The 72089-nt window shown below is 36.9% G+C and overlaps 1 pseudogene; it reads right to left on the reverse strand.

Annotated features, from left to right (window-relative positions):
- Positions 1-18312: 18312 nt before the first annotated feature.
- Positions 18313-19729, reverse strand: LOC133750770 (small ribosomal subunit protein eS1-like; annotated as a pseudogene).
- Between the last annotated feature and the right edge of the window lie 52360 nt (positions 19730-72089).

Here is a 72089-nt window from a genome sequence, read left to right on the forward strand (position 1 = left end):
CTTTTAAAGATATTATGAGAAGGGTATAATTTCCTTTTGTCTAATAGTAGAATTGCCAGGCAGAATTAAGTCATTTTAGATAGTAAGAGAATTCTGAATTCTCTAAAAGTAACACAAATCACTGTATCAGACAGAGCTTATGGAGTGACCTTTTGTACTGAGCACCTAAATATAGTATTCATGTTAAAATGCATTCATCCAAAACTAATCTAAAAATCCATTTGATGGCACACAAAACGTCTGTGCTCATTCTTCATGTTTTACTTTGAAATTCACTTTGGGGAAACTTATTTAAACAACCAAGTCAAGAAACACAGAGACGGAAGCTGGATGAACATAAAAGGAATCTCTCTGCTTTAAGTCTGACTTCATTCTCTCCTGTATATTAGTGTTTTGACAAACTTCCCTGGATAACAATTATGCAATGTTTTTATTTTATTTTGTGTCTCTATCATATATATATATATATAATATATAATATATATATAATGTATTTTAACTGGAGTGTTAAAAATCTATTATTTTCATATAATTTTGGCCTGAACCATCTGATCTCAGGGAGGTCACTTCAGAATTTGCTCTATTTCAACTTGAGTAAATCCTACTAGATCAGATATTGACAGCTGACACATCTGGAAACATGGGAATAGAAGGGGCAGACAAGTAGATATTCTTCAGAGAACAGGTGGAAACTTGAAATATGTTGGAAGATCAGGGGATGAGTAAAGAGCTTTGAAAAAAATCCATTAATTATTCAACTTTGATAATCCATGCAGTAAATAGAGCAAAAAGTGTAGAGATAAATAGAGCATTTGGTGTGTTTACAGAAGTACTCGTAGAGTTTGTTGTTAATAATTCTCTCTTTGTCACAAGGGTCTATGAAAGCCTCTACAATGTAGTTTGAAAAGATATATTTCACCAGTGAAAACAATTGAAAAACAAGGGATGCCTCTGGGAGTTCTATATACCTTTTAAAAACTCACAGTGCCTTAGCATCTAGACATGTCAAACATAATGATTCAAAAGACCACATCTCTGGGATCTGTCTCCCCAAATTCTAGATCTCCAATTATGTTTTCTCTATTGAGTAATTTGGATTTTTTTTCCTCAGAAAATAAATCACTTTTTATAAGTGACTCAAATCTTGTCCAAGAATGATGATAAAGCTCTTATTCTTCTATGAAGGAAGCTTTGTTTCATTTCTCTTTTCACCTGGGTCACTGGCCTGAGGTCTGTAAAAATGACTTTTTGTTCTTTTGTATTTGATGTGCTTGAGAAAAAGGAATCTGACAGAAATCTTTGAGGTTGAGGAAACAGAGTGTATATCTGTATGTGCATTTATAGATGCATCTAAAATTATATGAATGTACGTATACACAGATGGTTTTATTCATACATTACAGGGAGGTTAGAATTTTGTTTGTGTGGTTTTGATGTGATATCTCTGAATCAGAATATTTATAGTGCAGCCAGTACATTCAAGTTGTTCACTATCTAGGCAATTTTTGACCTGGAGTATGAAAAAAACAAGCTAGTACAATTTCCATTGCAATTGTCTTCTCTTAACAATTCATTTTCAAGAATCATACTGAGTTGTAAAATACTATAGCATTACTACTTTTGTTTTTTATTTTTGTTTAGCTTCTCAGAGTTTCCTTTTGTGGGTCTTCTCTGTGAAATAATAAATTTGGAGATAATTTTTGCTTATAAGTACCAAGAAATAATTACCTTTTTAGGAAAATGTCCTGTAGAAGTAGGTCCTATTTGTTATTACAGAACAAAGTTTTCTAAATTAAATTTTCTCCTCTGATTTATCTGTTAAGCTTAGCGTAAAGCAATGTCGAAACTACCCTGAGAGGATGCAAATTCCATCTGGTAAGGAGATCTCTTTCTAAATATTTGCTCTTTACACTAGACATTTGCAAATAGATAACTTACAGTAAATATTTGTTGCATTCAAATCAACATTTAAAACAAAAAGCCTTCGGCCGGCTCAATAGGATAATCCTCTGCCTGTGGCGCCAGCACACCGGGTTCTAGTCCCGGTCTGGGCGCCGGATTCTGTCCCGGTTGCCCCTCTTCCAGGCCAGCTCTCTGCTGTGGCCCGGGAGTGCAGTGGAGGATGGCCCAAGTGCTTGGGCCCTGCACCCGCATGGGAGAGCAGGAGAAGCACCTAGCTCCTGGCTTCGGATCAGCGCGGTGCACTGGCACAGTGCGCTGGCCGCGGCGGCCATTGGGGGGTGAACCAATGGAAAAGGAAGACCTTTCTCTCTGCCTCTCTCTCTCACTGTCCACTCTGCCTGTCAAAAAAAAAAAAAAAAAAAAAGCCTTGATATATATATATATATATATATATATATATATATATATGAGACAAAAACCAATTTGTTGTTAAATTTTCTAATTTCTTTATTCTCTCTTGGGAACATTGATTGTGTGTGTGTGTGTGTGTGTATGTACCCATGTTTGTGTTCAGACTGTTTTCCTACTGCTACTTGCCAGGGAAAGCAAGCTGATGTTTTCACCACATATCTTCTTTAATAGTCATCAATATTTTCAACTCTGGCACTAATTCCATCATCAACTCCATGGGCTTCCTCAATATCTGAATTGTTCTCAGGATCTTCCATTCAGGGCTATCAAATTGGTTTCCAAATGCTTTCTGTCATGAGACCCTTATTCATCCTTTGTGTCAAGATAACATTTTTTTTAAAAAAGATTTATTTATTTATTTATTTATTTGAAAGACGGGGTTACATAGAGAGGACAATACAGAGATAGAGAGATCTTCCATTGAGAGTTCAGTCCCCAAATGGCCACCATGGCTGGGATGAGCCAGGCCGAAGCCAGGAGCTTGGAACACTGATCAGATCTCTCACATGGATTCACTGGCCGGAGCACTTGGGCCATCTTGCTCTGCTTTCACTGAAGATAAGCAGGGAGCTAGATCAGAAGTGGAATAGCTGGGACTTCAACCAGGGCCCATATGGGACACCTGCATCATAGGTGGGGCTTAATCCACTGTGCCACAACACCAACCTCCTCATAGTAACTTTCCAGACTTATGAAACTAATTATATAAATTTCCCCATTAAAATATGTGGAGAGTTTGGAGGCAGGAATTTGACACAGCAGTTAGGTCACCATATTTCTATCAGACTGCCCGTTGAGTCCCAATTCCACCTCCAATCCTAGATGTCAGCTTCCCACTAATGTGTACACTGTCAGGCAGCATTTGATGTCTCAAGTATTGGGTTCCTGCTACCCATGTGGAAATCCAGATTGATTCCCAGCCTTCTGGCTTCAGCCTGGCCCAGCCCTGCCTGTTGTGGGCATTTGAAGCAAACAGATCTCTGTCTTTCTGCCTTTCCAATTAATTTAAATTTAAAAAAAATACATATATATCGTTTCAGTTGTTCAGGGACCCACAGTATCATATCCAGTATGCAAATCATAGTGAGATATCTTTTTCTAGATGGTCCTCTTTTTTTTTTTTCTTTTGACCCAGATCCAATGTCAGCTAACTACAGCTTCTGACTGTGTCACTCCTACTCCAAGTTATCTTTACTTGACTATCAAGAATTCTTCTTTATGTGACTACCTACTACTAGAATCCCTTTCATACTTCAGCTCTAACATCACCTCCTATGTAAGGTCTTCTCTGACCATCACTTCTTCCAACCCTCTCAGATATTTTTGAAACTCTGCCAGCACACTCACATGCCCTATGTATCTCCCATGCCCACATGTATCCCTGTGCTCCTAACTCTGTGGTGAATCTTCTTAGAAAGCTTAGTGTCTATGACCCAGCTACATAACTAACATATTGAAATATTTGGGAGAAGAGTTTAAAATACGTTGTGGCTTAACTGGTAAAGTTGCCACCAGTGATATCAGCATGCAATGTGGACGCTGGTTCAAGTACTGGCTGCTCCACTTCCAATCAAGCTCCCTCCTAATGCACCTGGGAAAGCAATAGAAGATGGCTCAAGTACTTGGGACCCTCCACCCACCTGGGAGACCCAGAAGAAGCTCCTGGCTATTGTCTTTGACCTGACGCCATACTAGCCATTTTGCCATTTGGAGTTTAAACCAACAGATGGAAGACTCTCTCTCTCTCTCTGTAACTCTGCTTTTCAAATAATTAAAATAAAGCTTATAAAATAAATAAATAAAAATAAGGAAAAATTAAAACATATATTAATAAATATAAAATGTACATGAGTGGATTATGTGTTTGCATATTATACTTAATATATCATCAATTTTATAAAATACAAATATATTCTGCAAAGCTATGATTTACAGTGCTAAGAGCTGGTTAGTTTGTTTAAATTCAGGCACAAAGAGAAGACTTAAATGTCACCTGCTTCCTGGCTGATGATACAAATTGCATTGTTTCAGATTTTTGCCTTCAAAAATTTACATGTGGAAGACTGTGTGAACTTACCAATTTAATAGTTCTAGCATTTCCTCTGAGACAGTTTTTAAGACCCGAGTTATTATTGCCTTGGTAACAATATGGTGGAAAATCTATGATTTTAATTTTCCACTTCAAGTAATAGTCGGAGAAAATGTTCACAGGTCTGTTGTGTATAAGGTGGAGAAACAAGGTAAACAGCAAGGAAAGCAGAAATGTTTGTTCTGAGAATTTCATAGTTTGTTAAAATGCTTGCACACACAGATGTACACACGGACAAGGATCACATAATTTATTGGAATGAAGCTTTCAGTCAAATGCATTTAGACATGTATTAAATATTCAGTTCTATCTTCATTTCGTTTAAAGACTGTATATAAAGAGAATTGAAAATGAATCTTGATGTGAATGGAAGGGGAGAGGGAGTGGAAAAGGGGAGGGTTACGAGTGGGAGGGAAGTTATGGGGGGGGGAACCATTGTAATCCATAAGCTGTACTTTGGAAACTTGTATTCATTAAGTAAAAGTTTTAAAAAAAACACTGTAAGTGCAGCATTAATTATTATTTCCATCTGCCCTTCCTCAACACAGACTAGGCAAAATTATCTGATGACACTGTGGTCCGTGGGTTGCTAGCCTCCATGAAGCAAAAGGGAGTCTATGCAGGGCATGACCTGAAGCAATGTGAGCAAAATCATTACCTTATCACAACCACAATTCAGTCTTCCTGCACGCACACTGTGAGTGGGGTTACCACAGGCATTCACTTATTAATAGTAGCCATTCCTTGCAGGTGCAGGATGCTGTGGGTGTCCTAATGTTCCTACAGGCAAAAGCAGTCTTTGTGGCTGAGAAAACACAAAAGTTTTAGAAGATCAAAACCAAATAAATTTTTATTTGAAGACATTGATACCATGTTCCCTAAAATTACAAGCTTATAATTATGTTTGCTTTGAATACAATCCATTACATTTTACCACATACTAGTTTTCCTAAAGGTCATTATTGAGTATGGATAGAAGTTTACTTCTCTGTTGGTCACCATAGTGATATTTATTTATGGAAAGTGGATGAAGTTTCTCAATTTCAATGAGCAAATTCTCAGTAGTAAGCCTGTCCTGTATCTTTACTGTCCTTGAAATTTTTCTTCAGAGCTAGTTGTTAACACATTTGGTACATTATATTGGTTTCATATGATTATCATATGAAAAGACAATTAAGAGAGCTTGGGTAACACATAATCATATATAGATGCCATGTTTAATATGAACTGATGTTGAAATATAATACAAAATTATGCTTCTAAATCAATTGAGGAGTGGTCAGCAGGTTGTTATCTTTCATGGATTAAAATAGTCTCTGCAGGGCATGTCTTGAAACATATGAGGCACAATCATTACCTCAATTGGGAAGCATAACGTCAGATTTAATTTCAACATAAGTTGAAATTTTTATAAACAGTATTGTATAAATAATGAGTGGATCTGGATCACGAACTGGAAAGCAAACAATCCGAGGTAAGCAGGGGACTCAGTTAGAACTTGCTAGCAGAAGGGTGGGCACTTGCTATAGTAGTTAGGATGCTACCACCCTGTATTGGAGTGCCTGGGTTCAATACCCACATCCAACTCCTGATTCCAGCTTCCTGCTGTACACACACTGAAAGGCATCAGTGATGACTCAAGTGGTTGATTCTTGCCACCCGCAAGGGGATCCTAGATTGAACTCCTGGTGTTGGCTTTGACCTTGGCCAAGATGCATCTGTCGTCATTTGGATAGCAAACCAGGGAGCCAGTGTATGGGAGTACACACACACACACACACATACACTTTCTCTCTCTCTCCCTCTCTGTCTCTCTCTCTCTCTTTCTCAAAAAAAAAAAAAAAAGACTATCACACTTTTAAATGTCTCACATTGATTTCACCAGTTGAAAATCACTCTATATTATGATTTATTATTCTACTTTTCACAATTTGTCTCATTTTTTCAGTACATCATTTTGAACCACACACTCCCACAAAATTCTAAAATTATTTTGCTAATCACTGATTTAATGTTTCCAAACCAACAGTAACTAACAGTAATTCACTATGCTCCAGATATTCTAGAACCCAGGAATACAAAATTTTATACTCACTTGCAAGGATTTGACATCTTAGTAAGCACCTCCAAGTGACTTCAATATTTCAATAAATTCTGGGTGCAGTTCTGTGGAAGGGTAAAATCTCTACACTCAGTTCTGAATGAGAGTCAATCCACCCAAATCGTGAAAATGTTGTGTAAATCTGATGTCTACCATCATAAAACATCCTGGGTTAGCCGGCGCCGTGGTTCAACAGGCTAATCCTTCACCTAGCGGTGCCGGCACACCGGGTTCTAGTCCCAGTTGGGGCGCCGGATTCTTTCCCACTGCCCCTCTTCCAGGCCAGCTCTCTGCTGTGGCCAGGGAGTGCAGTGGAGGATGGCCTAAGTGCTTGGGCCCTGCACCCCATGGGAGACCAGGATAAGCACCTGCTCCTGCCTTGGGATCAGTGCGGTGCGCTGGCCGCAGGGCGCCAGCCGCGGCGGCCATTGGAGGGTGAACCAACGGCAAAGGAAGACCTTTCTCTCTGTCTCTCTCTCACTATCCACTCTGCCTGTCAAAAAAAAATAATAATTTAAAAAAAAAAACATCCTGGGTTGGCAGCTGAGATTTGACTGGAACTTTGACAGCTTTTAGTCGCTATTTCCTATTTTGAAATTATTAATAAATTGTTTTATAATTATTCATACAATGTATAAATAATGTGTTAGTATTGTGTTTTATAGAAAAACTTTCAGATTTGGAAAACCTCCATCTCGAATTCTGTAAGAAGCTGTCACTTGAACTGCGGCAGAAAATAACTGAATTTATATCATCAGCTACATTCATCCAGCAATTAAATCATTTAAGACAAAATTTTAAAACACTCAACCAAATATGGTAATATGTGGTTTGATCAGTTTGTGCTATACACATATGTTGAAATAATATTTTACTCATAAAAATGTGCTAGTTCCATGTCAATCAAAATTATTAAAAATTTTAATGTTCAATTAATTCTGTTCTAAGCCCCCTCATTATTTTATAAAGTAAGTTTTAAGCACTTTGTTTACTATTTAATTTTTATATTGTTTTTATAGAACAAATTTGAGTTGAAAATCAAACATGTGAACAATAATAATCTAGTAACGCTCAGCCACTCTTTTATTCCAAAAACACTTTAATTTTATCATTTTACTGATTTTGCTTATATACTTAATTTAGTTGAAAGGCAGAGAGACTGCAAGTGAGAGATGACAGAGAGAGATCTTCCATCAGCTGTGATTCACTCCCCAAATACCTGCAACAACTGTGACTGGACCAGGCCAAGGCCAAGATCCAGAAACACAATGCAGGTCACTTGTGTGGGTGGCAGGGACTTAGCCACTTGCACCATCGTCTACTGTTTCCTAGGTGGATTAGCATGATGTTGCAATCAGTAATGGATCAAGGGTTTGAGTTGAGGCACTTTGATAAGGAGTGAGGAAATCCCAAGTGGTGTCAATTACTGTGACAAACACCTATTCCTAATTTTACCTAAATATGGAGACAACAGAAACTCTTTGATATAGTGACAGAATACTTTAAGACAAATGATTGAAGAATTAAGATAACTTTAGAACAATATTGCTCTGTAATTATCAGATACCTGAGAGTAGTGATCTTGGGCAGAAAAGCCATTTTTCTATCTCTATCTATTTATTTATTTTCCATCTCTATCTATTTATTTATTTTCCTAACTCTACAGACTTGTACCTCAATAAAACTGAGAGAAATGGAATATGTTGATGGAAGCATGCATTCATTTAATAGTCTCATCCTGCTGTTACTTTAAACATGAAACAAAGGGAGGCATAGTCTTAACAGGTATGTGATGATCTAAAGTATGGGAATAAAGTGCCTATATTTCCATCACTACAGAATATATTCACATGTTCTTCTTTCCTTGTTTTCATTTTTAGTCAGAGACTTATACAAATCAATGTTCAAGATATTCTTTTTAGTTATGTATCTGGAATAGAATGCTGGGGGAGAGCATTTAATTCATTCAAGCTACCCTTGTGAGATTAAAAAGAAAATTGACTGTGGTTTATTAGTTCTTTCCAATAAACACTCAAGATTTCAACTAAGTGAAAGCAATTGATACTAGGGGAATCAATGGTGCAGTAGAATACCCTAATGGGTATTGTTGGAACTTTTAATTCTCATTATGCAGTTTATTCCTTCAAGGGTTATTTGATGGAATTCTTTTTGAGCACTTTAAAATTTTTGGTATTTAAGTAATTGGCTTCTTGGGTGACTTTTCTTTGCTTTAAATCAATTTATAGATATCTCCATTGTGATTCATGCAAAGATATAAGCAAAGGGAAAAATCGAAGAATTACATAGCCTACATAGTGTTTATATTCCTTCCATTCCTTTCTAACTGATGGAATGCATGCAAGCTCCAATGACCGCATGTCATGAAAAATAATTTTAATTAAGAACTTCAATAGGCTAACTTGTGATTGAATCACTCTGTGAGTTGTTTATGCGTCACATAGGATTCAATCAGAACTGTGTTTAGTTGTGCTTTCCCTATTTGTATTTTCAATGTCAGGATTTTTAAAAATAAACTAAGAAACATATTATCTTGCATAATTCACCTACTTACACCAAGCCTTAGTATTTCAGTTTTGAATCAACTGTAATTTTAGCAAGCATATCTGTAAAGGAAAGGAGGATTACCTTCTGCATCAGAGCAGACCACGAGCACAGTCAACTGCTTGTAATAATTATAGTGCGGAAGGGGAAAGCCAGTTAGAATTCACTGTTTTAAACTAAACCCTCTTCTGCTTCTCTTTTCTGCTTTTTAAATTTGTTTGTTTCATTGTTTTTCTTTCCCTTTAAGATTCATTTATTTATTTATTTGAAAGGCAAAGTTACAGGGAGGCAGAGGCAGAGAGAGAGAGAAAAGTCTTCCATCCATTGGCCACAATGGCCGGAGCTGGGCCAATCCAAAGCCAGGAGCCAGGAGCTTCTTACGGGTCTCCCATGCAGGTGCAGGGGCCCAAGGACTTGGGCCATCTTCTACTGCTTTCCCAGCCATAGCAGAGAGCTGAATAGGAAGTGAACCAGCCGGGACTCAAACTGGCTCCCACATGGGATGCCCAAACTGCAAACTGGGGTTTCAACCTACTGTGCCACAGTGCCAGCCCCTGTTTTTATTTTTTGCATCTCCTAATCAAGCAAAAGAATTTCATTCATGTTTTCACTTACTTACAAAAATTCTCATGTCCTAGACTGCTAAGAAATTACTCTTCCTTCTCTCATAGGACTTATACTTAATTTTTTAAACATAATTTTGCCATTGTATTAAGTAAGTACTTTTTCTCCATCATTCTGACAAACCTAGAAATGTACAAACTTTCACACACTTACATACTCAGGCCCACATATGAAGAAATTGTCTCATCTGACACTCCTTTACCATAAGTAAACATACCTGAACATATCTATGTAAAGAAAATATGTAATAAAAGTTCCAAGTTTCAAATTACTCCGAATATAACTTTAACAAAATTAATGAAAAAATTAATGAAAAAATCCGTTATGAGGGTACAGATATGCATAATTTTTCATCTTTATGTTTTTACATGAAAGTAAATATATGCTCATATATATGTATGTATTTTCAATAAACATTATAATTATCATTTTCATAAATATTTTAAAGATTTGGATGACTCTAGTAGTTTAACACAGTGTATTCTTATCCTTCCATTACTAGAAAAATAATCTAAGAAAATCAGTACATACAGGTATGTATTAAAGAAGACTTATATAGTTCATATTGTTTAAAAATCTACCCTATACATATTTGGTATCCACACAGTAAAGTCTACTGTGGTTGTTATTTTTAAGGTTTAATGGCACATTAAGTTGTGCATATTTATGGGATACCATGTGATGTTTTGAAATGTGTATACATTGTATAATATGTCATCGGGGTGAATATATCTATCTACCAAACATTTAGAATTTGTAGAAAATCCACCCAAAATCCTTTCTTCTATCTCTGTTAGAAAAATATACAATGTATTATCATTATCTATTGTGACTCTGTGCAATAGAATGCCAGAATTCTTTATTCCTATGTAACTATAACTCCTATCTAACTTAGTACCCATTAAACAGCTTTTCTCCATTTTGCCCAACCCCCTTCAAAGTCCCCTGTCCCATCCATCAGTAACCACCAATTGACTCTCAATTTCAATGGGACCAACTTTTTTAGATTCCACATATGACTGAGCTTGTATGGTGACTGCCTTTCTGTGCATGGCTTATTTCACTTAATATAATAATCACCGTATCCACCCATATTATTGCAAATGACACTTTGACCCTTTTTATGACTGAGTGGCAATTACATCCGGTATATGTGCCACATTTTCTTCATTTGTTCATCAGTTTACGGACACTTAGGTTGATTCTAATTCTTGGCCATTGTGAACAGGTTTACAATAAACAAGGGAAGACAGATAGCCAGTAGTGGGATAGCTGGATTATATGGTAGCTCTACTTTTGATTTTCAGAAGAATCTCCATATTATCTTCCACATTGACTTTATTAATTTAAATTACTACCAACAGTGTGTAAGAGTTCCCTTTTTCTCTTCCACATTGAGAACATTTATTTTTATTAATCATCAATCTAATTTGGATGAGATATCTTCTTATGCTTTTGATTTGCATTTCCCTGATGATTAATGATACTGAGCAATTTTGTGTGCCATTTGTCTGTCTTCCTTTGAGAAAAACCTGATGAGCTCCTTGCCCAATGTATAGTTTGCAAATATTTTATCCCATTCTGTAGAATGTTATCTTCATTCCTCTGATGGTTTCATTTACTGTGAAGGAAGTCTATCATTCAGTAAAACCCAATGGGCTATTTTTACTTACCCCGACCCTGTGCTTTGGAGTCTTCTGCAAAAGCTCCTTGTCCATTCGACTGTCTTCAAGTATTTCCTCTGTTTTCCAGTTGCGGGTATTAAATTTAGGCATTTAATTCATTTGGAGTTGATGGTTACACTTGTGAGAGATAAGGGTCTGGTTTCATTCTTAGGCACATAGACATACAATTTTCCAACATCCTTTATTGAAGACTGTCCTTTCTTCAATGTATGTTCTTTTTTTAACTTTTATTTAATAAATATAAATTTCCAAAGTACAGCTTTTAGATTACAGTGAATTCCCCCCCATAACTTCCCTCCCACCCGCACCCCTCCCATCTCCTGCTCCTTCTCCCATTCTATTCGCATCAAGATTCATTTTCAATTCTCTTTATTTACAGAAGATCAATTTAGTATATATTAAGTAAAGATTCTATGAGTCTGCACCCACACAGAAACACAAAGTTTAAAGTACTGTTTGAGTACTAGTTATAGCATTAATTCATATTGTACCACACATTAAGGACAGAGATCCTACATGAGGAGTAAGTGCACAGAGACTCCTGTAGTTGACTTAACAATTGACACTCTTATTTATGGCATCAGTAATCGCCCTTGGCTCTAGTCATGGGTTGCCAAGGCTATGGAAGCATTTTGAGTTTGCCAACTCTGATCTTATTGAGACAAGGTCATAGTCAAAGTGGAAGTTCTCTCCTCCCTTCAGAGAAAGGTATCTCCTTCTTTGATAGCCCATTCTTTCCACTGGAATCTCACTCACAGAGATCTTTCATTTAGGTCATTTTTTTTTTTTGCCAGAGTGTCTTGGCTTTCCATACCTCAAATACTCTCATGGTTCTTCAACCAGATCTGAATGCCTTAAGGGCTGATTCTGAGGCCAGAGTGCTGTTTAGGACATCTGCCATTCTATGAGTCTGCTGTGTATCCCACTTCCCATGTTGGATTGTTCTCTCATTCTTAATTCTATCAGTTAGTATTAACAGATACTAGTCTTGTTTATGTGATCCCTTTGACACTTAATCCTATCATTATGACAAATTATTAACTGAAACTGATCGCTTTGACTAGTGAGATGACCTTGGTACATTCCACCTTGATGGGATTGAATTGGAATCCCCTTGCCTGCAGTGCTGGCATCCTATATGGGTTCATTTTTGAGTCCCAGCTGCTCCACTTCAGATCCAGCTCTCTGCTTGGCCTGGGAAAGCAGTAGAAGATGGCCCAAGTCCTTGGGCCCCTGAACCCTCATGGGAGAGCTGGAAGTTCCTGGCTCCTGGCTTTGGATCAGCTCAACTCTAGCCATTGATGCCATTTGAGGAGTGAACCAGTGGATGGAAAACCTCTCTCTCTGTCTACCTTTCTCTGTTAACTCTCTGTCAAATAAATAAAATAAATCTTTAAAAAAGAATGAATCACTGGATGGAACATTCCCCTTCTATCTCACTCTGTCTCTGCTCTGTTTCTCTGCCTTTCAAATTAAATGAAAATAAATAACAATATAAAATAAATCGTGCAACCCACATCTAAAGGCCTTATAATTTAAAAATAATAAAGTATATCAATTAAAACAATTAAATGGCAAATATAATAGAGAAACAAGATCAAAATTTGGCTGATCCACTCTTTCTCAAGATATTTTCATACTAACTGATTATATTATACTCAGCCCTCACCAGAAGTTATATTTATGCAAGAAAATACTTGAAGTAATATGAAAATAAAGTTCCAATATTTTCACTGCATCTCAAATGCTATTCCAATTCTCTTCATTCACCCAATTTTGAATTCTCTGGGGCTTCATTTCAGATGCACATATGGTATTTGCTACCATGCTTCCTTTCTAAAAATCTAATCAACAACCAGCTTATCATGGAGGCTACGTAGATTTAATCCACTTTCTTTATCTTAGGTTTTTGTTTTTGTCTTAAATCCATGGAATTCTAAAGCTTGTCCAGAGATTCCACCCTGAAGAAAATTAGGTAGGAGTAAAATGATATGATCTAAATAGCAAATAAGCCTAGAAACTCTTTTAGATAAACTCTGAAAGTCTGGAGAACATGGAAAATTTGTTGAATCTATGCCCACTCCTATTGCTTCCATGCCTATCCTGTCTAATTTCCATGCCAGTGGGCCTCTCTTGGTGTAATGGTTTTATGCAACAAATACCATAAGGTAAAAGTTTGAATGAGAAGTATGAGAGACAGTACTAGATCAAATCCTTGCTGATCTCATTTTCCACTCTCCTTCTGAGCTCTCTTCTCTAGCCATACAAATTTCCTCTTTACCCATCCTGGACATCAGGCCTCTACCTAAGGGCTTTTGAATTTGATTTTCTTTTAAAGATACATTTATCCCAGAGGTACCTATGACTTGATTTCATACCTCTTTTAGGTGCTTTCCAAGTATCTTCCTGGTATGTCTCACCTTACTCCATAGTTCCCATTGTTTTTGTTCTGCCTTAATTTCTCCAGCTATCATCATGTAATACACTATTACATTGTATTTGTCCATTATCTGACTTGTCCATTATCTAACTTCCTCCATTAGAATGCAAGCTCCATTAAGGCAGGAATTTTTTATCTTGATTGACATGAGCAATACCCGGACTTCTTGGGATTATTACATATTCATATTGAATGCATAATATTTCCCCTCTGAGCACAAATAAGAACTTTATTAAAGAACTATTTTCTCAAAATTTGGTGCCATATTTAATAAACTTCTTTTCTTAACTATTTACAGAGGTGACATGATATTCTGAACTACACAGTTTCTTCCATCTTAAACTCCTTAACTTGTACATCAAATATCTATGTAAAAAAATATAGAATGGTCAATACAATTAAAATCCTAGCAATTGTTTATAACAATTATTAAAACACTCAATATTTTAAAAATGCTGTCTCAAATTTCTTCTATTACCTTATCTACAGTATTAGAAATGCTAACAAAATACACACACACAATCACACACATACACACACATTCAAGTTAATTCAAGTTCAATAAACTTAGAGTCAGTACAATTGTTATTTTTTTACCTAAGACTCTGCCACAAGTTAAGTATTCTCAGATGAGTCACTTAATCTCTCAGGGCTCTGCCTTTTACTGAAAATATAAGGAAACAGAAGATAACTTTGTTTCTTACAATTTATATATTCCAATTTAAGATATTTTGAATCTATCTAGATGATGTGTGAATTATTGAACTAGTATTTTATAATTTGGTATTCTCAAAATAAATAAATAAATAAAATAGTTAAAGGATCATAGTTCAGTATATTTGAAAGAATTATTGTTAATACACAGAATAAAGAATCTATGCTGCTTCTATTGTTAGCTTTGGTTTCATTTTGACTCACGAATGTTGACAGAAGCTTTAGGTACTTCACTGATTATTTTTAAAAGACTTTCCAGTATAGAAATTACTTAAATGCAAAGATCATTGTGGAGTAGGAATTTGGTCAACAGGATGTTGACCATCACACCAGTATGATAGTGCTCTTTCAATTTATTCCAATGTATTTATCTTTCTAAACAAGGTTCGTAAAGCACAACATGCTTATGAATGAAAAGGGGCCAACAACTGAAACTAAAGAATATCACTCAGTAGTTACAGAAAAAATAAAATCATTATTGTAGTTTTATGCTTTATCTAACTCACTGATCCATATGTCAAAAGAATGCCTCAGTCAGTAATTCAAATTGTGATTTTTATTCCACTTTCTGGGCCCTAAATTGTCATTTATAGTTCTTTATCTGAATTTTGTTGTTAATTAATAGCTATGAAACTGTTCTTTAACAAATTCCTCCATTCATTTGCCCAGATTAGTTGATAAACACTGAATTACAGATGGCAGATTCTTAATCTTTAGCAGTTGTTGAACTCAGCTTGAAGTTTTATTAATAATGGAAGAGAGCAAATAAATTAACTCTAGCTGCAAATTCTAAATATATAAAAAGACTTTTTTACTGAACCTACAGAATACTTCCCAATTAGCACCAGTAGAACCATCATATGCTAAACCTTGAAGAAGCATGAAAAACAAATTAATGTCATATCAATAATGCACAACAGTTTTATAACTGCTCCCCTATTTGTATCATCAAACAAGTCCACCCCTGCAGAGACATCAGTGGTACAGAGAGTGGTCTGGTACCCCAGTGGGCCTCAGAATCACCTTGGAGGGGTTAATTAACACACAGATCACTGGAAGCTCCCCCAGGGTTTCTGATTCAGTATGTTTGGCATTAGGCTTAAGTATTTGCTCTTCTAGAAAGTTCCCTGGAAATGCCAATGCTGCTAACTCAGGGATCACACTTTGGTTATAAACCATTTTAATTGTGTAATTGTGGCTTAAAAAAGACCGTAACAGTATTAAATGCATTTCTCAGATTCAAATTTCAATCATCCTTGAGAGCTAGATTCATTAGTAGATTTGAGAAACTGCTATATGTCAAACATTGAGCTGCATATTCATGATACACTGGTTAGATCAAGCCCTGCGAGGGTTCTACACCTTGTGTAGGAAACTAATTTGACAAGGGAATTACGATGTGATGGTCTCCTAGGGAAGTACACAGAGGCTCTAGTCCCTGATGAGCTCCTGGGGACTCTAAAAGAGCAGAGTAACATGAAGGCTTGGATTTTTGTTTCTCTTCTTATATTTTGAGTTTATATATTTATTTTATGTATTAAAGGCACACAGAGAGAAAGATAATGAGTACATGATCTCGCAATCCACTGGTTTACTCCATAAACGTCCACAACAGCCATGACTGGGAAACACCAAAGACAGATACCTGACACCCCAACCAGGTCTTCCACATAGGCTGCCTGGATTCTTAACTACTGTGCAAAAAACTTGCCCCCAAGTTCAGATTTTTTAAATTTATCACTCTGGTCTAACAGGAAGTAAGGAAGTGAGTTGATATCTGATGGTGGTAAATCAAGTCAAAGGCGGTGATGGTTCTCAAAACCTCTCCAATTTTCTGTATTATCATGAATTCAAAATCTAAATGTCTTAAAATTATGAAATAAAATTCTGAAAGATGTGGCACCTATATCCTATCCTTCATCTTTGCCAGCTACATCTTCATTTTATTTTAACAAATCTATTTGAAAGACATAGTTACAGAAAGAGGGAGAGGGAGAGCGAGAGAGAGAGATCTTCTAGCTGCTGCTTCACTCCCCAAACGGCCACAATGGCTGTGGCTGGGCCAGACTGAAGCCAGGTGCCTGGAACTGCATCCTGTCTCCCAAGTGGATGACAGGGGCCCAAATACTTGGACCATACTCTGCTTTCCCAGACAGATTAGCAGGGAGCTGGATAGAAAGTGGAGTAGCTGGGACTCGAACTGGCACTTAGACAGGATGCCAGCATTGTAGGCAGCAGCTTAACCTGCTGTGCCACAATTCTATCTTCTGCATCCTCTTTTAATTATCAATATAATATTTAGAATTTTAACTCTGATGGATATTCAAGTCCTTTTTTTTAAAATTCACAATATTTACTCTTTCCTCTAGGCTGTGCATATTCTTCTTATTCCAAGAAAACTCTTTGCCACCCTACTCACCCTAGTCAATCACTAATATTTTCATCTCAGCTCATATATCTCTATTTCAAGAATCCATTCCCTTCTCTATCCTTTATGTCTCCTCACCCAGCCCCTTGCATCCTCAACTCTGCTTATTTTCCCAAATATGGCCCTGGAGAAGCAGCCTCTTGAGAACAGAGACTAGGTTCACAGAGACCAAGTTCTGTACCAGTGGATTCCTCAGAAAGTTCAGCTCACAATGAATACCCAACTAATAATTACGGTTTTAATTAAGAGAGGCTGAGGGGAGAAAGAAAAAAAAGGAATACACAGAGGTGCAAGCAAGAAAAGATTACAATGATTGTTGCATGAAATAATCAGCAGGCCTAGAAAACTGTGAACTGAAAGAACATCCATTGGCTTTATTATGGAATGTTGTTGGTGACTATGGAGACAGTGATATCAATAGAGTAATAACAGCAAAGCAAAATTCTAGGAATTAGAGATTCCAGCATGTCTTTCATGCAAAATTTAATTTAATTTTTATAATAATGGCATGAGATAATGCCAATCATTAATACCATTTTTCAAATGAAGCAAATGAAGCAGAAAAATATAGGCTAACTAAAAAAGGTTGGAAAACTAGACAATGACAATGCTAAATCTGAACACTTGTCTCTAAGGATCAAGATCCACCCAAATTGTGTGAGCTTTTCTCCCTTTATGTACATTGAAAACTTAGTAGATGAAAGGAAAAGCAAGTTAGCCTGTTATATAGCAGGACTTATAAGGTTTTTTTGGCCTCATTATTGGTTTCTTTCTGCTTTTTATGAGCATTGATATGAATTTACTGTCATTTCACTTTTAAAACTGTTTCCAGCCAGCGTTGTGGTATAGTAGGTTAAGCCTCTGCCTACATTGCCAGCATCCCATATGGGCACTGGTTCAAGTCTCAGCTACTCCATTTCCAATCCAAATCCCTGCTAATGGCCTGGGAAAGCAGTGCAAGATGGCCCAAGTGCTTGGGCCGCTGTACCCATGTGGGACATCTGGAAGAAACTTCTGGCTCCTGGTTTAGGATTGGCCCTGCTAGCTGTTGCGGCCATTTAGGGAGTGAACCAGCAGATGTAAGTTATCTTTCTCTTTCTTTCTCTCCATCTTTTTCTCTATTCCTCTCTGCCTTTCAAATAAATAAATATTTTTTTCAAAAATAATATCTGCATTCATGTCTTTGCTTATTTGTGGAAAAGCAGGCTATTTCAATCTGGATCAGTTCGACATGCTTATGAAGAGGTTTACAGTTTAAACTATTAAATTTGTTTTCTTTTTCACAAATAAGACTTTTTATTTGTTACTACTAAAGTCTAAACTTCCAATGGATTATTGGACTGGTGGTCCATATCCATCAGCTCCTTCAACTTTAGCACCTGTCTCAGCTCCAGTGGCTTTTCCAGAACCATTACCTTCTCCATGAAGCTCCATGAGTTTTCCCAATTCAAACCTGGGCTTCTTCAGCATCTTTACTTTTCTAACAAAGACATAGGGGAAGGATAGATTGGCAAGCCTTCTCTATATCTTTTCCAATGCTATCTGGGATCAATTTATTGACTACTTCTTGCAAGTCATTTGTTTGCATCTCCCTGGTCATGATTTCCATCATCTTCTTCCCAATTTGGTGGACCTGTTGGTGCTAAGCATGGGATGTCTTCTCTATCTGATTGTTGTATTTTTGGGGAAAACAAACGCAGAACAGATGAAGCAAATAGCCTTCGGTAATCTTCATATCAACATGAGCCTCAATCATGGTCTGCCAAATTTTTCACATGGAACACATTTTGTCACAGGTAAGATCCGTGCCGTGGAAGTTAGACAGTTTTTGCCCTGAACATCCTCAGTAATCTGTTTGAATATTCTAAATGCAACTTCATTGTTCTGCAGGTCAGCAAAAGTCATTTTAAAAACATGACTCTTACGACCATCAGATGCCATTGTGGTTCCTTTTGTCCTTGTGACTAGTGTTTTCCCAATATTTCTTATGTTGAACTCAGCAGGTGCTTTCACATCATGGAAATCTTTCTTAGGAACTGGGTCCACCACTTTCTTTTGGCTCCCTTTTTGTTGCCTTTTGTAAGGCACTTGCTCTTGCCTGCCCCTGTGATGGTGCTTAATTTCAGAATTAGAACTGAGAGAAGCGTGCTAGAACGTCAGACAAGATTTACAGTGGTAGCAAACAGAATGCTTCTAGAGTCATTCTATCGAGCAGCTATTATTAAATAGACCCCTGCTTTTCGGAAATAAAATGTCAATTGTGGATCTTAGCAAAAAGAGTGTGTTTCCATTTTCCCTCTCTTTCAACATAACAAATAGAATACACAAACAAAGCATGTAAACTTAGGCAGCTTTCTAGGATCCATCTGTTGCACTGAGTTTAGACAAGTCTCAATCTTATTCATGCAAGGGGAGGGGACAGTGCTTAGGGATAAGAAGTTGAGAGGGGATGTGAAGACAAACATGAAGGCCTTTTCATATTGTGATCATTCAGCTGGAGGTCCAGGGATAATAGGAAAAGGAGACTGAGTTTAAAAATAATCTTGATAAATGCTTTTTTTTTAAATTATAGGTGGGGATAGTTGAGAATAAAATGAAAAGTCACTTGAAAAAACTACCAAGTCTTGGTGGAGATTTCGACAAATATAGTCAGTGACCAAACACAACTGGTGTCAATAACATTAAGACTCTGAAGGCAGAGGATGGAGGCCATGGAGCCCAGAAGATGAAAGGTTTGCTATAATTCACCTCATGAAAGCAGACTTTCTACAGAAAGGAGATTTTAGTCTTGGAAGCATGAAACATATACAGAAAGGTTATTTTCTCTTATTTTCTCCCAACTATTTTCCCCTACTGTACCTGAAGATAGATAAGATCTTTGAGAATCTAGTGAGAAAAGGTATAATATCTGGCTTCATAGAGGAAAGAAAGGTGATAACATGAATTAATATTTCTATTTTCTATTAAAAAATGATATCTTCTGCAAAGATAGTTCCATTATGCCACTTAATAAGTGACACTTTGCCTAAAGCTATAAATAACACCAGCAAAACAGAGAACTGTTAAAAATAGTATACTCCAGCATATCTTTTCTACAATCCTTTGCAAATTTAATTTTCCACTACTCTCAATGGGCACTATGTTCACACCAGTACAATTGTAACATTTACGGTCCTTCAAATACAATTTGACACAATATCATCATATACAATGTTCTACTTCTTTTCATATATTCAATAGTACTCCTCTCAAATCTTGCCTCTGTCTCCTAAGAAGTTTTCTAGAATCACAAAACTGTGTATTTACTTGCTCTGTAATACAGGTTCTAAATGCCAGACCAGTCTCTGGGCAAGTATAGGTAAATCTTGTGTATTTAGTTATCCTTCATTTGTATATATCCCATATTCCACTGAGAAACCCTTAATTCCAGGTGCATTAGTAAGTTAACAACCTAGAATAAAAAGAGTAATAAAATATGATGCTATGATTTTTATTTTACTTTAAATAACTACTTTCTTTGCTGATTTTCTTTGTCTTCTTTTCTTAAAGAAAAGATTTTTAAGGATAATTTCTTAACTTTAATTTTTTTTCACATTGCGTTATGTAGAAACAGGCTTTCTAATTTTAGTGCTAGTGTTCCACAAGGAATATGTCTTTGAGGATACTAGAGTAACATATAAAGCTCACTTTGTCGGATTTCAGCTCTTAATTCTATGGTCAAACTCACTTTTTCCTCCAAAAGAAGTTGTAGAGTATAATTCCCTCTATAGCAAAATCATATGATCCTTGAGTCATATTTTTACTTGCTACTTGAAGTAAGCACTTGCCAACTTTTCTGGATGCCTGGTGCTTCTATTTCTTTAATTTTAAAAGACTTAAACTGAAGTATAATTTAGCATAGCATTATTCATGTTCACATGAAAGTGTCTTGGTTAATAATTCAGATTTACCATATTTATAGAAACCCCTTTATGGTTCTTGCCAAAGATTCTCCTCTGTTTCTTCAGAGACGATCACAATTCTAACATTAAAAAATCAAAGGTTGACTTTTCCTGTATGTAGTTCCTTTCCCATTTTATGTAATTGGAATCATATAGTAGGCATTGTTCCATTTCTCTGGCTTCTATTTCTTAATGATACATCTGTAAGATTAATCCACATATTAGTGTAAAGCAACAGAAACTAAAATTCCATTTTAATATAAATGTCTTTTTTTATATTTATAAATTTAGTTGCTAGTATGGCTAAAGCTGGAATCATGCCCTGAGAGATGGGCTTCTAATATTAATTCTTTTTTTAAAAAATTTTTTTCTTTTCTTTTCTTTTCTTTTTTTTTACAGGCAGAGTGGACAGTGAGAGAGAGAGAGAGAGAGAGAGAGAGAGAGAGAGAAAGGTCTTCCTTTTCCATTGGTTCACCCCCCAAGTGGCCGCTGCGGCCGGCTCGCTGTGGCCGGTGCACCACGCTGTTCAGAAGCCAGGAGCCAGGTGCTTCTCCTGGTCTCCCATGCAGGTGCAGGGCCCAAGCACTTGGGCCATCTTCCACTGCATCCCTGGGCCACAGCAGAGAGCTGGACTGGAAGATAAGCAACCGGGACAGAATCCAGCACCCTGACAAGGACTAGAACCCAGGGTGCTGGCGCTGCAGGCGGAGGATTAGCCTATTGAGCCGCAGCACCGGCTATTTTTATTTATTTATTTTTTTTACAAATTTTTTAAAATTTATTTTACAGATAGAGTTAGATTGTGAGAGAGAGAGAGACAGAGAGAAAGGTCTTCCTTCCTTTGGTTCACCCCCCAAATGGCTGCTATGGCTGGAGCTATGCCGATTCGAAGCCAGGAGCCAGGTGCTTCTTCCTGTTCTCCCATGCAGGTGCAGGCGCCCAAGCACTTGGGCCATCCTCCACTGCCTTCCCGGGCCACAGCAGAGAACTGGACTGGAAGAGGAGCAGCCGGGACTAGAACTGGCGCCCATATGGGATGCCGGCGCCGCAGGTGGAGGATTAACCAAGTGAGCCACAGCGCCGGCCCCCTCTAATATTAATTCTTATAATGCGCTTTGCTGTTAGCTATTCTGGCCTCATAAAATAAGTTGAAAAATATGTCAAGAGTTATTTATGCAAGAGTTATTTTATTCTTCATTAGGTGATCAAATTTATCAATGAAGCCAATTGAACAGGAAGTTTATTGATGAAAGGATTGTTAATTAGCAATTCAATTATGTCATGGATTTAAGATTATTCAGATTTTTTTTTTAAAATAGCTTACTGAAACATTTTGGTCAAACTGAGTTTCTCTAAGTACTTATTTCCACTGATTTGTAGCATCAAACTGCTTATTGTGTTTCCTTACAGTATTTTTAACATCTATGGTATATACAGCGATATTTCCACTATTCCTCACAATGATATGCTCTTTATTCCTGATTAGTCTTGACACAGTTTTACAATGTATTTAGCTTTTCAAAGATTGAACTCCTTGTTTGCTTTGTTATACTTTGTTGTTGTGGTTTTATTTCTCTGTGATTTTGTCAGTTCATGAGTGTTATCTAAATGGGATCACACTGTAGGTAACCTTTTAAGGTTGACTCTTTCACTGAACATAATGCCTATTATTATTACCTGATTCATCAGGACATTGCATGTGTTGCTAACCTGCTCCTTCCTATTGCCCTGCTGCACTGTAGTGTTCCTAGATATGGATAAACTAGTTACTTAACCATTTATCCATTGAAGGCTATTTGCTTGGCTTTCAGTTTGGAGATATTTAAATAAAACTATGATACACATTTGTGTAATTTTTAAGCAAACATGCTTTCCTATTCTGGGATAATCTATGTTATGGACTGTGCTCTCTCATAATTCATATATAGAGACTTTAGCCCCATGTGATTGTGTGAGGATGCAGGACATTTTGGAGTTAATTAGGTTTAGATGATGTCATGAAGGTGGAACCCTCATGCTGAGATCAATGGCCTTACAAAATGAGTCATCTGACTGCTTTCTCCCCACCCCCTTCTCTCTGCATACAGAGAGAAGGTAGCTATCTGCAAATCAGAAACTTTAGAGACTAGTTCCTTATGCTTATACCAGTCATTCTATAATATTTTGTTATAGCACCCAGAACTAAGACTTTACCCAGGCTTCCAGGTCCTGTGGAAGCACATACATGAACCTCAACATTTACCTTACTCCATCTACAAAAATTAACTTGAAATTTATCATAGCATTCAATGAAAACATTAAAATATATAATTTGGGGATGGGCATTATGACTCAGCAGGTTAAATTGCCACTTGTTATGTCCTCATCCTCTATTGGAGTGTCAGTACTAATCTTGGTTGCTCCATTTCTAATCCAGCTCCCTGTTAATGCACTCAAGAAAAAGCAGATGGTGACTTAAGTACTAGAATCTGTGCAACATATGTTGTTCTTAGTTCCTGGCTTCCACCTGTCCCAGTCCCAGCTGTTGTGGCTGTTTAGCAAGTAAACCCATGGATGAAATACCCCTCTCCCTCTCTGTCACTCTATCTTTCAAATAAATAAATAAATAAATAAATAAATCCATTTAAAAATAAATATAAAATATATATTTTTAGCAAGAAAATGCATGGAGAAATCATTTGAGAATTGAGGCTCAATGAAGAGATTTTTGGACTTGCCACAAAATATTATTCATAAAAAGAGAAAAAAGATAAATTGATTCTCTCAAAATTAAAAACATTTGTACAAGATTTTATTACAAGGTTGAAGAATAAGAAACTGTAGAAAAGGAGAAGACATTTACAAATCACATTTGATAAAGGACTTATGTTTAAAATTGATAAATAACTATTAAATTGACCGCTAAAGAAAGAGATCAAATAAAAATATCAAATTAACTGAACAGAAATTTTAATGAAAATGATATAAAATGTATTACAAGATGTTAAAAAGCATGAACCATTAGAGAAATAAAAATTAAACCATAATGAGATACATAAACCTATCAGAATGACAGCAATAAAAATAGTCATAATAGTATTTGTTGATAAGTAACTACCAATTTAGCATTCTACATTTTTCACAAATATCTTTCAAAAATTAAAACATAATGAAAAATGTAAAGAGTCTCTCTATATTTGATCAATATTGTGCCTCCCCAGTCCTCAGTAGCTAACATAATAGCATATAGCAGAAGGGTCAGCAACCAGACTTGCTTACTTGAAGCTATAATTTGAAAATCAACCTCATGGGATAAAACACCTCATGAAAGTATTTTGTTGGAGACTGACTATGAAGGAAGCTATTTCTTCTAAGATTCACGGAGTAACATCAATAACATAGCTATACAATAGAGTGCTTTTAAATTTATTTATTTTAGTCTATTATTTGAAAAGAGTAAAGACAAACAGCCATTTTCATTTGCCTCGTTCACCCCAAATTCCCACAACTGAAACAAGACTGAGCCATGCCAAAACTGAAACTTAAGGAAGGCCTCCCACAGGAGGAGTTGGAACCCAACTACTTGAGTCATCACAACTGCCTCTCAGGGTATGCGTTATCAGGAAGCTAGGATCAGCCCATCTCTGTCCTGGCTTGAGGAATGGCAACCAGCTCACAGAGGGGACAGGGCAGTTCGAAGGGCAGAGAGCAGCTCCCCTCACCCTGTGACTGTGAGAGTTCTCAGCACAGGTCACAGAGTTTGTTAGGCTCATGAGCACCCAAGTGGTCAGAGTGCAGAAACTTAGAGCTCCCTGTGTGTTGTAATACCATTCCCACTCAAAATAGCTACAAGAAAAAATTAAATACTTTGAGGCAAATTTAATCAATGAGGTAAAAAAAAAACCCTGAAATGAAAACTATAAAACAATGAGGAAAGAAAAAAAAGAAGAAACAAAAAAGTAAAAATCTTCCATGTCCATAGATTGGAAGATATAGTATCATTAAAATGTCCATACTTTCTAAAGCTATTTACAGATCCAATGCAGTCTCAAACAAAGTATCAAAAACACTTTTCTCAGACCTACAAAAAGCAATTCTAAAAAAAAAAAAGACCCCAAATAGCCAATGCAATCCTGAACAAAAATAAAATAAAATAAAATAAAATAAAAAAATAAACAAAGCCAGACATAACAAAATACCATATCTCAAAACATGCTACAGGGCTTTATAACCAAAAGAGTCTGGTGCTGGCACAAAGATAGACATGTGAATCAATGAAACAAAATTAAAATCCCACAAATTAATTCACAAATCTACAACCCATGAACTGACAAACAAGCCAATGATCACTACGTGAATAAAGGATAGTGTCTTCAACAAATCATGTTGGGACAATTGGATTGCCACATGCAGAAGTTTGAAACAAGACCCCTATTTTACACACTACATAAACATCAGCTCACAATGGGTCAAAGATCTAAACCTGAGACTTGAAACCATCAATTACTAGTGGAAAGCACAGGGGAAACAACACAAGTAATTGGCCTAGGCAAAAAACTTCTTAAATAAAACCCCAGACGCACAGGTAATAAAAGCAAAAATAGACAAATGAGGTTACATCAAACGATAAGCTTCTGCATAACAAAGGAAGCAAAAACAATTTTTTTGTTCTACTTAATACCATTGGTTGAACTCTGTAATTAACACACAATTATTCTTAGGTGTTTAAATTTAACTGAAAAGTGATCTCTATTAAACATAAGAGTGGGAATAAGAGAGGGAGGAGATGTACAATTTGGGACATGCTCAAGCTGACTTGCCCCATATGGTAGAGTTAGAAATGTGCCAGGGGATTCCAATTCATCCCATCAAAGTGGCATGTACCAATGCCATCTCACTAGTCCAAGTGATCAATTTCAGTTCACCATTGATCATAATGATAGGTCTAAGAGTCAAAGAGATCACATAAACAAGACTAGTGTCTGCTAATACTATCTGATAGAATTAAAAAGGAGAGAATGATCCAACATGGGAAGCGGGATACACAGCAGACTGTAGAATGGCACATGTCCTAAACAGCACTCTGTCCTCAGAATTAGCCCTTAAGGCATTCAGATCTGGCTGAAGAGCCCATGAGAGTATTTTAGGCATGGAAAGCCAAGACACTCTGGCAACAAAACAAAACAAAACAAAACAAAACAAAACACCTAAATGAAAGATCTCTGCAAGTGAGATCCCAGTGCAAAGAACGGGCCATCAAAAAAGGAGGTACCTTTCTCTGAAGGGAGGAGAGAACTTCCACTTTGACTATGACCTCATTTAAATAAGATTGGAGTGGGCGAACTCAAAATGCTTCCACAGCCTTGGCAACTCATGACTAGAGCCAAGGGTGATTACTGATGCCATAAACAAGAGTGTCAATTTGCTAAGTCAACAATAGGAGTCACTGTGCACTTACTCCTCATGTAGGATCTCTGTCCTAAATGTGCTGTACATTGTGATTTAATGCTATAACTAGTACTCAAACAGTATTTTACACTTTGTGTTTTGGTGTGGATGCAAACTGTTGAAATCTTTACTTAATTTATACTAAATTGATCTTCTGTATATAAAGAAAATTGAAAATGAATCTTGATGCAAATGGAATGGGAGAGGGAGTGGGAGATGGGAGGGTTGTGAGTGGGAGGGAAATTATGGGGGGGGAGCCATTGTAATCCATAAACTGTACTTTGGAAATTTATATTTATTAAATAAAAGTTAAAAAAAATTGAAAAATAAAAATAAAAAAAAACAAAGCACAGAGGCAACTGACAGAATGGGAAGAACTATTTGCACATTATTCATCAAATAAAGGATTAATATCCAGCATATATAAGGAACTCAAGAAACTCAACAGCAACAAAACAAGTAATCCAGTTAAGAAATGAGTGAAGGATATCAACAGGCATTTATCAAAGGATGAAATACAAATGTCCATCAGATCCATGAATAAATACTCAGGAATAACAGACAATAGGTAAATATAAACAAAAGTCACAATGAAATACCACCTATCCCATGAGAATGGTAGTCATCCAAAAAACAAAAAATAGCAACAGTTGGCAAGGATGTGGAGAAAAAGCTAGCCTAATACACTGTTGGTGGGAATGCAAAGTAGTACAGCCATTATGGTGGGCAATAAGTAAATTTTTTTGACAGGCACAGGCAGTTAGACAGCGAGAGAGAGAGATAGAGAGAGAGAGAGAGAGTTATAGACAGTGAGTGAGAGACAGAGACGGAGAGAAAGGTCTTCCTTCTGTTGGTTCCCTCCCCTAATGGCAGCCATGGCTGGCACTGTGCTGATCCAAAGCCAGCAGCTGGGTGCTTCCTCGTGGTCTCCCATGCGTGTTTTGGAAACCAAGCACTTGGGCCATTCTCCGCTGCCCTCTCGGGCCACAGCAGAGAGCTGGACTAGAAGAGGAGCAACCAGGACTAGTACCCAGCACCCCAACTGGGACTAGACTCTGGAGTGCCAGCACCACAGGCAGAGGATTAGCCAATTGAGCCACGGCGCCAGCCTGGCAATAAGTGATTTTTTAAAAAACTAAAAACAGATCTACAATTTGATCCAGCTATCCTATCTCTGGGATATCCAAAGGAAATGAAATTACCATATGAAAAGTTACATGCACACCCATATTTTTAGTAGCCCAATTCACCAGAGTTAAGGTATGGAATCAACCTATACACACATCACCTGATAACTGGATAAAGAAAATTTGTTACATATACTCAATGGAATATTGCTCAGCCATAAATACAAATGAAAAATTGACATGTGTAGCAATATGGATACAGCTGGAGATGATTGTGCTAAGTGAAATAAAACAGACCCGTAAAGAAAATGTTCTATTTGTTTCTCATATCTGTGGTAGTTAATATATATAGAGAGACTAAATGTGTGGATGACAGATCATTTGGTATGCACTTATTAATATTGCTACCCTGAATCATAAAATGTAAATGACAATGTACTCGTATTTCACATGTAAAAAAATGTGAAAGAGGGAGAAAGATGAGGACACTTAGGTTGCCAGTAAAGTTTTATTCTTAATTTGAGTGTTGGTTATGAGTATGATCAGACGACCAAAAAATAAATAAATAAAACTTCATTGATCTGTACATTTATGTGCATTTCTTGTTTTGTATATTGGATTTTAATAAAATGCTTCTAAAAATAATAATTATATTTAATACTTAACCACATGAGTTTTTCATACTAAAATTTTCATAATCTTAAGACAATCTTATTTTTGCTTTCATTTTCTTGGGTGTTCTTGTGGATTTCATTAAGTTGTTGTTGCTTCTTCACTGTTACTTTCTCCAGTTCATCTCTCACTTTCCTTGGATTCCAGGGGCTCACTAATTTCTTACATTCTCTACAACCACTGTTCAAATGTACTCAGAACTTTAAATTGAGAGGCTAGTCATCAACAAATCTCAAATCTGTATGATTCTTTTGTATTGTCTAGGACAAGGAATTTTAAAGGATTTTTTTTTTTATTGTCTAGGACAAAGAATCACATCAAGCATTAAAAGGGGGGGGTGGTAAAAGATGCAGACAACAGATTTTTTCCATATCCTTTTCTGATTGTTTTTACTTAAAATAATCCAAAATACAAGTTTTTAAAAAATTCTTTACCTCATTTAAAGAAACATGAAATTTAGCACCACTGAGCAGGGTTTATTGGAGAAAACATTTATCAGAAAATATAGGTAAAAGTAGAAGAAATAAATAAATCACACAAAATATTTCTATAGTTTATTTTTAAATGTTTTAAAGTAATGTCTTAATCTATGCAGGCTTTCATAATAAAGTAGTGTGAACTGGGTAGGCTATAAACAACCGAGGTATTTCTCATAGTTTTAGAAGGAAGGACGTCTAAGATCAGCACCTTCGTGGATTCAGTCTGATGAGGCATTCTGGGTCACAGGAGGAACATTTTAACTTCATCCACACATGGTAGAACAGACAAGCAACTCTCCAGAGCTTCTTTTTTAAAAGCATTTTTCCCGTTTGTGAATGCTGCATCCTCATGACCTAATCACCTCCCCAAAGCCAAACCTCTCCTAATACTTACATGTTGAGGGTGAGAATTTCAACACAGGAATACAGAGGGATGCAAACAGCCCATAGCAGAGGACAGCAAGTAAGTTACACTGTGAATTTGTTGCATGTGTGTCAATAACACAAACTTTATCACTTGAATATATATTGTCCTGTTGTTTTATGTATGATAATCTGTTAAGTTAATGATTTGAGGTTATAGAAGACAAACTGCTTTTCTTCAGTAACTCCAAAAGAACTTGAGCAAAAACCAGTGACACTTTCCAATTTCAAACAATAGTGAGAAGCTAATTAAGGATATTCCCTTTAGTGAATATTAATATTCTTAAAGAGAGGTATTAAAATTACATTTTTGGATTACCCAGTAATAGCCTTAGGAACAGTAGAAAAGTGAATATGACAAATGAATCAACAATGTTTGAATAGAGAGAGACTAAGAATTTATTAAGGAAAATAATTAGAGATCACAAAATTTGTGTCTCTTCTAAGAATGCTTGGTATTAGAAACAAATGTTTAAATTGACAAAGAGAGCATTATGGTGGTACGAACAATGAGAGGCAGTTTAGAATACAGAAAAGGAACATGAAAAAAAGACAACTTCTGAGCAGGGTGAGAGAAAGCATACAAACAATACAGTAGAAGATTATACATAGGGCTGTTAAGACAAATTGAAGGTCAAGCATCAAATAATGTTTTGCCAACAGACATTCTGTGATTTAAAAGGGGATGAAAAGCAGTAATAACACCACAACAGACAAAGGCCCAATGAAGCTAATTAGAAATAAAGCAATGATAAATTCATAAATATTAAAATAATTTACATAATATTAAGAAAGACAGTCAAGGAGCTATGTGAAAACATTTCAATGTTACTCTAAGACACTATTAATTTAAGGCTATGTGTCTTTAGGACCCAAATCATCACAAAAGAAAATATACAGTAAGAATAAATGTTTCTGACAAAATGATCTAACTTCTTAGTTTACCAAAGAAACGACAGTGTCAATGTACCAAGATTGAGATAAAAATGCATATTTTAAATTTACATGAAATGGGAGGAAATTAACCGTTAATGCTTGTTAAAAGCATTAGGGTTTCAATAATAAAATTTTAAATGTTTATTTTCATTTATTTATTTTAAAGGCAGAGCTACAGGGAGAGAGAGAGAGAGAGAGAGAAAGAGAGATACCTCCACCCATTGTTTCACTCTCCAGATGGCTGCAATGGCCAGGACTGGGCCAGGCCAGAGCCAAGAGCTGGGAACTAGGAGTTTCATCTAAGTCTCCCAGTCAGGTACAAAGCCCAAGTACTTGTCCATCTTCACTGCTTTATCATGCACATCAGCAGAAAGTGTAGTAGCCGGGACTCAAACCATCACCCATGTGAGATGCTAGTGTTGCAGGTAGCATATTAACTCACTATCCCACAACATCAGCCCCTAAAATATTATATCAACATACTTGTAAAATTTTTGACCACAATACTTTTTCATTTAAATATATTTCTATACCCTCTGTAATTTCCATTGTGATTTAAAACAAGTAACTTTACTCCTTACATAAAGACATTTTGTTTTAGATGCTAATTATTGTTGCATAAATGTAACATAATATCTGCTACAGAACTGCAGTTCAGACAGCGGTGTATCTGCCCTCGATTCAATTTGAAAAAATGCCATTATGGACTAGTCCACTAGATGTCACTAAAGATAAGGTTTCCCCTTTGATAGCCCCAACGCCCCTTCACCTTCTTAAGAAGTTACACATAAATTCTTACTGGCATCCTTACTCCTATTTGAGAGATAACAATTTACAATCACAACCTACAATTTACAATCATAATCTACAACCTACAACGGTAGTACTGTATCAACTTTTTAAGTTTCCCATGTGAAACATGAGTTGGATGCCTCTTATAGAGAGAATAAAAAATGTAAAACCTTGCAATAAATAATTCTGGTTTTATATCAAGTGCATAAAATGCCATGGAAAAATAATAAAGTGGAGATCTTTATTATATTGTAAGTTTTATGAACTATGAGATTATCTGGGTTATAGTTCCTAATCTCCAGTTAGGCTTATGCAATTAATAAAGATTCCTTCTTTAAAAAAGTAATTTCATCAGTTGCTTTGCATTAATGGACCAGTTTTACTGCTGACGGATTCAAAATGTATTTTAACTTGTTTATGTGGTAATCCTAAAAGACATTTTATTTTATGAAGGTGTTGCAAAATTAATATGTCTCCATGCTCTCTTCATCTAGAATTTGCTTACAAGAGTATCCTCTTAACATTGTTTAAGGCCTCACAGTAGAGCTCTGTACTTGTTCCCAAAGAAGTGAGGACCAGGCTTACCATCTGGAGTGTTGGTGTGCAACAGGGAAGACTTTAGGGGCAGTCAACTGTTGTTACTTTAACTCTGTCCTCTTTAAATACTTAACAGTGTCTGCTTCCTTCTTTCAATTGTAGTTTGCCAAAAGTATTCTTAACAATAGGTGACTCTCCTGCGGCGGGCTGTGCGCGGGGTTGTCCCGTCCCCCTCCAGGACCGCGCCGCGAACGTGAGAGGAATGCTGGGCAAGATTGTGTCTCCCAGAGTAGCCAGCGCTCCAGACCTGCGAGGCTAACGTCCACCTTCCTACCTGACATAACTTGAAGAACCATTCATGGCAGAAAGATAAAGTAATAAAGGGAGCCGTGTGCGGCGGGAGCCAGCCGGGCGGCGGAAGCGGAGCCGTGTGCGGCGGAAGCGGAGCCGTGTGCGGCGGGAGCCAGCCGTGTGCGGCGGGAGCCAACCGTGTGCGGCGGGAGCCGTGTGCGGCGGGAGCCGTGCCACAGAATCTCGCCAGCGCGGGAACCAACGGAGGAGGGTAAGACCTCAGAAACCCAAGACATTGAGGGGGGAGGGAAACAGAGGCCTCACCCTTCACTCAACAAGCAAAACAAAGAGCACTGCGATTTTACATATCTAGTCCCAGAGGTAGATCAAACGAATACTCACAGAGGCCAGATTTCAACTACCCTCAACTCCACTCCCAACTGAGTCAAAAAAAAAAAAAAAAAACCATAAATTATCTCCAACATGCCAAACAATAAACATAGAAGCCGAGGTAACAAAAGCAAGGAAGACACTATGACGCCCCCAAATGAGAAAGACACGCCAAAGCAAGATTATGAAGATGAAGAGATAGAGGAAATGCAAGAAGCAGATCTCAAAAAAGTGATAGGAACATTAAGAAATTCTCAAAAACAAATTCTTGAACTACAGAAATCCTTAATGGACAAGATAGAAAATCTCTCCCGTGAAAATGAAATATTAAGGAGAAATCAAAATGAAATGAAAAAACTAGTAGAACATAAAACTGAGATAGTGACAAAAAACCTCAATGAAATGAAGAACTCAATAGATCAAATGGCAAACACACTAGAGAGCCTTAAAAACAGAATGGGTGAAGCAGAAGAGAGAATATCGGAATTAGAAGACAGAGAACAGGAAAGGAAACAGTCAAATCAAAGAAAAGAAGAAGAAATCAGAAATCTAAAAAACACTGTCAGGAATCTACAGGATACTATTAAAAAACCCAACATTCGGGTGCTAGGAGTTCCTGAAGGCATGGAAAGGGAGAAAGGATTAGAAGGCCTTTTTAGTGAGATACTAGCAGAAAATTTCCCAGGTTTGGAGAAAGACAGAGGCATCCTAGTACAGGAAGCTCATAGAACCCCTAATAAACATGACCAAAAGAGAACCTCACCACGTCACGTCATAATCAAATTCACCACAGTGAAACACAAAGAAAAGATCCTAAAATGTGCAAGAGAGAAACGCCAGATTACTCTCAGAGGATCTCCAATTAGACTTACAGCTGACTTCTCATCAGAAACCCTACAAGCCAGGAGAGAATGGCAAGATATAGCCCAGGTACTAAGAGAGAAAAACTGCCAGCCCAGAATATTATATCCTGCAAAGCTCTCATTTGTGAATGAAGGTGAAATAAAGACCTTTCACAGCAAACAGAAACTGAAAGAATTTGTCACCACTCGTCCAGCCCTGCAAAAGATGCTTAAAGATGTATTACATACAGAAACACAGAAACACGGTAGCCAATATGAAGGAAGGTAAAGGAAGGAAACCTCACAACAAAAGAACACAGGAATCTCAAACCAGATATCAGAAAATATCCTTGGCAAATGGCAGGGCAAAGTTACTCCTTCTCAATAGTAACATTGAATGTTAATGGCTTGAACTGTCCAGTTAAAAGACACCGATTGGCGGATTGGGTAAGGGAACAAAACCCATCTTTTTGCTGCTTACAAGAAACTCATCTTTCCAACAATGATCCATACAGACTGAAAGTGAAAGGCTGGAAAAAGATATACCATGCCAACAGAAATGAAAAAAGAGCAGGCGTAGCCATCTTAATATCGGACAACATAAACTTTACCATAAAAACTGTCAGGAGAGACAAAGTGGGACACTATATAATGATTAAGGGATCCATTCAACAGGAAGATATAACAATTATCAATGTATATGCACCGAATCACAGGGCACCAGCTTATTTAAAAGACTTGTTAAGGGACTTAAAGGGAGACTTAGACCCCAATACAATAGTACTGGGGGACTTCAATACTCCACTCTCAGAGATAGACAGATCATCAGGACAGAAGATCAACAAGGAGACAGCAGATTTAAATGACACTATAGCCCAAATGGATCTAACAGATATCTACAGAACATTTCATCCTACATCTAAGGACTTTACATTCTTCTCAGCAGTATATGGAACCTTCTCTAGGATTGACCACATACTAGGCCATAAAGCAAGTCTCAGCAAATTCAAAAGAATTAGAATCATACCATGCAGCTTCTCAGACCACAAAGGAATGAAATTGGAAATTAGCAACTCGGGAATCCCCAGAGCACGTGCAAACACATGGAGATTGAACAACATGCTCCTGAATGAACAATGGGTCATAGAAGAAATTAAAAGAGAAATCAAAAATTTTCTGGAAGTAAATGAGGATAACAACACAACATACCAAAACCTATGGGATACAACAAAAGCAGTGTTAAGAGGAAAGTTTATATCAATAGGTGCCTACATCAAGAAATTGGAGAGGCACCAAATAGATGAGCTTTCAAGTCATCTCAAGGATCTAGAAAATCTGCAGCAAACCAAACCCAAACCCAGTAGAAGAAGGGAAATAATTAAAATCAAAGAAGAAATCAACAGGATTGAATCCAAAAAAACATTACAAAAAATCAGCCAAACGAGGAGCTGGTTTTTTGAAAAAATAAACAAAATTGACACCCCATTGGCCCAACTCACTAAAAAAAGAAGAGAAAAGACCCAAATCAATAGGATCAGAGATGAAAAAGGAAACATAACAACAGACACCACAGAAATAAAAAGAATCATCAGAAATTACTACAAGGACTTGTATGCCAGCAAACAGGGAAATCTATCAGAAATGGACAGATTCTTGGACACATACAATCTACCTAAATTGAGCCAGGAAGACATAGGAAACCTAAACAGACCCATAACTGACACAGAAATTGAAACAGTAATAAAGGCCCTCCCAACAAAGAAAAGCCCAGGACCAGATGGATTCACCGCTGAGTTCTACCAGACATTTAGAGAAGAACTAACTCCAATGCTTCTCAAACTATTCAGAGCAATCGAAAAAGAAGGAATTCTCCCAAATTCTTTCTATGAAGCCAGCATCACCTTAATTCCTAAGCCGGAAAAAGATGCAGCATTGAAAGAGAATTACAGACCAATATCCCTGATGAACATAGATGCAAAAATCCTCAATAAAATTCTGGCCAATAGAATGCAACAACACATCAGAAAGATCATCCACCCAGACCAAGTGGGATTTATCCCTGGTATGCAAGGATGGTTCAACGTCCGCAAAACAATCAACGTAATACACCACATTAACAGGCTGCAGAAGAAAAACCATATGATTCTCTCAATAGACGCAGAGAAAGCATTTGATAAAATACAACACCCTTTCATGATGAAAACTCTAAGCAAACTGGGTATGGAAGGAACATTCCTCAATACAATCAAAGCAATATATGAAAAACCCACGGCCAACATCCTATTGAATGGGGAAAAGTTGGAAGCATTTCCGCTGAGATCTGGTACCAGACAGGGATGCCCACTCTCACCACTGCTATTCAATATAGTTCTGGAAGTTTTAGCTAGAGCTATTAGGCAAGAAAAAGAAATTAAAGGGATACAAATCGGGAAGGAAGAAGTCAAACTATCCCTCTTTGCAGATGATATGATTCTTTATTTAGGGGACCCAAAGAACTCTACTAAGAGACTGCTGGAACTCATCGAAGAGTTTGGCAAAGTAGCAGGATATAAAATCAATCCACAAAAATCAACAGCCTTTGTATACACAGGCAATGCCACGGCTGAGGAAGAACTTCTAAAATCAATCCCATTCACAATAGCCACAAAAACAATCAAATACCTTGGAATAAACTTAACCAAGGACGTTAAAGAACTCTATGATGAAAACTACAAAACCTTAAAGAAAGAAATAGAAGAGGATACCAAAAAATGGAGAAATCTTCCATGCTCATGGATTGGAAGAATCAATATCATCAAAATGTCTATTCTCCCAAAAGCAATTTATACATTCAATGCAATACCAATCAAGATACCGAAGACCTTCTTCTCAGATCTGGAAAAAATGATACTGAAATTCATATGGAGACACAGAAGACCTCGAATAGCCAAAGCTATCTTGTACAACAAAAACAAAGCCGGAGGCATCACAATACCTGATTTTAGGACATACTACAGGGCAGTTGTTATCAAAACAGCATGGTACTGGTACAGAAACAGATGGATAGACCAATGGAACAGAATAGAAACACCAGAAATCAATCCAAACATCTACAGCCAACTTATATTTGATCAAAGATCCAAAACTAATCCCTGGAATAAGGACAGTCTATTCAATAAATGGTGCTGGGAAAACTGGATTTCCATATGCAGAAGCTTGAAGCAAGACCCATACCTTTCACCTTACACAAAAATTCACTCAACGTGGATTAAAGACTTAAATCTACGGCCCGAAACCATCAAATTATTAGAGAGCATTGGAGAAACCCTGCAAGATATAGGTACAGGCAAAGACTTCTTGGAAAAGACCCCAGAAGCACAGGCAGTCAAAACCAAAATTAACATTTGGGATTGCATCAAATTGAGAAGTTTCTGTACTTCGAAAGAAACAGTCAGGAAAGTGAAGAGGCAACCGACAGAATGGGAGAAAATATTTGCAAACTATACTACAGATAAAGGGTTGATAACCAGAATCTACAAAGAAATCAAGAAAATCCACAACAACAGAAGAAACAACCCACTGAAGAGATGGGCCAAGGACCTCAACAGACACTTTTCAAAAGAAGAAATCCAAATGGCCAACAGACACATGAAAAAATGTTCAAGATCACTAGCAATCAGAGAAATGCAAATCAAAACCACAATGAGGTTTCACCTCACCCCGGTGAGAATGGCTCACATCCAGAAATCTACCAACAATAGATGCTGGAGAGGATGTGGGGAAAAAGGGACACTAACCCACTGTTGGTGGGAATGCAAACTGGTTAAGCCATTATGGAAGTCAGTCTGGAGAGTCCTCAGAAACCTGAACATAACCCTACCATACAACCCAGCCATCCCACTCCTTGGAATTTACCCAAAGGAAATTAATTTGGCTAATAAAAAAGCCATCTGCACATTAATGTTTATTGCAGCTCAATTCACAATAGCTAAGACCTGGAACCAACCCAAATGCCCATCAACAGTAGACTGGATAAAGAAATTATGGGACATGTACTCCATAGAATACTATACAGCAGTAAGGAACAATGAAACCCAGTCATTTGAAACAAGATGGAGGGATCTGGAAAACATCATGCTGAGTGAATTAAGCCAGTCCCAAAGAGACAAATATCATTTCTTTTCCCTGATCGGCGACAACTAACTGAGCACCAAAGGGGAAACCTGCTGAAATGAAATGGACACTATAAGAAACAATGACCTGATCAGCTTAGGTCCTGACTCTAGATATAGAATGTAATACTTTATCCTTATACTTTGCGTTTCTGTGTGGGCACAAACTGATGAGCTCTTTACTAATGATATACTGAAGTGATCTTCTGTATATAAAGAGAATTGGAAATGAAAAAAAAAATAACAACCTGGTATTGGAGGGGAAATGGCATAGAAAGTTAATTAATTTGAAAAAAAAATCATGTGGGTTCTCTGTCTTTAATGTGCTGTACATTGCTATTTGATGCTATAATTAGTAATCCAATGGTAGTTTTTTTCACTTTGTAGTGCTATATGGGCAAAATGTTGAAAACTTTACCTAATATATACTAAGCTGATCTTCTGTATACAAAGAGAATTGAAAATGAATCCTTACATGAATGGAAGGGGAGAGGGAGCGGGAGAGGGGAGGGTTGCGGGCGGGAGGGAAGTTACGGGAGGGGGGAAGCCATTGTAACCCATAAGCTGTACTTTGGAAATTTATATTCATTAAATAAAAGTTAAAAAAAAAAAGTATTCTTAACAATAAGTGTGGAAATAACCCTAGAGCAGGCTATAATTGATAAATTTGTCACTAGTATACAACAAATATTCTTTGGAAAAAATACTTTGTTAATAGGAAACATTTTAATTCTGTTTTTCATAAACTTCTTTTCCTCTTCTGTTCCAACACCAAGACATTTTTTAAATTGAAATGCATTCTCCAAAAACATGACTTAATATCTGGGTTTTAGGTTTGATGTTGAAGAAGCATACTACTTCTCCAGTTCATTAGGGCATCAACCAGTGCGTGGAATGGTATTTCAAGGCCTGAGTTAGTCTGCCTTCCTGCTTAGCTTAAGAAGAACCCTGGTGGATTATTAAGTGGAACTGTTCAGGGTTAAATTTGCACTAAGAGAATGGAAATCAGACAATTAATATGATTTTACCTGGGAACTTTGGATTCCTAAGAAATAAAAAGGGTCAGAAAGAAAAAGTGGACTATAGGTAACAGCTGACCAGGTAAAAGCATCTTGACATTATTGAGACAGCATCTCTCTTAGATAATGAATAACTCTGAGATTAACAGTAAAAATATAGTATGCGACTGTAAACAAAACATGAGGAATAAATGACTCTTAAACTTACAGGCAATGATCTAAGGCTTATTATACATTAAACTGACCACACTTTAAAACTTTTACCATACTCATCTCTTCTCGATACTAAAACAAGCTTGCACAAGGATCTCAGAAGAAACATTTGTAAAGAAGTACCAGAAACAATAAAAAATTACTACCATACAAACTCACTGGTCTGAAATGTGATGTGGAGGCCCAAGACTGACTACTCTTCCTTTGCAAAGATGAATGAATTTCAATATGGTGTTAGCTTTATGATCATCCTTCTGCTTGTCCTACACAACACGAGTCTGCTCTTGTTTCAAGTCTCACTCCGCTGTCCCTGTATTTTTGGGAGAGTACTATAAAGTAGTGGAGGGACAGAGCTATTTTAGAGCAAAGACAGACAGCATATCTTTCTATGCCAGTATTCCTTTCTTCTCAAATTTGATTTCTTGGTTGGATTTGGCCTGGTTTTTACATGTTGGCCTACTCAACCAAAGATGCTCATCTCCTTAATTGCCTGATCTGGTTAATCCCTTATAATGACTAATTTGAGGAACTCAGTAGACATAATGGCAAAGGAAAGAATTCTATTCTTTTGTATGATCATTTGTGTCACAACACAAATGTTGGGAGTCATCAAGGAAGGTATCAGGGGGTAGTTGGCTATTCATCAACTCTTTAGTACTTCAACATAGGTTACCCACATAGGCTACCCTATATTTTCTTTCTTCAAATTTATTGCATTGCTTAGACAAGCATTCTTTCATTCTGGGAAAGTATCAGAAGATGGCCCAAATGTTTGGGTTTCTGCCACCCATGTAGGATACCTGGAAGAAGTTCTTGGGTCCTGGCTTTGGGTTGATCTAGTCCTGGCCATTGCAGCCATTAAAGGAGTTTCTCTTGCTCACTTTCTGTAACTCTACCTTTCAAATAAATAAAATAAATCTGTTTTTAAAAGATGGTTTATACAGAATGGAATGAAAAGCAAAACCACTAAAATTCAGATAAAAATATAAGGATTATGTAAGAAAGGAAAATTGTTATCTTAAAAACTTAGGGAGCGGTGGGAATTAGGCAGGGAGGTTAATAAGCTACTTGGAACTTGCACATCCCATATGGTTGTGTTTGGATTTCAATCATTCAATCACAGCTCTGCTTCCAATTACAGATTCCTGCTAATGCACACACTGGAAGTCAGTAGGTTATGTATCAAATACTTGGGTCCCTGCCATCCACATGTGAGACCCAGATTATGTTCAAGTCTCCTGGCTCTTGCCTGATCTAGCCATGGCTGTTGTGGGCATTTGAAGAGTGAACCACAGATGGAAGCCCTGTGTATATGTGTGTGCATTTGTGTCTATCTTTAAAATAAAATAAAACTAAATTAAAAAAAAAACTTTAAAACTTTAGGGAGAATAAAAACATTCATGTATCTCACAGATATGGCAAATGAAGGCAAACAATACAGCTTCGATTTTATGTTGCAGATCAATGTGCTTCCTGCTCTGAACATTCAGAGGAATTTTCATTCAGAGATCAAATGTGTCAGGTTAATATTAAAAGCAGAGGAACCAACGTCTCTGGCATCATTGTTGGAGAATTATTGAAGGAAATAGAAACAATAGAGAAAAGCATCTTTAACTCTTAAAGATCACTGCAATGTACATATGTAAAGGATGAATCAGAATTATTTTATTTTATGTCATTAGTGAAAGAATAATGAAAGTAGTATATTAAGAGTATTTGGTTGGCGCCGTGGCTCAACAAGCTAATCCTCCGCCTAGCGGCGCCGGCACACCGGGTTCTAGTCCCTGTCGGGGCACCAGATTTTGTCCTGGTTGCTCCTCTTCCAGGCTAGCTCTCTGCTGTGGCCCGCGAGTGCAGTGGAAAATGGCCCAAGTGCTTGGGCCCTGCACCCCATGGGAGACCAGGAGAAGTACCTGGCTCCTGCCTTCAGATCAGTGCGGTGTGCCAACGGCAGCGCGCTGGCCGCGGCGGCCATTGGAGGGTGAACCAATGGTAAAGGAAGACCTTTCTCTCTGTCTCTCTGTCTCTCACTGTCCACTCTGCCTGTCAAAAAAAAAAAAAAAAAGAGTATTTGATTAACTAAAGACTTGAAATCTTATTATGGAAGCGTACTATTTCATTTTTCAATGGAATTTCAGTAGTTTTGAGTTTTATTAATTTTTTATCTACTTAAAAAGTTACTTTCGACCACTTTATTGTTGTCAGCATTTTTAGGCTTTTACTATAAATTTGCACATAATGCAATGCAGTGTGTGTGAGGTATTTGAACTAAAATGCTTTAATTAAGACTCTATTTGAAAGGATCTTGGGAGGGCTACCATTTCTTGAAAGTGTGTGTGGCTATCTTCTAAAATGGCTTTGTTTTCACAGATTTTTCAGAATGATATATTGCTGAGGCTAATAACTCAAATGTTTGGCTAACATTCATCAAGGCCAGGTAAACCAAACCACCGCTTTTGGCTTTATCAGGATCTTCAAGAAATTTATCACTCCCGAGTTGCAGCTGTCAATGGCCTTGGTCAAGACAATCAGCAACATCAGACAAGATTTTGTCTTGACACATAAATTAAAAATGACGCATTACCTCAGTAAACCACTCTAGCTGGTTTAAATGATGAGGTCCTCTATTGGGAGATTTTCCCACATTACATAGACAACAAAACCCACAAGGACTAAGAAGGAAATAAAAATCTAATTTGAATGAAATGAGTTTGACTTACTATTCTGAGAATCAACAAAAGGGAAAATTATATTAGAAATTTGTATGTGGAAGAGGAAGAATCTAGTTAGCTGCATAATCAGAATTCCTCTAAAAATTAAATTAGTGAAAGGAAGAGTGCATTAAAATTCCAGAGTGTGTTAAAATTCTAGAATATGTTAAAATTCTAGAACGTGTTAAAATTCTGAAGTGCCTGCTTATGGATTACAGATATATTGTTAACAGAAATAGAATATTATAAAAGGCTCAAAGCTTATCAAAATCAAACTCAGTAATCAAAACCCCATATACTAAGTATGTACTCAGGAGAGTTGAGGAGTTTTCCTTAGTCCTCATTTATGTCTCCAGAAAAATGTACAAATATCTAAATTATGCATAAAATAGCTCAGTTTGTGTTTTGAATTGGTATCTATATTTGTTTATAAAAGAGAAATACAAATTTATTAAAGATAGCTTTGAATTCATTCCATGGAAGCGCCAGGTTACTTTACTACTTGTTGAGCCTGAAGCTGTATCTTTGTTCTGTCGCTATGTATTTCTAATAATACAAATTGAGCACAATTTATAGATATTTTTGAAGCTATATTTGGTTATATAGTTAGGGAGAAAATTTACTCATGCATAATGCAATCTATTTTTGGTACTGGGAAATAATATCTATTTCATATATTTTAAATATCTGCATATTAATTATGACAATATACCTGCTATTAATTTTAAATACCAGCCAAAGCCATATTTTAGTTAATAGTGGATAATCTCTTTGCCCTTGATAAGGAAGATTGTTAAAGAAAACTTTTTATAATTATTCATTAGGAAAATATCTTGGCATGCTAATGAAAATATGAAAATGAACTATAATTACCATGCTTATAAATATATAGCTAATTTCAAAGTTCTTATTTTAATTGTAAGACTCATCCATGGTGAACTGAAATATATTACTAGAAAAGGTTAAAAATAACACTAACTATTTTATGATAACATTTTAATTTATCTAAGTACACTTTATGGGAACCCACTAATATGTGAGTACTGGGGACAGAATGATTAATAAAACAAGGATTTTGCTTCAAGTTGCTTATATTTCAGTCCTCAGTACTGATATGTAACAAATGGTTAGATTACAAGGGAGGAATTGTATAGAATATAGTGTGGGATCACAAAGGAGAGAAAATTAGTTCTGTTGTAGATGTCAGAGAGATGGTATTTATGGCAAGCCTCAGAAATGATTCAGAATGAGCTAGGGAGATTAGACAGTTAAAATTATTCCAGGCTGAGAGAACTCTGTGATCCCCAGCCTCCTGCTATTCTACAAAGAAAGGTAATTCTATGGCACAGGAGGCTAGAGGGGATCAGGATGTGGTTGAAGAAAGAGAGTGGAAAGGAGTTGTATAAGACCTGTGCTTTCCCAAGTAATTTTGTATTAATCCCATTAGGAGTGCAACATTACAGAAGATTTTATAACTGGCAAATGACTGGTATCTGCAGTTCTAGAAAAAGAATCTTGGTGCTATGCCGTGGGAAGGGATTGAATGAAGGGAGATGTGTTTATTGTGGAATATTTAGGTATGGAGAAAGGCCTCTGGACAAAAACAGAGATACATACATTATTTCTTCTTCTTCAGTTCTAACACAGAATGGGAAAACCAGTGATGACCCTTCTCTGTGAAGAATCACATGTGGATATGAATATATTGGTGAACATTCCTTGTAGTCCTTAGAGGGTTAGTGATCTCTTACTGTGTTTTCAGTGCATTCTCTAAAGTGAATATCAGAATCACAGGAGAAATCTGTGTTAAGTGTGTATTTCTAGGTCTATCTCTAGATCTATAAAATAAAAATTACAGGGCTTAGGATGCAGAAAGTACATGGTTATCATTTCAATGGTTTCAGTAGTTAATATTCAGTACCTAAAAGTTACTACCATGTCCTTCTCGTCATTTCAGAATGTACTATAAAACTTAAATTACTTTTAAAGATTTCTCTTGAAACTCATTTGATTATAATTCTTTTTTCACTTTAATGTATGGCACACAAACATGTTACACCTGCACAAATGTGATCCACTGAGCAGAGTAAAATGATGGCAATACAGTTTCACATTCTGTATTCTGGCATGTGCATTAACAAAAAACGTCCCCCAGCTTTTGTTCCCATCTTTTTTTTCAGGATTGCTTTAACCATTTAGTGTCCTTTGAAATTCCATACGAATCAGCTTAATAGTCCCATTATATGACCCATGGTCTTAGAGGCTGTAAAAAGAATCACATTGAAGAAGAAATCAGAAATCTAAAAAATATTGTCGGGAATCTACAGGATACTATTAAAAAACCCAACATTCGAGTTCTAGGAGTTCCTGAAGGCATGGAGAGGGAGAAAGGATTAGAAGGCATTTTCAGTGAGATACTAGCAGAAAATTTCCCAGGTTTGGAGAAGGACAGAGGCATCTTAGTACAGGAAGCTTATAGAACCCCTAATAAACATGACCAAAAGAGATCCTCACCACGACATGTTGTAATCAAACTCACCACAGTGAAACACAAAGAAAAGATCCTAAAATGTGCAAGAGAGAAACGTCAGATTACTCTTAGAGGATCTCCAATTAGACTCACAGCTGACTTCTCATTAGAAACCCTACAAGCTAGAAGGGAATGGCGAGACATAGCCCAGGTACTAAGAGAGGAAAACTGCCAGCCCAGAATACTATATCCTGCAAAGCTCTCATTTGTGAATGAAGGTGAAATTAAGACTTTTCATAGCAAACAGAAACTGAAAGAATTTGTTGCCACTCATCCTGCCCTGCAAAAGATGCTTAAAGATGTGTTACACACAGAAACACAGAAACATGGTCACCAATATGAAAGAAGGTAAAGGAAGGAAACCTCACAGCAAAAGATCACAGGAAGCTCAATTTATCTTTGACATAGAATTAAACTCTAATGCTCTGTTAAAGCAATGTGTTAAAGTAATCTATTGTGTTCTCTTGATGTCTGTTAAATTCTAATTGTTCAAAAACAGCTGAATTTTTATTAAGATCTATGGGTTATGTAAATATGTGCTTATTTTCAAAGATTTGAATAATCACCTTGTAACAAGATCAAATTTGGTCTATGAGTTTATAATTTTAAACATGGCGACTTAAAGTCTTTTGTCATCCACAGTTTTATATGATTTGCTGCTCATAAAACTAAAGCGTTGTTGGTTCTGTGTGTAGCTGTCCTCCTATGGGTTCCTATGGACTTTTTCCAGCCACTTCCATTGTATTCAGTACTTTGGGATGGCTCTGTAAACAGATGAAGCCAATAATGTATTAACAGTACCAACTGAGAGAAAGTATGGTTAACTGAGGTTACTAAAAAAGCAATTCAAATCAATTGGCAATCTACAAAAAGAGTTAAAGATTTTAAAAGCTATTATTAAAATTGCTATATTGGTCTATTATGCTATGTTAAATGTGTGTACATATTGTATGTCCACATGGGGAAATTTTATTAAGAGTCTTATTTTAAATGGCTTATAGATAAGATTGTCCATAAATTTAAGCTGCTAAAATCAATCAAAGATACATTTTAATTTGAGTGACCTGAATCTATGTATCATATGTTTTAAACTTGTAGGTAGAAAGAAACTAAAAACATTTTATATGGTTGTGCTTAAGTTTGCTGGTTAAACAAACTACACCATGTTAGATATTTAAGAGGTATTTTCAAATACATGATTCTTAAAATTTATAGAAGGCATTGGACCTTCTGGTAAATGTTTTCTTAAAGCCCAACTTGTTCTTTCATTTCTCTATTCTCTTCAAGATAGGAAACTAAATCTATTGTGAAGGAATCTGTAGGACGCACAATTTAATCTTTAGACCTTATAAAAGAGATGGCTAACATTTTTCTGTAATAGCATAGCCAAAATAAGAACTTAAATAATAATCTCATAGCTAGATTCACTTCGCCATCAGCAAAGTATACAGTAAGTAGAAAAAACCTCCCTTTCAGACCAAAGGGAAAGAAAGTTTTAAAGTGAGAATATAATTTTCCTCATGGGCATTGTCTACCTTAGAAAAACTACTACAGAACATGCCTGTGACTATAGACTTGTAGTTCAGGCCACCGAAGATTAGAGATGGGACACGGGCACTCCCTTGACTTGCATCCTCTGGTCTGCTTTAACACAAACCAGGAGGAAAAGAAAGCTCGGCATCAGAAGCAATGGGTGGCAGGCCTATTAATGGCTGATCTATACAGTGATCTGCCCTCAAGGAGACCCAACAGGCCAGTCCACTGCAGTGGCTTTCAATGAGGTAAGCCTGGGCTTCAGCAGAAGTCAGCTTGTGAAGAGCCCTGGCAGCTCTGCCAAGAGTTGGATCACTGGAAATGGACCTGCCCTGGAGTCGAAGGATGCCCAGGTCAGAGCCACAGATCTTATTGGCTCTAAGCTGAAAAGCCCTTCACTCAGCCCAACTTCCAAAGTGACCACTGCAGCTGAGGGTGAGGTCAAGTAGGGTCACACCTCCCTTAGGATATACCCCATGTGAAGAGATAGATAGGTCTGGGCCTCTTAACTTACAAGGCCTAAAGCCCACCAGATTATTATCAAGCCCCTTCTGTCAGGTTCTATTTGCCTCTCAATCAGAAAACTTAATTGTAGCTTAGACAGCACCTTTCTTAGCTCCTCTAAGAATGACTCTGTCCTTTGTTCTAGACCCTGTCTAGCGTACTTGGGCCTCATTCCTTTGTAATCATAACCTCTACTCTACCACCAATGGCTCTACTCCCAACATGTGTGTACTGATGGTCCTCTTCCCCACTTAATGCTGTATAATTGTTCAAACCTGGTTAATGCCACTCTTAGGATCATTGGTTACTATTCTCACTCTGTCTTTTATGACCTTGTCTAAATATGATCAGAGTCGGCAAACTTGGAAGGCTTCCATAGCCTTGGCAACTCATGACGACAGCCTAGGGTGGTTACTGGTGCCATAAACGAGAGTGTCAATTTGTTGGGTCAACAACAAGAGCCACTGTGCACTTGCTCCTCATGTGGGATCTCTGTCCTTAATGTGCTGTACATTTTGATTTGATGCTATAACTAGTACTCAAACAGTATGTTTCACTTTGTGTGTCTATGTGGGTGCAAACTGTTGAAACCTTTATACTAAATTGATCTTCTGTATATAAAGAGAATTGAAAATGAATCTTGATGCAAATGGAAGGGGAGAGGGAGCGGGAGAGGGGAGGGTTGCGGGTGGGAGGGAAGTTATGGGAGGGGAAAGCCACTGTAATCCATAAGCTGTACACTGGAAATTTATATTCATTAAATAAAAGTTAAAAAAAAAAAGACAAGACCAAATGCTCTGGTGGAGTGAGAAGATAGGGACAGTATAATCACTTTCACCCCAAAAAAAGGAATATAAATGTTTCTGTTTTAAAAGCTAACATGAAGCAATGGCACTGTGGCATAGCATGTTAAACTGTGGTCTGCAGTGCCAGCATTCCATATGGGTGATGGTTCAAGTCCCGGTTGCTCCACCTCAGTTCCAGCTCCCTACTAATGTACCTGGGAAAACAGACGAAGACAGCTCAAGTGCTTGGACCCCTGCACACACATGGGAGATCTGGAAGAAGCTCCTGGCTCCCGGCTCCCAGCTCCAGCCATCAAGACCATTTGGGAAGTGAACCAGTGAATGGAAGAAATCTCTCTCTCTCTCTCTCTCTCTCTCTCTCTCACTGCCTCTGCCTCTCGCTCTCTATAACTCGTCTTTCAAATCAAATACATAAATCTTAAGAAAAAAAGTTTTCTATGCCATTTTAAATTGGAAATGGCATAGAAAATTAATTAATTTTTTAAAAATATCATGTAGGATCTCTGTCTTTAATGTGCTGTACACTCTTATTTAATGCTATAACTAGTACTCAACAGTATTTTTTTCACTTTGTGTTGCTATGTGGGTGCAAACTGTTGAAATCTTTACTTAATATATACCGAACTGATCTTCTGTATATAAAGAGAATTGAAAATGAATCTTGATGTGAATGGAAGGGGAGAGGGAGTGGGAAAGGGGAGGGTTGCGGGTGGGAGGGAAGTTATGGGAGGGGGGAAGCCAATGTAATCCATAAGCTGTACTTTGGAAATTTATATTCATTAAATAAAAGTTTTTAATAAAAAAAAAAGAATCACATTGAATCTGCACATTACTTTGCTTGCAATATCGCAACATTAAAAATTTTTAAATTTTCTATCACATGAATATGGTAAGTCTTCATATTTACTTTGGTTTTCTTTAGTTTAGTTCACTAATATTTTGTAATTTTCAGTGTGCAGGTCTTCCTCCAATGTTATATTTATTCTTCATTGATTCTGTTGACATTATTTAAAATGGAATTTTAAAATTTCAAAAAAAGATAGAGTGGCAAAGATTTACTGAGCCCCGACAATAAGAATATAACAATATAATATATAACAATAATAAAGATACTAGCTGAGGAGAATGAGAAAGGCTAAATTAAATAATTTGCCCAAGATTATAGACCTAGAAGATGGATACTCACATATTTAGGATTCTAACCTAAATAGTCTGAATTCTTTCTTGCACCTTACTGCTCATTTCATTACCTCAGTGTTATCTCCTTATTCTCTCCTAATAAGGCCTCTCTCTATATATATAGAGAGAGAGGGAGAGAGAGAGAGAGGGAGAGAGAGAGAGAGGGAGAGAGAGAGAGAGAGAGAGAGAGAGAGAGAATCTGTATACACAGAAAATATTTTTTACTCAAACAGTAATGCTTTTTCCTCACAACACTTTCATTTTCAAAATTGATCTCTATTAGGTATAGCACTTATCCTTCTACATTGATTTAATCAAATGATTTTACTTAAAAGTGATCTGATTGAGGTCCTCATCCAAGGCACTCATACAAAGACTGGGCATGAGTGAGTCGTCACAGATAAGAAAGGGTTGTAATCTTTATAACATATTATTTTTGTTATCCTGTATTTCCCTAATTAGAGAAACTTAAACTCATAGAGTTGTATCTTCTAAGGTCATTTTGTCTTTGGAGAATAAGAAATTGTGTTCTGCATTAATTAATATGTTATGCTCCTATCTAGTTTCTTGATTTGCCATTTCTTCAAGTATAGTTTAAAATTAGTTAAATTAGCTTAAACTTAAAAATGTGTATTTATGTTTCAAATTCAATACCTTTTCCAAAAGGATTTACTTGACTAACTGCTTATCAAAATGAATACATTTCAGGGTGGGTATTGTGGCATAGTAGGTTAAGCCGCAGACTGCAGTGGGGCCATCCCATATGGACACCGGTTCGTGTCTTGGCTGCTCCACTTCAGATCCAGCTCCTGGCCTGGGAATTTTAAAATTTCAAAAAAAAAAAAAAAAAAAATAGAGTGGCTCCCTTGCCTGGGAAAGCAAGGGAAGATGACCCAAGTACTTATGCCCCTGCACCCAGGTGAGAGACCAGAAGCTCCTGACCTCGGCTTGGCCCAGCCCTGGCCATTACAGCCATTTGGGGAGTTAACCAGTGCATGGAAGATTTCTCTCATTGTCTCTCCTCTCTCTCTAACACTGCATTTCCAAAAAACAAATAAATCTTTAAAATAAGAACACACATTTCAAAAACTTTGCGGAAAACTGAATTAAAGGATAACCTGATTTCAGTGAACAAAATATTTGAAATCCATTAATACTTTTTTACAATAGGCATTTTTCATTAACTTTTTGAAGATTCCTTCCATGCATGAACTTCAGTAGTTCTCAAACCAAAATAAACTTATCTTTTAATTCTATTTTCCATGAAATTTTTGAAGTAATGTTGTCTATCAAAACGGTTTAAAAATGTATTGAGTGATTCCTTGTTTAAGTCCCCTATTTTCTGTCAGTTGGGATATTCCAGTAGCAGACCACAAAATGGAAAGTCTCATCAATAGACATTTTCTTTTTCTTTCTTTCTTTCTTTTTTTTTTTTTTTAATTTTTTTTCTGACAGGCAGAGAGACAGAGAGAAAGGTCTTCCTTTTCTGTTGGTTCACCCCCCCAAATGGCCGCTGTGGCGGCCTGAAGCCAGGAGCCAGGTGCTTCCTCCTGGTCTCCCACGTGGGTGCAGGGCCCAAGCACTTGGGCCATCCTCCACTGCCTTCCCAGGCCACGGCAGAGAGCTGGACTGGAAGAGGAGCAACTGGGACATAACCAGTGCCCCAACCGGGACTAGAACCTGGAGTGCTGGTGCCGCAGGCGGAGGATTAGCCTAGTGAGCCGCGGCACCGGCCAACAGATATTTTCCAGCAAATATATTGTTTAAAAAAGCTTAAGTATGTCAACTTTCTGAGAGATTATTTTTCCAGGTCTATCCAACATGAAGTGCTACTGAGCATGCAATTGGCTTAGGTCAGTTTTAAGAATTGTAGAAAGGGTGGGCGGATGCTGTGGTGCAGCCGGTTAACACCCTGGCCTGAAGCGCCAGCATCCCATATGGGCGCCAGTTCTAGTCCCGGCTGCTCCTCCTCCCTTTCAGCTCTCTGCTATGGCCTGGGAAGGCAGTGGAAGATGGCCCAAGTCCATTGGCCCCTGCACCTGTATGGGAGACCTGCAAGAAGCTCCTGGCTCCTGGCTTCGGATCGGTGCAGCTCCGGCCATTGCAGCCTTCTGGGGAGTGAACCAGTGGATGGAAGACCTCTCTCTCTGTAACTCTGACTTTCAATTAAATAAAATAATAAATCTTTAAAAAAAAGAATTGTAGAAAGGGACTTTTTTTTAAATAAAGAAAAAACTGAAGAAGTGATCATGTTACCTTAATCTTACATTTATCCAAGAGAGAAAATGAGAGCTGTCATCTTCTGCACCCAGTGCACCAAATCTGCTGCATCAAATGCACCCAATGGCCAGGACTGGGCTGAGCTAAAGCCAGGAACTGGGAACTCAATCCAGTTCTCCCACATGGTTGTCAGGGACCCAAACACTTAAACCAAATCACTGTCTTCAAGGTCTGCTTTAGCAAAAATCCCCAATCAGAAGTCGAGGTCTAGTATTCAACACAGTGCTTGGATATGAGATACAGATGCCTTAACCCGCATCTTCGGCACTAGACTAAACACTCCTCCTTGAATTTATTCTTTTCAAGGATGCAGACTGAATCAGGATAAACAGAGGCCATACAGACTCTCATTCTGTGAACACAATCCAGTTCAGAGCTTGCACGTATTAGAGGAATGTGCATGGTTCTTATCCAAACTAATGTCTGGTGTTTATCCAAGAGAAGAATTTCTTTTTTTTTCTTAATGTGAGAAGAATTCAATAAATAATACATTTTTTTCTTCATTCCTCACTGTCCTAGTTAGAAGTTAATCTTGGCTGTATTCAATCAATTTTATTATTTATATTTTTTTTATTTCTTGACTTGGTAGGATTAATATTCCTGGCATTGAAAACATAGCTAAATAAATTTATGAATGAAAATTGGAAAATTCTAATTCTGATCCACAAATATTTTCAGAAACTTGAAAAGAAAATGAAAATTCTTGAACATAGCTCTTTGATTTTCAAATCCCTCAGACATGTTGAAAACTGTAGCAAACATATACTGGCACATCAATGTTGTCAAAATTTCAAACATGACTTTTGTTAAAATATAAGGAAAGGTTGCAAATATTTGTTAAACTGAATATTTTTTCACTTTTTATGGACCAGAATGCTTTGATCCACATTTCTAGACTTCTAAACTGGATAACCTATTTGGAGAAGTGCATAACATTATTTATTTTTAAAAAGCCGTAGTTATTTCATAGTTTTCTACTTCTGTGGAAAATAAAAACTATCTTGATTCTTAACATAGACTTTTAGATCTAATACCAAACTGAACTGTTTACTCACGCATACCTTCCTATTCAGTCTCCTTGACCAAATATAACATATCATTAAAAAATGGAATATGTGGTGAATATTTTTCTTTGGTTATTTTGAAGTATTCTATGACTATCTCATAATTGTCTTAGAAAAATTTATTTTATTTATAAAAGAATATACAACAAACAGATTTTTATATGAGCTCTTGGAAACAGAAGGAAAAATGTTAAGAATCATGGCAGTTTAATGTTGAAGATGATGTAAAAATGGTGTATGCATTCATTATTTTTTTCATTTTGTGAAATATTCTTGATGATTTTCAAACTTTAAATACCTCTAATTTTAGTTTTCAGCTGTTCTGGATTGAATTATGGCCTCCAAAATTCTTAAGCTGAAACTCTAAATGCCAGTGTGACTGTATTTGGATATAAGGTCTTTGAGGAAGTAATTAGGGTTAACAGCAGTCAAGATTGGAGCACAAGGCGTGTGTTAAGCCACCACTTGAAATGCTGGTATCCCCTATCAGAGTGCTGAATTGAGTCCTGGCTTCTTTGCTTCCCATCCATCTTCTTATTAATGTGCCCAGAAGACAGCGCAAATACCTGGGCCCCTAACACTCATGTCGGAGACCAGGATGGAGTTCTTGGCTCCTGGATTATGGCCCAGCTCACACCTAGATGTTGCCTACATTTGGGGAGCGAACCAGTGGGTGAAAGATCTCCCTCTCTCTGTCACTCTGCCTTTGAAATAAATAAATCTTTTTAAAACAAAGATTGGGTTCCTAATCCAATAGTACAAGTAGCCTTATAAGAAGATGAAGATGTACTAGAGATTTTTCTTTACCTCCCTCCCACAGACACAGAGAGACCATGAGAGGACATAGTGAGAAGGTGGCCATCTACAAGCCAGAAAAAGAGGCCTCACAAGAGATCAATTCTCATGGCACTTTGGACGTGGACTTGTAGCCTCTGGAACTGTAGAAAATAAATTTCTGTTGTATAGCCAACTCAGCTTCAGGTATTTTGTTATAGCAGCTCAAGTAGACAACTATATGTGTCTTGTCAATGTTGAAGGCTTTTTTCAGTTTTTTTCAAGTAAACTTATCATGTTGAGCTAGAATGTAGGTGTGCATTTAACTAAAATAGAGTATATAAGAGACCATTGTCAAGAGAAGGGAGGAAAGGAAAGAGTTGATAACTTTTGACAAGTTGACTAAATAATTTTTATATTATGTCACTTGTCAAATTTTACAATGCATTTATACTGTCAACTATCTCAATGTAACACCTTACATCAGGCTACATAATTATAATCACTGATTTGAAAAGCACCAGTAACTAAATATTTAGCATTTTATCAGCATTGCAGTAACTCCTTGACATAAATAGCATTACCTCATTTGGAAAATGAGAAGACTAAATCTCGAAATGCTGTTTTTTTAAATCATGTACCTGGAGAGAATATACTTTGAGCTGAAATTTGCCCCAAATTTATTTCTGGAAATTCATTTGATGTTACAAGAAAATACAAACATAGAGGAAAGGCCTAAAATGTTTCAGATATGTTTAATGAATATGTAAAAATATTTTTCTCTCTTCCTTTTATCTTCATTTTTCTTTGTTCTCTGGAGAATCCAAATTTACCCTCAGATGATTAGGTTCATCAAGAGGTCAATTGTTCATATATGGTTTTAGTAAAGCCAGTTAAGATAACAACAAAGCATCATTTAATTCTGCATTCTTAATACAAGTCTATCAAGAAGTTTAATCTAACCACACATTCTCACGGGCCATTCATAATGAATAAGTAATAAGATCTGGCTATGGTGAAAGTAAAACAACTGACACTTTATATGCAGCCAATGAAAAGCTGCCAAGTGGCATTGTAGAATTCTTGTCCTGATGATTAGCGACAGTTTTTTTAGAAGTTCTTTATATATGCAAGAAAGAACATGTTGAAGTGTATTACATATTTTGATATATTTTATTTTATTTAAAATTAGAATAGCTTTGAAGCTGGCTTTTGTCTCTATCACAGATTTATTGCCTTAGTTTTCCAGAGAAATCAGTGGAATCTTTTTAAACTTCTAACCCAAATAACTTTCATAGATTCTGCTGAATGTGGTTGTAACACTGCCTCTGAAACAGCTACTCTCCTTTGACTCACTGATTTTTATATGTCTGAGTTGGAGCTCTATTCTTATTCATTTCCATTAGTTTGAATAGGAATAAACTGAGTTCCAACTTTGACTGCCAACAATTGAAAAGAGGAAATTTGAAGTCCTGGAACCCAATGTGGTATTTTAATACATTTTAATAGATATTTATGGTGACCTATAAAAAGAATAATGGAAAGGAAAACACGGTTTATGTACACATTATGAAGTCATTTATCTAATACTGGTGATGCTATATCAGTTGGTAAATATAGTTTAAGTAGCAACAAATAATTCTTTATCCCCTTTAAAGGAAAGAATACTTGGCAGCCAGAAATGGCCCATGACCAACCACATTAAAAAACAAAATTACTAAGTTTGCATAAAAAAGGCAAAGAGATAATGTATTTTGATGAATGCCAACATGTGTATAGGCTTATGATTGTACCTGTGTGATATTATGCATATGTATAAGCACAAAAAGTTTTAATAGCCTTGGGAAGTAAGTTATTTGGAACAAAGATATGGTTTAAGGCATAAGTAGGGTCATCCATATTAGTCTATGCACCTGAAGAGATTGAAAACAATCTGAAACCTGGGTCTTTTTAAACAGAATACATATACATGCACAAACATACAATACAGATGACAGATAAATAGATATATAGATAGACAGATACATAGATACATAGATGTCCTGAAACCCTGGACCTAATTGGTAAAACTGGTAAACATTGTTGAGCTGAATGAGAGATCCTCACTATCTCTCTTTCTCCCTCTCTCTCTCTCTCTCCTTCAAATAAACTAAATATGAATTTTAATTATAAAAAGTTAATGAAAGTTCAATGACTAGAATGAAAAACACAGTATGGTTTATTAATGGTTCAAATAGATACTTTACTTGTTGTAACTGAAGACTTTCCTATGTGGCGTAATAGTTTGTCACATTTGAAATCTTTTTATTTTCTATTTTTATGTCCTTTTCATTTTTGTTTTAGCCATGTTTCTTCAGATATCCATGTATCTTTTTGATGTAATTTTAAATTTTATTTATTTGAAATGCAGAGAGAGAGATAGAGGAGTTGTGTGGTGGGGAGAGAACTCCATCTGCTGGTTCTCTGTCCAAATTTCTGCATCAGCAAGAGCTGGGCCAGACTAAAACTAGGAGCCAGGAGCTTGGCTGAGTTCTCCCATATAGGCAGGGATCTAAGAATTTAGGCCATCACCTGCTACCTCCCAGTGTGCACATTCTCAGGGAGCAAGAACCATAAGTTGAGTCAGAACTTAAACCTAGGAACTCTGATATGGGGTGAGAGCACCTCAAGCAACCTCTTATCCATCACTGGGTCAAATGTCTGTCCTCATGTAATTTTCTTAATGTGGTGACTTTCATATGCTTGAGTTTAATTTGAGAGCAGAAAGGAAGGGCACATTAAATTTGAATATTGGGGTTGGCCCTGTGGCTCAGTGGGTTAAAACCCAGCCTGCAGTGCCTGTATCCCATATGGGTGCTGGTTTGAGTCCTGGCTGCTCCACTTCCAATCCAGCTCTCTGCTATGGCCTGGGAAAGCAGTAGAAGATGGTCCAAGTTCTTTGGCTCATGACCTACATGTGAGGTCCAGAAGAAGCTCCTGGCCCCTGGCTTTGGATAAGCTCATCTCTGGTCATTGCAGTCATTTGGGAAGTAAACCAGTGGATGGAAGACCTTTCTCTCTCTCTGGCTCTACCTCTCTCTGTTATTCTTGTTTTTCAAATAAATAACATAAAGATTTCTAAAAAAAACTGAATGTCTTCATTCCTCTTCTCTTGGGAGCCCTGATTTTGTGAAAAAGGGGGAAAGCACCGAGGATTAGAGATATAAGTTATGTGCTCAAGATAACACAGATAGTGAATAATGAGGCTGGGAATCCAGCTTAGGAACTGTGACTCATGAATCTAGGTTTTGGATCACTTTCTTTGTTGTCTTTCTAGAAAAAGTGGAAGACAGGATAAATTACATGAGGTAAACTTTGAAAGATCATTAAAATTTTGTCAGGGAACCAAAAGATAAAATTCTGGATAAGCAATGAATCAGGGTCTCTGTGTCAAGTATGGTGGGTTCCCAGACATTTAGATTTTTGGAGTATCAAATAGGCAGAGGAGAGAAGTGTGAGATGCAGTTGAAAATGAGGATAGCTAGAAATGGTTAGCTCATGATGGATAGTGAAGAGTTGAGAATGCAGAGTTTAGGTAGCAGGCAACAAATAGTCGGATATGAAAATGCTGGGAAGTTACAATGACTGTTAAAGGTACCACATTACCAGCCAAAGGAAGGAGTCTGCAAATCTTTTGTTATATGACCAGATAAAGGATTATTTATCTTTGTGGATTAAAATAAAATTAAGTATACTATTCAAATTCCTGATCCAAATAGTGAAGCAAAAAATCTGAATAAGGTGATAGTTATTGGTGGGGTAGGTATAATTAGGGCAGAGCATCAGACTTGTTTTGAGCTCTTCTTGAAGCTTGAATTTGAGCAGTTGGTGCTGACTGATTTGGGAGCTAAAATAAAAAGAGCCTATAGTGTCTCTTAGGAGTTCTACATAGATCATCTCTTCTTCCATCCCTTCCATTCCTCTGTGTGTGTGTGTACATAGACAAAATTCAGAAAGCAAAAAAAAAAATAGTTTTCATTGACTTTTCTTTAAGACTTACAAATACTTCTTAAATGCTTCTTCTGAGGTGCCTCTTTTCTTGCCTTCTCAAGGATGTCAGTTTTTCTGCCAAACTGTGACTCTAACTATAAGGTATAGTTTAAAAAAAAAGTAATGACTAGCTTCTCTTCCACACTCATTTAAGGCAGAATCACATCAAAGATGCTAAAGAAGTAAAGTATAAATGGTAGTTTCAAGATTTATAGCAAGAATAAAAGTAATATAAAAAAGAAAATATTATAGAAATCTGAAACTTCCAATAAGAATACCTATTTGCTGGATTGATGTGAATACCAAATAAATAGGAAAACAAATGAAGGCACACACATATGTAATGAGGCATCTGAGAAGTTAAGAGAAATCTTTAAAAGTCACAACCACCAGAATTTGCAAGAGTGGCATAGGGTGATTGCCTAGTGACTTAGAGAACCTTAGCTTTTAATGGGCCTGGTACTATGCATTTAACAGGGAGAGTTTATAATGCTTGAACCCTAAGCAGAATAGAACAGGATTGGATTTTTAAATCGCAAATGCCCACAGATGGTATGCTTCTTGAAAAACTTCAGAGCATGAGCTGAGGAAAAAAGAAAAAAGGATACCATATTAATAATTGGCAGAAATACTTGCCTATCTTAGTCTTGTTCCTGCAGAAGCCTCAATTACCCAGTAAAACTCAACATACTAAAGGTCCTTAAATAGCATGACTATAACCTTCTTAATTTAAAGGCTGGAAATGCAATGTTCCTTAGTCATAAGTACCATTATGAGTAATCTCAAGAAAGCTTTGAGAGAGCCAGAACTGTGGCATAGCTGGTAAAGCTACCACCTGCAGTGCTGGCATCCCATATAGACCCAAGTTCCAGTCCTGGCTGCTCCACTTCCTATCCAGCTCCGCCATTGCAGCCAATTAAAGAGTGAACCTAATACTCCTTAACTATTTGACAACAATAAAACTGAGCCATGTAATCAGATTATCATCAGCAACAAGACATGTTGATAGTGTGTACTCATGCTATAAAATGATGAGAACCACGTTTTACCATTGTGATCCTCTGGAAAAACCATAACCCAAGAATAGTCACAAGAAAAACATCAGACAAATCCCAAATATTTGATGTACTACAAAAGCGCTAGATCAGTATTCTTTTGAACCGTTAAGTTCACTCAAAATAAGTTTGAGAAACTATCACAATCAAAAGAAGCCTAAGGAGAGGCCAACACTGTGGCACGGTGGGTTAAGCCATAGCTTGCAACACTGGCATCTCATATCAGAGGACTGGATTGAGTACGGGTTTTTCTTCTTCTGGTTTAGGTTCCTGCTATTGCACATGGGAAGGCAGCAGAAGATGGTCCATCCACTTGGAAGACTCAGATGAGGCTCATGGCTCCTAGCATTTTCCTGTCCCTGTCCCTGGTGTTGTTGCCATTTGTAGAATGTACTAGCAGATGGAAGATCTCTCTTTCTCTCTTTCTCTCTCCCTCTCTCCCTTTCCCTCTAACTCTGTCTTTCAAATTAATTAATTATATTTTAAAAACTAAGCCTAAGGAGACATATGAATTAAATGTTATATGGTATCCTGGATGGCATTATGGAACCAAAATACTTCAGATTACAATTTTTTTTTCTAAAATATAATGACATTTGAGTAAAGTACAGCATTTATTAGTAATACTGTATCAGGCCGGCGCCGCGGCTCAGTAGGCTAATCCTCCGCCTTGCAACGCCGGCACACCGGGTTCTAGTCCCTGTCGGGGCACCGATCCTGTCCCGGTTGCCCCTCTTCCAGGCCAGCTCTCTGCTGTGGCCAGGGAGTGGAGTGGAGGATGGCCCAAGTTCTTGGGCCCTGCACCCCATGGGAGACCAGGAGAAGCACCTGGTTCCTGGCATCGGAACAGCGTGGTGCGCTGGCCGCAGCGCGCCTACCGCGGCAGCCATTGGAGGGTGAACCAACGGCAAAGGAAGACCTTTCTCCCTGTCTCCCTCTACTGTCCACTCTGCCTGTCAAAAAAAAATATTGTATCAGTGTTTATTCATTAATTATGAAAAATGTACCGCATTAACATGAGAGGCAATTGGATGTATGCTTGTGGGAACTTTCTGCACAACCTTCACAATTTTTCTACAAATCTAAAACTTTTAATATAGAATATTTATTTAAAAATAATGCAACGCAAATTGTGCTAAAAACCAGATTTGAATTGCTGAATACACATGTTAAAATATTATACTGTGTCCAATAAAAATGTATGGCTATTACATGTTATTCAAAAATTTAAAATGAGAGAGAAATTTTTAGCATGAAAAAGTTATTTTCAAAATAAAAAAAGCACTGTAGAAAATATAAAGGATAGTTGATATGGTGAGGTGTGAAGCAACAGAATTGGTCATTTAATTAGCAGTGTGACCCTGTACAGCCAATTTACTTTCTTTGAGTTGTGATATCATTTATAAATATTTTTCATGCTATCTTCCCTGATTCAGAAGTGTATATTTTTGAAAAACCATTTGGGACTTGTAAATGAACACATAAAATTTTAGGGGGTGCCATTATTACATTTTTAAATGTCACTTTTAGTATTATTTATAGTTCTAATGTAAGAGGTACATGTTTCACAAATAGGCATTACAGGTAAGGAAAATTGAAAAGTATGAAGGAAGGAAGGTTTCACCAGGAATGATAAGTCCTTTTTCATCCTACTACTATGGGTCAATTCTATAGAGCCATGCTTAATTGTATCTATTAATTTATTCATCAGAATCTTGTACTTGGTATTTCTAAGTTAATTTATCCATACATGAAAGAGAAAAAGAACCAGATTGAAGACAGATGACCAACTTCAAAGTTGAGGAACTTTTGCATTAACCAACACAAGACATGCAGACTGAAGCACCTTGTCTAGTTTTGTGGCACATGGATTTGAAGTACCTATTGGAGGCAGAGTTGACAGGAGTTTAAAATGCATCAGATTGGAGAGTAATGATGAAGTAGGTATCAAGAGCAAATAAATATTAAAATATTTATAAAACATTACTGTGGAGCAGGATCATATGCCTTTTTAATATAAGCTATAAATATTAAGAGAATGTTATCCACCAGAGATATACACATAGTAAACTATGAGATAAAGGACTGGTAATAATTGAACTTTGGGCTCTGGCAGGGATTACCAAGGGAGAGCAGTACTGTTGAAAAATAAAGCCAGGCTCTGAGAGAAGCAATCAGACTAGACAAGACATCCTCCTTGGTTAAGTCTCATCTATTTACCATTCTGGAGTATTTCCCCACTTTTTTCAAACATACCTAACTCAGTCTCATACGACAATGCCACATAACCTAGACTATGTAATCTATCTCAAGAAGAAAATATTGTGTTCTTCACAATTTTCTCTTCCATCTGGTCTTTTGTCTTGGAATTCTACCATTCTTCTAAATAGCAACTTATTTAATTATCAACATTTTCTTTTAGACATCTCTCTGCTAAATGGAATCTTGAGAACATTCCATACATCAAAGGGTCAGTTCTTCATAGCCCATTTCAGAGCTTCTTCAAACAGACTTGAGCTCATTAACAACTCTTCCAACCCATAGTCAGTCACACATTAGTTTTATTATTTCCCTTCAACACATTTATGCTTACTAGAAACCTTAGGAAACACTTATACTCTATTTAATCTTTTTAATATTTCTTATTTTTTAGTGCTTGCCTGTATTGCCTTTTAGTAGATGGCAAGTATCTAGGCTTCAAGGATCATGCCCATTTTTACTTTACCTATCAAAGTATCTGTCTTGCAATTAAGTATTTGTTGATCCACTGCTTAATTTCCTGATCAAGAAAATGATTTTTACTTGCTTAGGAAAAGGGATAAGGGTGTGAAAACTTAAAGAGCTATTCATGAGAAATAGGCCAATTCAATTTCATATTTTTATAGTCATTCAAACAGTAACCTTTTATTGTGTTCATGATGAAGAGAAGATTGTTTTATGTGATAGCCAAATATAGTTTTCTTATTTCAGCACATAGCCATAAAAGTATTAACAAAGTTAGACATTTTTAGAGCATGTGGTTTTATTTTTAAACTTTTATTTAGTAAATATAAATTTCCAAAGTATAGTTTATGGATTACAATGGCTTCCCCCCCCCCCCGTAACTTCCCTCCCACCTACATCCCTCCCATCTCCCACTCCCTTTCCCATTCCATTCACATCAAGATTCATTTTCAATTATCTTTATATACAGGAGATCAATTTGGTATATATTAGCTAAAGATTTCATCAGTTTGTACCCAAAGAACATAAAGTGTAAAATACTGTTTCAGTACTAGTTATAGCATTACTTCACATTGGACAACACATTAAGGACAGAGATCACATATGAGGAGTAAGTACACAGTGACTCCTATTGTTGACTTAACAATTTGACACTCTTGTTTATGGTGTCAGTAATCTCCCTAGGCTCTAGTCATGAGTTGCCAAGGCTATGGAAGCCTCTTGAATTCGCCAACATCTATCTTATTCCGACAGGATCATAGTCAAAGTGGAAGTTCTCTCCTCCCTTCAGAGAAAGGTACCTCCTTCTTTGATGCCCTGTTCTTTCTACTGGGATCTCACTTGCAGAGATCTTTCATTAGGTTTTTTTTTTTTTTTTTTCCAGAGTGTCTTGGCTTTCCATGCCTAAAATACTCTGATTCTGAGGCCAGAGTTCTATTTAGGACATCTGCCATTCTATGAGTCTGCTGTGTATCCCACTTCCCATGTTGGATCGTTCTCTCCCTTTTTAATCTATCAATTAGTATTAGCAGACAGAAGTCTTGTTTGTGTACACAAACAAGAACATGTGGTTTTTTATGAGCTTCCAATTATCACAGTATTTAAAATACATTTTGGTAGTGCATTTGGAGAAGATTCTCTATGTCTAAAATAGTTTCAGAATGTCTTCCTTGATATGAACAGGTTCAGAGAGATGTCAAACTCATGGCTTCAAATTGATCCCTACATGGTCAAGAAATGCAAATTTTAGGCTGCATTGTGGCCGACAATAAAGCTATTGCCTGGGATGCTGGCATCCCCTGTGGGTACTGGTTTCTGTCCCAGCTACCCTGCTTCTAATCAAACTCCTTGCTAATGGCCTGGAGAAAGCAATGGAAGATGCCCCAAGTGTTTGTTCCCCTGACACCCACATGGGAGACCCAGATGAAGCTCCTGGTTCCAGGCTTTGGCCTGGCCCAGCCCTAGCCAATACTGCTATCTGGGCAGTGAATCAGTAGATGGAAGCTCTCTCTCTCTCTCTCTCTCTCTCTCTCTCTCTGCTTCTCTCTCTGTAACTCTTGACTTTTAAATAAATAAATAAATCTTAAGAAATGCCAATTCTGGGGCTCTGGGACTTGTGCCATGACATAGGGTGTAGGGCCACTGCCTGCAGTGCAGGCATCTCATATGGGCTCACTTCTGACCTAGCTCTCTGCTATGGCCTGGAAAAGCAGTACAAGATGGTCCACGTGCTTGGGCCCCTGACACCCCTGTGGGAAACCGGGAAGAGGCTCCTAGCTCCTGGCTTTGGATCGGGGCAGCTCTGGCAGTTGCGACTAATTGGGGAGTGAATCAGTGGGTAGAAGACTTCTCTCTCTGTGCCTCTCCTTCTCTCTCTGTGTAACTCTGACCTTCAAATAAAATAAGTAAATATATTTTAAAAAAGAAATGCAAATTCATTTTAACAAATAAGAAAATCTGTGACTTAGTAAATCCCCCTACCTACTGCAATAGCTAAGTGAGTTTGTCCTCCAAGACACACCCCATTGACAGGGTTTTGATTCAAGAAATTGCTGATCATAGAAAACCGTCAGGTGGATTCCAACAGTGAATAATGCTTTCTCTTTTGACATATCCCCAAACTGCTCTCTAATAGTTAATCAAGGACAGTCAAATATACCAAAAACATTGGAAATCCCTTAAAATCCCCTTCCAAAATTGTAATTCAAGAATTATTTGTGTGTGTGTGTGGGTGTGTGTGTATGTTAGAGAGAGAGAAAGAGAGCACTCTGTACCTTCAAATTCTCCCTCCAAATGCCAGGAATAGCTAAGGCTTGTCAGAGGCAAGAACCAAGCACCAGATATTCAATCAAGGGCTCCTCTGTGGGTGGCATGGTGCCAATTACTTGAGCCATCAACTGCTGGCTCCCAGAATCTCCTTTGGCAGGAATCTGGAGCTGGAGCTGAGAACTGAACCCAACTGTAGTGGAACAAATGCCACAATCAGAGGCTTAATCAGTAACCTCCCAGCAGATGGTGTCTCTTATCATACTTTTTGATAAGTAGCCTTTGTTAATCTGGTCTTCAACCTAGTTTTGTGTTTGACACAAATGTTTAATAAGAATAGTAAGTGTGCTATTTTGTATTTCTAGTATGTTATTTTAAAGATTCAATTAACAATAACACAAATCATTGAAAATTGCTATTCTTCTAGAAAAGATTTTAAGTAAGCAAGGGAGCTTCTTGTTATACACTCATTGATGTGTGTTCAATGTGAATATTACATATTGTATTAGAGATAATTTAATAGACCTCTAATCATCTGCAGCACAGATAAAATATTTTGCTGACATTTTCAGTAGACTATATCCTGATGCACCTAAAAGTAATCTCTGGAGAATTTTCAGCTTTTTGATGAGGCTGGTTACAACATCAGATAATGGTTTTTCTTTTTCTCCAGATGTAACTTTCCAGGTTAAACCTTTAATTTTGTAGCAATTGAAAGGTTAGCACCTTCTGTTGAACAACGGAAGAACTAGACGGCGGTAGTAAGAATCCACTGCACCTCCACAGGGTAATGTCTAAATAGAAGGAGCTTGACATGCCAGAGTTACCTGACATATAAGTTAATAGGAAAGCGTTTAACACATACTTAGTTTCTTTGTTTTCTCAAGGCTTTCTACTGTGTTCCAAATGGCAAACTGTTAACCTTTCAGGGCTTATTCTATAATTCTTATTCTGACCAACAGATGATTTGCTTGATTGAAAGTTTTGTTCATGTAGGTTGCAAGGATCAAGTGTTTAATAGATACACCACAAAAGGCTCAACTCCATGAATTTAAATCCATTTTATGTTGGAAGGACTTATGATAAGTTTATAGCAATAAAATGTCAAGATGTTAATAAGAATTGGCGGGTTTCCGTGTGATTGGATGACAGAATTATAGTCGAAAATGTCACCTATCAGTTGGAAATGTGAAAAACACACTGAACAGATGCATCCAGAAAGATCACCATTGTAAAACATCTGGTGAAACTCTGAGTGTAAATTATTTTTTATAAAGTCATCGTTACATATCTCTACAGTGAATCTGGAAAATACAGCATCGAAGAGATTGGATCATTGAAACTGGTTTTCCCATTTTCTTTTATGGCGATTTCACTTGGGAAAATAAACAACCTGTGTTCAGATACTAATACACTCAGCTTTTTTACTTGTAATAAAAACTGCTCAGCATAACACACACATACACACACACATAGACACGTGCACAAGTAAATAATTTTTTTTAAAGATTTATTTGTTGGGGCCGGAACTGTGACACAGTGGATTAACACCCTGGCCTGAAGCGCTGGCATCCCATGTGGGTGCCACTTTGGGACCCGGTTGCTCCACTTCTGATCCAGCTCTCTGCTATGGCCTGGAATAGCAGTAGAAGATGGCCCAAGTCAGGAGTGAACCATTGGATGAAAGACCTCTCTCTTTCTCTGCCTCTCTTCTTTCTGTGTGTAACTCTGACTTTCAAATTTTCGATTGGCCACAAGGGCTGGAACTGTGCTGGGCTAAGCCAGGAGCCAGGGGTTTCTTCTGGGTCTCCCACGTGGGTGCAGGGGCTCAAGGAATTGGGCCATCCTCCACTACTTTTCCAGGCCATAGCAGCGAGCTGGATTGGAAGTGAAGCAGCCAGGTCTCGAATAGGCACCCATATAGGATGCCAGCACTGCAGGCAGTAGCCTTACCCACTACACCACAGTCAGCCCCAACAAGGAAATAATTTTTAAAGGCAATTCAAATGCCCATTTATGTGCCTCTCATATAAGGACAGATGAAGTTAAAAGGAATAAACACTGTTGTTTTAAATCAAGGAAATTATATTGATCATCTTTAGTGACTCTACAAATCAACTCAAGCTTCATTATTTTCACTATTCATATTTTTAGGATTTACTATTCTTAATGCCATCTCTTATTACTGTGTTAGTTTGTAATACCATTTTGTTATGATTTTATTTATTATTTATTTGAAAGGCAAAGTTATAGAGAGAGGGGGAGGCAGACAAGAGAGAGAGAGAGAGAGAGAGAGAGAGAGAGAGCGATCTTCCATTCTCTGATTCTCTCCCCAAATGGCTGCAATGGCCAGAGCTGGACCAGTCTGAGGCCAGGATCCAGTAGCTTCGTCCAAGTCTCCCATGTGGGTGCAGGGGCCCAAATACCTGGATCATCTTCTGCTGCTTTCCCAGGTCATTAGCAGGAAGCTGGATCAGAAGTGGAGCAGCAAGGACATGAACAGGCACCCATATGGGATGCCAGAGTCACAGGCAGCAGCTTTACCTACTGCACCACAATGCTAGCCCCTAGAAATACTGTTTCACCCTCCATTGTATCTTACGGAATCCATCAGAGAGTTTGTAACATAGCTCTTTTCTAAAATATTAGGTGAACAAATACTTACATGAAGATAAGTAAACAAATACAAGGAAGCCCTGCGGCATTGTTATGATGCATATGTGTCTGATTTATATAGAAAACTCCCTCCCATTCCTTTGTTTGGCTTCCATTCTAATACTTAGTTTTTAAAGACAATTCTTCACTTCTGCACACATATAGGTATACTTGATCTCTACCCAGTTGAACTATTGAAAAATAAAGTCAAAAATACTTGTTGGCTTGTTGTGCTACACATAAACATAACACTATTTTTTTTTCCTTTCACTTTTCAATTGACAATTGCAGAATATCTTGGGTAATCTGATTGACCAATGCCTTTAGGTTCAGAGATTTATCGAAAGAGACATAGTTAGGATCCAGGATTCTCCAAGGCCATGTCTCATGATTAGTACAACCAGTCTGCTGCTGATATTGTCAAGAGTCCTCTCCACCCCTCCACTCAATTTCTTGCTTCATTGCTTTGAACCCCTATGGGACAGTGGCAGTTTAAGAGATGTCAACAGAAATGCTCTTGTTCTCTCAGGAATTCAGTACAAGAAGATAAACAGCTACACAGCTGGGCAAACTAATAGGTATAGAAGTGTGTGATTTAAGTGTTTAATAAATGCATGAACATTTTACAAGGCTCAATGGACTTTATTCAGAATTATTGAACATAGCTGATATATGTGGAGTTTACTTAGGAGTAATTTCTGTTTCAATACAAGGTTATAGGGCTTTTATTAGATGTTAGAATCAGTACAGGGAGTTCGTTAAGAACTCAAACTTATGGACATAGTCTGTCAAACATTTCTGTAAACATAAAAAAAGTTAAAAAGAAAAATTTGGAAAAATAACTTGGTTGATTTTTTTGCAAAGAAATGTTTTGTTTCAAAATATTAATAAATGTTGTGGGAAATCACATTTACAGACTGTATATGATTGTTAAGTGTTGGGTTTACAAAAACAGACAAAGCCATTATCTTGAAAATGCTACACTGCTAACACAGGGCATGAGTAAATAGATTCTAAAATGCAGCCACATTAGGGCAAAGTGTGACACCCATTAAAAGAATATAATATTCTCAAATTTAGAAGCTAAAGTATTATATACTTTATAAAGAACTTCAATGGAGGAGCTCAGAGGCCCCAGTCACAAGAAAAAAGTAAGAAAATGGAAATACTAATGACTTCATAAGAGCAGGTTATACTCAATAATGTGTCAAAATATTGTACTGTACCCCATATAAATGTACAATTATTACATGTTAATCAAAAATATAGAAGGATGTAAGCATATACAATATATAATAGAAGTTCTGCATTTTTAAAATTGATAAATATTATATATATATATATATATATTCATTTTCTTTACCTTGTAACTCTAATGACACTTCTGTTCACATAGGAGTTGTAAGTAATTGCAAAACAGTAATAAAGTGTTAAATCTTAAGAAGGGGGCCGGCGCCGTGGCTCTCTTGGTTAATCCTCCGCCTGTGGCACTGGCATCCCATATTGGCACCTGGTTCTAGTCCCGGTTGCTCCTCTTCCAGTCCAGCTCTCTGCTGTGGCCTGGGAGGACAGTGGAGGATGACCCAAGTGCTTGTGCTCCTGTACCCGCATGGGAGACCAGGAAAAGCACCTGGCTCCTGGCTTCGGATTGGTGCAGCGCCGGCCGTAGCAGCCATTTGGGGGGTGAACCAATGGAAGGAAGGCCTTTCTCTCTGTCTCTTTCTCACACTGTCTAACTCTGTCTGTCAAATAAAAAAAAAAAAAATCTTAGGAAGACTGCCCTTACAGTACAACATTGAGATAAGAAAATGAATATGACATTTTACCACACCCTCTTAAACTGTTGTAACTCTCTTTCAAAAAAAAAAAATGGAATAAGAAGAATTACTCCAAAAATATTAACTAGCATCTATTTTATAAATTTGTAGAAACAAATGGCTTTCTGTCCTATGGAGAATATTAAATGAATTGCATTTTGTACTAATTAAACCCACTGGCATGAACAAATTCCTTTTTCTAGAAATATTGTTAAAGTCTATTTAAAGTATTGAAACATTTTCTGAGGTCAGGAAGACATATACTGTGTATTTTTAGTTTCCTCCCTCCACACATGCTATTACCATTACTGATAATCACAAGACTATGTCTAAAGTTCTTGAGCAACCTACTTGACTACTGTTTATTAGTGTGCAAGGGCAATAAACTCTTTAATTTTCTTACAACAATGTTCGCTCTGCTTTGTAAAAAAAAAAATTGAATTTAAGTGATTCCTAAATTGAGAAAATTCCTAGGGACAGCCTTCAGCAAGATTTTTTGGTAAGTTGGTAATTCTTCTCACCCTCTCCTTTCTCTTTCACAGGTACCATTTCAGTAGTTATTTATCCATTTCCTTAAACAGTATTATCTTTTCACTTCCAAAGCCATGTCTGTCTTTCTATGATGTGTTCCAGTTTCTGAAAAGACTGTTCTTCTCTTCTCTTTGCTACCTATCACCCTCATTAAAATGTTCATGTTCTCTTAGCTTTTTCAGTGAGTCAGGAAAAAAGTGAATAGATTTAAAAGGTGAATATATAATCTCTAGAGGTGTTTGAGTTTTTACATTAAAGGACAGATTTTCTTTACACAAATGATATCTCATCAGCATGGGTAATAATTCTTTTGACAGATAGTTGAACGGAATTAATTTTTAATGCCCTTCCCTCCTTAAGACAGTAGAGAAAAATAAGATGAGCAATTGTAAGGTTTCTGAAGATAGATTTGGATAAAAGATCAATCTCACCAACAAGCATAATTAAAACATTTATACAAGCATCAAATTGTCTTCCCATAAAACCTTCTCTGCTTGCTGTTTGGGAATAACAGGATATGAATTAAAAAGTGATCTCATATCGAATATTGAAAATTAAAATATGTAACAGAATGTAGTAAAAACTTCATAAGAACACAAATATTGCTCCATAAGAGTAAAAACTACTATGCTTCTGGAGTCTTTTCCAAGAAGTCTTTGCCTATGCTGATGTCTTGTAGAGTTTCTCAAATATTTTTGCTCTAGCAGTTTGATAGTATCAGGTTGTAGATTTAGATCCTTGATCCACTGTGAATTGATTTTTGAATAAGGTGTTAGGTAGAGGTCTTGTTTCATATCTCTCCATGTGTAGATCCATTTTTTTCCCCAATATTGTTTGTTGAAAAGACTGTCCCTTCTCCAGGGATTGATTTTAGCTCATTTGTCAAAGATGAGTTGGTTATAGCTGTGTGGATTAATTTCTGGGTTTCTATTTGTTCCGTTGATCAATTTTTGTTCCAGTTTCAGGCTATTTTGATTATAACTGCCCTGTATTATGTCTTGAAATCTGGTATTGTGATACATCTGGCTTTGTTTTTGTTGTTTAAGATTCCTTTAGCTATTCAGAGTCTCTTGTGTTTCCATACGAATTTAGTATTTTGTTTTGTAGATCTGAGAATGATGTCATTAGTATTTTGATTGGGATTGCATTCATTCTGTAAGTTCCTTTGGGTGGTATGGAAATTTTGATGGTATTATATCTTCCAATTCATGAACATAGAAGATTTTCTCTTTTTTTGTTTATTTTTCTATTTAGTTTCTTAGTTTTTAATAATATTCATTGTAGAAATATTTCATGTTTTTGGCTAAATTTATTCCAAAGTATTTAAATTTTCTGTAGCTATTGTGAGTGGTACTTATCTCACAAGTCCTTTCTGAGTCATGACATTTTGTATTCAAGAGCTACTGATTTTTGTGTGTTGATCTTATATACTACAACTTTACCAAACTTTCTCATGAGTTCCAGTACTCTCTTAGCAGAGTTTTTGGGTCCCCAGAAGCACAGACAATAAAAACAATAATAGATAAATGGGATTACATCAAGCTTAGAAGCTTATGCACTACAAAGGAAACACTAAACAAAGTGAAGAGGCAACCGACAGAATGGAAAAAAAAATATTTGCAAACTATGCAACTGATAAAGACTTAGTATCCAGAATCTGTGAATAGCTCAATAAACTCAACAATAACAAAGCAAACAATCCAGTTAAGAAATGGGAAAAGAACGTTAATAGGAATTTTTCTTTCTTCTTTTTTGCTTTTTTAAAAACTTTATTAATATAACAAAAACAGGTTTCATGTATTTCATAGGTACAATTCTAAGAAGATAACAATACTTATTTACCTCTCTCTCTTCCTCTCTCTCTCTTACTCATTTTCTCTTTTTTTTTTAAATTTTTTTGACAGGCAGAGTGGACAGTGAGAGAGAGAGAGACAGAGAGAAAGGTCTTCCTTTGCCATTGGTTCACCCTCCAATGGCCACCGCGGCCGGTGCGCTGCATCCGGCTCACCGCGCTGATCCAATGGCAGGAGCCAGGTGCTTCTCCTGGTCTCCCATGGGGTGCAGGGCCCAAGCACTTGGGCCATCCTCCACTGCACTCCCTGGCCACAGCAGAGAGCTGGCCTGGAAGAGGGGCAACCGGGACAGAAACCGGCGCCTTAACCAGGAATAGAACCAGCACCGCAAGGCAGAGGATTAGCCTATTGAGCCACGGCTCTGGTCATCTTACTCATTTTTTCAAAGGATGAAATATAAATGGCCAACTGACACATGAAAAATACTCATGATCACTAGCTATCCGATAAATGCAAACAAAAACAATGAGCCTTCAAATCACACAAGTTAGAATAGCTATCACCTAAAAATCAAAAAACAGTAAATGCTGGTGGAGATTTTGGGAAAAATGTAACCAAATACATTGTTGTATAACCATTATGGATGATAGTATGGAGATGCCTCAGAAATCTGAAAATAGATCTATCATATGACTCAGCCATCCCACTCTTGGGAATTTACCCAAATAAAATGAAATCAGCATATGAAAGACTTTCCTGTACCATCATATTTATAGCAGCTTAACTCACAATAGCTAAGGTATGAAATCAAGACAAATGTCCAGCAATTGATGACTGGATAAAGAAATTATTATATAATACACAACGGAATACTACTCAGTCATAAAAAGAATGAATGAAATCCTGTCTTTGCAACAACATGGATGCAACTGGTGATCTTTGTGCTTAGTGAAATAAGCCATTTCCAAAAAGAAAAATATCATGTTTCCTCTGATATGTGATAGTTAATACAGAAAGCAACAAGATGGGCAGGAACAAAACAGATGTCTTGTGATTTGATTGTTGTTTTTAGCCCTTGTCCATATTCCTGTGAAACTATGGTCTTTCTGCTTCTTACCTGTTGAATATTATGGCTAGTGGTACATTAAGATTTGATTATAGAGTAGACTGGAATTACCTTTTTGCAAAAGTTAAAGAAAAGAAAGGAAGAAAAGAGGAGTACTGAGGGAGGAAAAGGGGGATGGAAGGAAGTATGGTTATCTTAGAATTGTACCTATGAAATACATGAAATCTGTTCTTTTTATGCTAATAAATATTTAAAAATTATTCTTGTCTTGAATTATTAAAGCTTTATTTCATCTAAGCTCTGCTTTCAAAATGTTAATACTGTATATCTAACACATTGGTTCTGTGCAATAATCAAAATGTACTAAGTGCTCCAACTTAATTTAATAGTAACAAACATGTTGAAATTTTCTCATAGTAAAGAACTGTAAGAGATGGTTCCTGTTTATAAATTCACAGTTTAACTCTGCAGCCATTGCAACACCCTATGTACAGAATAGTAGACTCGTGTATTACCAAAAGCTCCCCCATACAAACCAGCAGCGCACAGTACATTGCTCATTTTCAGATATATGAAATATCAAACCCTTGACATTTTTTTGTAAATTTTCCAAGTACTTCATTGCACCTCAGATAAAATCATTAAATTGTTTTATTTTTGTATTTTCAAATCCTTATATCCCACCTCTCATCCAGGTTGCCCAATCAAAACACATCACACACATTTGATTTATCATGTAGAAAATAAAATTTGCAATTTGGAGTCATAACTTGTTCTGAATCTCTATTAAACTTTGAAGTTAAAAATAGTTTCCCACACTCAACTCCAGTACTCCAAAATAGGATGGAGCTCATCCAAGTGGCATTTTAAAAATAATAATATTAATTTCTCACAGATATGAGTAAATATTTCTTTTTTAATTAATTTTTATTTATTTGAGTGAGAGAGAGTGAGTGAGTATGCCCATCCAGTGGTTCTCTCCTCAAATACCCATCATAGCTGGGACTGCACTGGGGCTGAAACTTGAAGCTGGAAACCCAATCCAGGTCTCACACAAGAGTGGCAGGAACCAAACTACTTAAACTTCCACCAGTGCCTCCCAGGGTCTGTATGGGGAGGAACCTGGAATCAGGAACCCCAGCAAGAAATCAAACCCAGATTCTGCAACACCGGCATCTTAATTACTAAGCTGAATATCCATTCCCAACGTTTACATTATCATTACCTTCTAGTTGGTTTTGCAACAAAAAAAACTTAAAAGTTAGATTGCGTTCTTTGAGATTCACCCATTGTTTAGCCACATCTAAAAATACTGTAGTAATAAATGATGACATTATTTGAATGTATCTTGGTGTTAGTTCAAAGTTGCTCTTTTAAATACTGTTGATAGAGCTTTCTAGGAGAATTTAACATTTAATTTGTCTCAGGAAACTATGACTTACTGCATTAGTTATCAAACTGATGGCTTCATTATTAAGTCATATTTCCAATCCATTTTGTTACCATGAATGTACTGATTTGTCCTGTGTAATGCATTCAGTCTTTAAGATAGAAATAAAACTTTAATGAAGGAGTTTCCTAGGATCATATAACATATGAGACAATACAGGCTATTTAGTGAGATAACTTAGATTCAATTCCAGTTGTGGATATTTGACTATTTACTCCTCTGTTTTCTCCGTTATTACATAAGAAAATATATATATTAAAACACCTGGTACCCTTGGATGCTTAAAAAATGTATCAAAAGTGAAGAGCTACATAAAAGATGGCATCAATATTGCCCTATTAGAGATAGGGAATAAAAGGGACTCACATCAGTAGGTACCCGGTATTAGTCAAGTTCTTGCAGTGAGCAATTACTCTTCCAGCAGTTTGAGATACAGTGATGAACAAAGCAGAAAAAGCCTTCCATCAAAAAGCTTACATTAATGGGAAAATATAGGGATACAAACAGTAAACAAAAAGGAAAAAATTACAGTATTTCAGTTAACAGTGAATGTTATGATTAAACAGGGAAATGTGGCTGCCTATTGCACAGAGAAATGTGACTATTTATTTATTTACATAAAGGAAAGATTTAACCAATTTGGATGCTGCCACCCTAGAAATATTTTTCTGTGTTTGAATGGTCAGCTTTCACTGTATCTCCTGGATGCTGGATGTCAATATCAATTATTTCTTCATGTGTTCCTACATCTGCCCATAAAGAAATTTGTGATCTCATGCTTATGAATTCCATCTTGCCGGCTCTTTATGTTTTATATTTGAAGACTTATATGTTTTCTGACCCATGTGACCTTATCATCAAATTTAACAGAAGCCATATCTAGCATGATTATAATATTTAAAATAAAGATTTTGCTTAGAGATAAGTTTTAAGCTAATGGGAGCAACAGCTACAGAGTTATGATTAACTCTCCCTAGATCTCTCATCTGAGACTATAGGATAACCATTTTGTTTTCTGATTACTGTGCCACATTGTTGAATACATAGTTAACATGTCTCTATTAACA

The sequence above is a fragment of the Lepus europaeus genome, chromosome 2 (assembly GCF_033115175.1).
Source record: "Lepus europaeus isolate LE1 chromosome 2, mLepTim1.pri, whole genome shotgun sequence".
Classification (NCBI taxonomy): Eukaryota; Metazoa; Chordata; class Mammalia; order Lagomorpha; family Leporidae; genus Lepus; species Lepus europaeus.